This window comes from Papaver somniferum, chromosome 5 (genome assembly GCF_003573695.1).
Source record: "Papaver somniferum cultivar HN1 chromosome 5, ASM357369v1, whole genome shotgun sequence".
NCBI classification, from domain to species: domain Eukaryota; kingdom Viridiplantae; phylum Streptophyta; class Magnoliopsida; order Ranunculales; family Papaveraceae; genus Papaver; species Papaver somniferum.
The window spans coordinates 46,743,764-46,815,022 of record NC_039362.1 but is presented as its reverse complement, the minus strand read 5'-3'; the positions used below and the strand labels follow the sequence as shown (position 1 = coordinate 46,815,022).

Genomic DNA, 71,259 nt, shown 5'->3' with positions numbered 1-71,259 from the left:
CTTAATGACCACCAGTGGGACCGCTTATGCCTTGGTTGGTCGAATACCTACCATGCCTCCCAAACTACCACCGAACACCATCCTGAAGTTGGATGTCCAGGCTGGTATGGAGCGTCTTGGAGGAGTCGTATGAACAAAGGCCGCCTACGACAGTCTCAAATTCATCACGTCCGTCCAACTTCACCGGCATAGTTGGACGACGTAGATCGTCCCATGGACGGTTGAACAAGCGTTGTCCTGCACACCGGCGGGCCCCCTTCACGCCTGCATAATCGATCCTCCCCTGACCTAGCCACATAATCACGTAAAGTTGACCGAAGTTCGGCCGGCGTGAGGTTCAAAGGGTCGCAGGAAATTCCACTAAAGGTCTTAAATTGATCACGACCATCCAACTTCACCGGCATGATTGGATGGCTTAAATCGGACCCATAGCCACCAGGCAGGTATTGGCGTGTTTACCACCGGCCCAACATGGGCCCCACATGGTCGGCCTCCCCAAAAGAGAAGCGTGGCTTGCCAATTCGTCCAGCCAAAGCAGCGTGGACGTGAAACCCTAATTAGGATTTGCGGCACATCACATGTGTCGCAAATTAGTCTCAACCATCCATCTTCGCAGGCATAGATGGAGGGTGTAGATGTAGATTCAAAGGTCTCAGATCATGTCAACACAATCACTGTGGGCCCGCTTACATACATGACTAATCGTTCAAGACCAACTATGGTTGGTCGTCTCGATTCGTGCGCCCAAATTAGGCATGGCCGCGCGTTTTCAATTGCAAATCGATCTCGACCACTCAACTTTGACGGACAAATTGAGTGGCTTAGATCACATCTTCACGGGACAGTGAGGTACAGACGTGTACACTGGCCTGCCGACTGCACGCCTGACTGATCGTCCAAGACCGACCATGGTTGGTCGTCTCGAAACGCGCGCCTGAAGTAGGCACGATTTGCGGTCTTCAATTCCTTTGCGGCATGGGATTTCTGTCTTAAATCAATCTCAGTCGCTCCTCTTTGCCAGAAAAATTGAGTGGCTTAGATCGCATCTCCATGGGACAGTGAGGTACAGACACCTACACCAGCATGTCGTCTACACGCATGCCCAATCGGCCCTGCCAAAAACGTGTCCCATGCCTGGATTCGACCAAGATAAAGGTTGGTGTTCGAGCACCTCCTAAACCCTAATCCGATGGTTGCAGATATGGGTCGCAAGCCATCTCGTCCGTCCAACTTCACTAGCCTGGACTGACAGCCTAAGACAGGAGTTAGGCGACCTGTGAGGTATCACCACAATGACCGTCCACCACTCTTCCACACAGAGTGATCGACCAAGTCAGGGCTTACTTATACAACCTCCAAACGATTACTCGAAGATGGCTGGACGTGATGCTATGCTTAATCCGCGACTTACCCCGTTAATCCTTAAAACAACGATGCTTCATACACGCTGAATATATTCGATGCGTTACATGCATAGAATGCACACGATATTTCATAAATATCGACTTCCTAAATAACTTAGTTATTTAATCTAGCATCACATGATACCTTTTTTGGGATCCATGATCCACACACTCGAGACATTAATCATGTCACAAACTTGGGGATACTTACTAGGGTATTGGTCTGGCGGTTTACAGCGTGCAGCGCACAATGCGCCATCATAAGAACGTGTCAGGAAGTCATGGACGGTTAGTGATGATGGGAGAAGTGTGTTTTACCTGATCGTGTGACAATTACCACGACTCCGCTATTCCATCACTCCACTTCCTCCACTTCCCATGAGAAACGTGAGTTAGGCGCAATGACTTGTATAAATAGGTTCTCCTCCCTATTTCCGAACAAGAGACAAGACAAAAACCAGGTGTTGATACAACCGTATCCAAACACCAGAACTGATAGCTTACATTCTGCAAGCCTGTTCATCTTTCTGATACAAGTCATACACAGCTAACACCTTCACAATCTCAACACCTTCTTCGCTTCCCTCCCTAAGATCAACCCCATCTCCTTCACTTTGTGACCGAAGCAAGTCTGGAACGACCATTTCTTGGTTTAGGCCAGAGTTGTACAGATTGATTTCTCGAATCAAAAGCACTCTCGTGCAGTGCATTTGTTTAGGGTTTAGATTCGTTTCTCATCCACACACCTACATTTACAAAAAACCGCAGAAACAGTTTTCACCCATAAACAATTGGCGACCACAGTGGGAGGTTAATCTCTCGGTCGTAAAGCCAATTTCTTCAAAATCCGATTCAACTTTATCAATTTCGAAAAGGGTAGATCTTAGGACCAATTCAATCATCAATCCATTTCAAGATGGTAGAACTCAGGTCTGGATCAACAATTAATTCTGATGGAGCTTGTGTGGATAACACTCTCGGTATTGATGTACCTGTCAGTCGAGCTACTGTGGTCAATACATCTCTTGGAGCTGTCACTTCTACCACCAACGCCAGCGGAGCAAGAGATGTTCCAGTAAGTGTAACGCCTTCCATCACCAGAGCTAGAGCAGTCGCGAATCTCTACATCTCCTCAAGTGTAACACCTCCGGTGGTCACCAGAGCAACAGATTCCACTCCTTCGTCAGGACGAGGAGCCGGAGGGACGAAAGGAGGACCATCTCCCATTACCATCGCAGACTTGATGGAGAGGCAGGAAGTTCTTGCTAAGACTCAAACATATATGGCTACAACTCAGAAAGAGGTACTCACTTTTCTTACAAAATTAACTGATTGATTGCCACAAGAGCGGCGACATCCCCTGGAGCCAACAAGGAACGCATTCAACGCACCCGGAGAAGGTACTTCAGCGACACGGGCCTACATGGACCTGATCAAAGAAGCAACATCAGATATGAGCGGTCCTGTCATGGAGACTCCTACACCGGGGACTGATCCTCACAACGATCCTCCTCAAGTCAATAGTTTCACTATGAACCAGAAGCCGGATCAGGAAGCAGTTTCTCTAGGAAAGTATATGCGAACTTTTACACCTCTCGAAGAATCAGCGGGAAGAGACGTTTTGCTGCAATCAACCGGAGGAAGGTCACAACCGTGCCCTACATGTCACCGTACGCATCAAGGATTCAGATTTCAAGAGGGCCCTTATCGACACAGGAGCGTCTTCGAATGTGATTACTCTCAAGACTCTTAGGACATCCAAGTTTCGCCAAGGAAATGTCGTACGGGAGCCTACTACAACGACGAGCCACGAGAGGAAGTACCGGATGCTCCACGACAGTTGTAGGACGGTACCAATTCCACAACTGATGAGATCGAAGTGGTCAACATCGGGGATGAGGAATATCCTAGGCCTATCTCCATCAGTTCGACCTTGTCTGCGGAGGAACACACGATACTTGTGCAACTTCTCAAGGAATACCAGGACATATTTTCCTGGACGTATGAAGAAATGCCAGATTTAGGTTGGTCACCCATCATCTACATGTCATACCCGGATCCAAGCCGGTTGCAGTTCAGACACGAGGAAAATGGACAGATCAGGTGCTACATGGATTTCAGAGACTTGAATAGATGTCGCCCCAAAAACGATTCTCCCCTACGTAACATCGACATGTTAGCAGATGCAACCAGCGGACACTGAATGTTCTCCTCCATGGATGGATGTAGCGGCTACAACCAGATAAGGATATACGAGCATGACGAAAATAAGATAACTTTTCGAACTCCTCTCAGAAATTTTTATTATACTGTACTGCCATTTTGTTTAAAGAATTCCGGCGCAACGTATCAACGCTTTATGACAGCAATCTTCCACTGGAGCCGATACCTCAAGAGAGCGCCTCAAGAAGATAACGATGTCCACGCGTCATGTCGAGCAAAATTCGGGCGAGTCACTCTATCAGACGATGGTGCATGTCTATCGTGCTATGTTGAAAAATCTGCGCTTTTGGTCATCCTCTAGACTTCGCGAAGCTGTTGAACGCTCATCTACAACAACATCTACTTGCTAGAAAGAACCAGTTTCGCTGAAGCAGCAAGAGGAAAGCCACCGAGATACAACATCCTGCGCGTCCAAAATTGCCAACTTAAACTCTAGTACCACATGCACGACTTCCGCAATAATGAAACAACATCCAAGATATTCCATATCTGGATCGACGATAACTACATCAATGAGAGACGCTTTCAGAATTTGTCTCCCGTGGAATAAGTAGTTCTGTTACCAAAGGAGATTGCACCTGGGACTTAAGAGGGTGCCAAGTTCGTACAAGTTGCCACCATGCCTCTCCCTGCCAGTCTCTTCTGATCACAGCTGCTGCCAAGAACTGTTGTTGCTTGTCGATTGATACCATCCAGAGCTTCACCATATCAACGACCATTACGTACAAAAGACCCATCGGGCATACAAGATAGAACCATGTAAACCACGCTTGGGGACTGAGGCTCAGCACGAAGTTCCTTCACCGTCAGTCAAGGACTTCTTCAACACGATAGAGATGGTCAATCAAGAAGCATGGAATTCACAAAAGTGAATCAAACTGAAGAGGAAGCCACTTCAACGCACCCTCCAACAGAAGCTGCTTCAATGGTCTATTCAAGAGCCGCCTCAACGCTCTCTCCGGGACCCACGTTCGCTTCAGAATCCTGCTTCAATGCTCTCTCCAGGAGCCACCTCCACATTTGCTTCAGAAGCTGCTTAAATGGTTTATTCAAGAGCCGCCTCAATGCTCTCTCCGGGACCCACGTTCGGTTTAGAATCCTGCTTCAACACTCTCTCCGGGAACCGGTTCAACGTTCGCACCAGAAGCCACTTTAACATCCTCTTGAGCCGTTTTAACACGCAAGCTACATCAATAATCTGCGCTTTGGTCAAGTTATCTTTGATGTACTCATTGCTCAACATACGTCTCATCCATCCTTCATAAGGGCCCAGCGGAGCATGACAAAACGTGAAGTCGATAGGAGAAGGGTTATCTTGTCGAACGGATATTTTCAGATAGTTGAAAGGGCGCGGTGAACAACTCATCATCTATGTTCGGAATATCTTTGAAGCTGTCAACACTCACTGACTTGTCATCAACATTATCCCCAGAAGACATCTTAGCAGGATCCCTTTTGTTCATCCTACAATAAAATAAAAGCGGGGGAGTCAGTACTTGTATGAAAACGCATGAGATGTGTAGTCACGCACGAAAAGACATACATTCACGTTAAAATACACCAGGCTGCGCAAAGCAAACAAGGCTGGTATTGGGCCACGTCAGCAAACGTGGCTGGTGTTAGTCAAGTCCGCAAAGCCGGTGTTGGTCGAGATCGCAAGGCTAATATCCTGTCATGCAAGCAAGATTGATATCACGTCACGCAAGTAGGACGATATTGGGTCACGTCAGGCTGGTATTGATCAAGGCTGATCAAGGTCACAAGGCTGGTACTGGTCCACGTCAGCAAACAAGGCTGGTATTGAGCCACGTTATCAAACAAAGTCGGTGTTGGTCAAGGCCACGAAGTCGGTGTTGATCAAGGTCACAAGGCCAAACGAAACAAGCCAGCAAGGCCGGTGTCGATCGAAGCAGCGATGTCCTTCAGCAAGGTCGGGGTTCGTCAAATCAACAAGGCCGGTGTTGGTCAAGGGGCAAGTCTGGTGTTGGGGTGAGGCAACAGGTAAGGTATTTGGTCGAAGCAGGCACAACCGGCCCCAGATTGGTCGAAGCAGGCACAGCCGATCCCAAGCAAAGCAGTCACGCGGCGGATCCCACGTTCGAGCAAGGCAGGCATAACAAGCCCACGTTCGAGCAAGGAAGGCATAACAAGTCCACGTTCGAGCAAGGCAGGCATAACAAGCCCACGATCGAGCGAAGCAGGCGCAACCGTCCGTTGAGCAGGCACATCAGCCCCACGCTCGAGCGGAGCAATCACGAAGCAGGCTCTCGACCGAAGCAGGCATAGCAAGGTCGATCGAAGCAGGCAAGACCGACATCATGCTAGGGGAACGCTCTCCTGGACGCCTCTTGAACGTGACATGCTCCAAGGACAGGACGACTCTTCTCTCATGGTAACATCTAATTTTGTCTTATAGGTTTTATCTGTATATGTCACCATCTCGTGCCTACCCCACAATAGTGTAACCATTATGTGCTAGGCAGGGGACTTAATGTTGATGGTGGATTTCCATTTAAGGCTACAATTGTAAAAAGCCAAAAAATTATGCGCTGACGTCCTGCAAAGGATAGAGCCACTGATAAGTGATGAATACTTCTCCACTTTATTAATTCATCCAGGTTGGAGCATGTAGCAACAATCTCTTATACCCTGTGAATTTATAGCGTTATCAATTAATACATGACTAGACTTGTTTCCTGTTCCGTTGAACTCTCATTATTAGTGCGGCATGACGACTGAGTGTTGCTCTCAGCAGAGTAACATGAATCTCCAAACGTGATAATGAGGCATGCACGAAATACCCGTACAGGCCACATCTCTTGGTGTGTTATACTATCCCGATCGAGCATCTGGACTGTCCATCTCAGTCTCAGAAATAATCACGACCACGCAAGTTGGCCGCATGATTTAACCAGCCTAGAAGATCCTCAGCAGAAGCAGGCTACCACCTTAATGACCACCAGTGGGACCGCTTATGCCTTGGTTGGTCGAATACCTACCATGCCTCCCAAACTACCACCGAACACCATCCTGAAGTTGGATGTCCAGGCTGGTATGGAGCGTCTTGGAGGAGTCGTATGAACAAAGGCCGCCTACGACAGTCTCAAATTCATCACGTCCGTCCAACTTCACCGGCATAGTTGGACGACGTAGATCGTCCCATGGACGGTTGAACAAGCGTTGTCCTGCATACCGGCGGGCCCCCTTCACGCCTGCATAATCGATCCTCCCCTGACCTAGCCACATAATCACGTAAAGTTGACCGAAGTTCGGCCGGCGTGAGGTTCAAAGGGTCGCAGGAAATTCCACTAAAGGTCTTAAATTGATCACGACCATCCAACTTCACCGGCATGATTGGATGGCTTAGATCGGACCCATAGCCACCAGGTAGGTATTGGCATGTTCACCAACGTGGGCCCCACATGGTCGGCCTCTCCAAAAGAGAAGCGTGGCTTGCCAATTCGTCCAGCCAAAGCAGCGTGGACGTGAAACCCTAATTAGGGTTTGCACCACATCACATGTGTCGCAAATTAGTCTCAACTATCCATCTTCGCAGGCATAAATGGAGGGTATAGATGTAGATTCAAAGGGCCCAGAGCATGTCAACACAATCACCGTGGGCCTGCTTACATACATGACTAATCGTTCAAGACCAACTATGGTTGGTCGCCTTGATTCGTGCGCCCAAACTAGGCATGGCCGCGCGTTTTCAATTGCAAATTGATCTCGACCACTCAACTTTGCCGGACAAATTGAGTGGCTTAGATCACATCTTCACGGGACAGTGAGGTACGGACGTGTACAATGGCCTGCCGACTACACGCCTGACTGATCGGCCAAGACCGACCATGGTTGATCGTCTCGAAACGCACGCCCGAAGTGGGCACGACATGCGGTTTACAATTCCTTTACGGCATGGGATTTCTGTCGTAAATCAATCTCAGCCGCTCCTCTTTGCCAGACAAATTGAGTGGCTTAGATCGCATCTCCATGGGACAATGAGGTACATACACCTACACCAGCATGCCATCTACACGCATGCCCAATCGGCCCTGCCAAAAACGTGTCCCATGCCTGGATTCGACTAAGCTAAAGGTTGGTGTTCGAGAACCTCCTAAACCCTAATCTGACGGTCGCAGATATGGATCGCAAGCCATCTCGTCCGTCCAACTTCACTAGCCTGGACGGACATCCTAAGACAAGATTTAAGCGACCCGTGAGGTATCACCACAATCACCGTCCACCACTCTTCCACACAGAGTGATCGGCCAAGTCAGGGCTTACCTATACAGCCTCCAAACGATCACTCGAAGATGGTTGGATGTGATGTTATGCTTAATCCGCGACTTACTCCATTAAGCCTTAAAACAGTGATGCTTCATACACGCTGAATATATTCGATGCGTTACATGCATAGAATGCACACGATATTTCATAAATAACGACTTCCTAAATAACTTAGTTATTTAATCTAGCATCACATGCTACCTTTTGTGGGTCCCATGATCCACACACTCGAGACATTAATCATATCGCAAACTGGGGGATAGTTATTGGGGTATTGGTCTGGCGGTTTACAGCGTGCAGCGCACAACGCGCCATCATAAGAACGTGTCAGGAAGTCATGGACGGTTAGTGATGATGGGAGAAATGGGCTTTACCTGATCGTGTGACAATTACCACGACTCCACTACTCCATCACTCCACTTCCTCCACTTCCCATGAGAAACGTGGGTTAGGCGCAATGACTTGTATAAATAGGTTCTCCTCCCTATTTCCGAACAAGAGACAAGACAGAAACCAAGTGTTGATACAACTGTATCCAAACACCAGAACTGATAGCTTACATTCTGCAAGCCAGTTCAGCTTTCTGATACAAGTCATACACAGCCAACACCTTCATAATCTCAACACCTTCTTCGCTTCCCTCCCTAAGATCAACCCCATATCTTTCACTTTGTGACCGAAGCAAGTCTGGAACGACCATTTCTTGGTTTTGGCCAGAGTTGTACAGATTGATTTCTCGAATCAAAAGTATTCCCGTGCAGTGCATTTGTTTAGGGTTTAGATTCGTTTCTCATCCACACACCCACATTTACCAAAAACCACAGAAACAGTTTTCACCCATAAACACATGGATATTTAACGATTCCTTACATGTCCTAATTGAATACGTGGGAGTTTTTAGGAATGTAAATATCCATATAAATTCTAATCCAATACACCCCTGGTAAAAATAAAAAGGGGATTGGTTTTATTTTGGATGGTAAACTAATTAAAGTCAAGAATGTTTAGAATGAGAATACTATTTTAGGGTTCCATCTTTCCTCACTAAAAATTACTTTGGTTAACTTTTAGAATAGTTATTCTGATAAGTCATATTATTCCGATAATCAAAGATAAGGATTTCCTGTGATTATTGATCTTTTACCTCTTATTGTGAAGTAAATATAAGAACAATTTGTTTTACAAGGAATGAATCAAATAAGAAAGAGATAATTCGAATAATTTGTTTGAGTGTATTTATGAGTGTCCATTTGACGTATTTGTAGCGTACAATTTATACTTGTGTTTATTATTTTCTTCCATCTTATCTTGTATCACTTTTATTTTATTTTATTTTATATGAATTGTGTGAATCATCCAAAAAACAATGGAAATAACATTAAAAATTCCAATGGAGTGAAGTACGTACAAGTATCCAAAAACAAGTGGATCGACGAATTATACATAAAAAAATGGATAAATAAAGTGAAAACAGCTTATTGACATGTTAGAGCATAGCTCGGTTGAACCCACCAAGCGTTGGTATGTCAAGTTTGGTTGTCATATTTTAGTGAAACAAAACTCATTTAAGAGTCGCTTGATTAAATGTATTAGAGTCAACTTCGTATAGGTTAGCTTGAAAGTATTAGGATTTGAGACATTACAAGTATTGCGAAGACTTGAAGAAGTTAAGAAGTAAGGAGCTACAACCACAACATCATCCTTCCACTTGAGGTTAGTGATATTTGAATTGAATTGTTTCATTCCCTAACGTATCTTTCAAGTCGTGCATATTGAAAACAAAACTGCAAAGCATGAACACTCTAGATAGACATAGTATTAAGGAATACAATACGAGGTTTATTACTTAACCATTAAACTTTGTAGATAATACATCGACATAATCGTTTGAATGCTATTGTGATTATGTATGGGTATGAGGTGAGGATTTCATCCTAGGAAACAATGTTTTTACATGTGTTTGAAGGAAGTAAGTTCATGAACTTTGTTTGTGAATCGAAAAGGAAATCGCCAGGCGTTATTGGGATTGTTCTTCATTGCATATCTTATGAACGACCAATATGTGTGATTAGTATAACCGCTCATGACTTGTTTGTGTTCTTGGTAAAACTATTCACATGAGGCCTGACTTTTGTATTGGTATGACTTTTATTAGTGAAATCAATCTTAAGTAATCACCTGATGGTATGATCGAGTTTGTGTAGTTTGTAAGACCTAACACTGGGTAAGGGGGAACCGATCCTAGTAAGAGGTGCAACACATCACAAAGGGGAATCGATCCTTGTATGGGGTGCAACGAGGTTTATAGCAGAACGGGGAACCAATCCCATGGATATGTGCAACACGTTTTTAGGACAAGGGGAACCGATCCTATGGACATGTGCAACACATATGAGTTAGATACCATATATATGTGGGGAACCGATCCTAGTACCTAGTCAACCGAATTTGGGGAAGCTAGTATGACTATGCACAGTACTCACATGGAGGTAGAACCGAAACTTGTTTTGGTAGAACCGTTAAACCCATGATTTGTGATTGAGAGTTCTTAATCAAACGCATAGCTCTTGAAAGTCAGATGAACCAATTCTAAACTTGTTTGGAAGCCTGGTAAATCGGTTTCAAGTGTGTAAGTATGAAAGAGGATTTACAAAGTAAGTATGTCGACACACTTTGAACACGTGCATTTATGCGTATCTTTTATTGTTCAAAGATATTCCTTAACATCTAAGAAGGAAGTGAATCCCAGGATCGAAATTAAATAAGTTAAAAATCTTTTAATTAAGGTTTTTAATTATATATGGAAAATAAGAATTAGTAATGTGCATTTGCTAGTTAAAGATTTTCCAAGGAGATTTTCGATCATTATTTTGGACAGAGCATTCTCAGGAATTATACCGAATATGGAAGTTATTATTGAATATCATAAGAATATTTTCGGTTTTGGAAATTCCTTGGTGTCCAAACTTCCTTGTCTATAAATACTTGAAGTTTTCATTTCTAGAAAACTAATCCTTCGTGACAGAAAACTTCCTCTGTTGTACTGTTACTGGTGAAGCCGCCTATTCGGAGAGGAGAGTAACCTAATTAGGCGAAATCTCTTACGGCCGCTCAATTTAAAGACTTCTTTGGGATTCAGAAGCTCTACGAGTACTGTTGGTGGGAAACTAGATAATTGCGGTTTATCTTTTGTTTTCAATTAACTTGATTGACTAACGGTGGTCAAACTTTGATTGCACCTAGTTTGTTTATGCTTGAAAATTTTCTCTTCTGATGTAAGATTCACTCAAACTAGTTCGAAGTTTCGATAGGGATCTTTAGACTGTTGTTAGTGCTAAAGACGATCTTGTGATAATTCATTCTTAACAGACTCCATTCTGTGTGTGATTGGTCACAAGAGATTCAAGTAGTTGTGTGCAGGTGTTTATTGAATATCTAAGAAGATTTGAAGACAAAGAAGAGATAGAAGATTTCTGACTTGGTTATATAAATCTTTGGTGTGCACAATACTTTTTTTGGTAAAAAGAGGATCTCACTATAATTGGTTTATCCTTGTGGTAGATTGGATAGAATAGTTGAGTAAATCGGCATCAATACGGTTCCTTAGGATTAAAGGTATTGATTGCAAAATATTATGATTACTTTGGGTAATTGGACATAAGATAGACCTAAGAACCTGACAAAGGAGTTTATGTTAAGATAATAGAAGAGCCTTTGTCCGACTCATATCACTTGGTTGAAGAGAGTTGATACCAAACTGATTTGTTGTTCCTTTACTGTTTGGAATACGAACCAAAGGAATTGTTTCAAGTACGTGACTTATTCATAAGTTGTAGGCGTGGGAATACAAACGAAACTAGGTGAACTATAGGTTTAGTTGCTTGGTCTCAACTATACGAAGTTGGTTTATTTTGTATAGCGGCTTAATCCTGGGAGTATTCAATTCTAGTGAAGGACTGGGTTTCTTTTCTGCATTTGCGGTTTTCCTCGTTAACAAAATCTTGCTGTGTCATTTACTTTTATTTTCCGCATTATAATTCTTTTATTATAATTAAAGTAAATTACACAAACGTTGATTCCTATTTACTTGATAAGCAATCCTATTGTGTTTGGTTAAGTCCGAACCTTTGTATCAAGCAAACATACTTCGTCGTTGTTTGTCTCGATTTAGTATCCATAGACAATCACACAAAGTGTGAACCGATTAGTTGTATTTTCTCGACTCTGTCCATAGACAATCACTTTCGGAGAAAGGACTTATAAGAAGGAAAAGTTTTAGCTTGAGGTATATTTGGGTACCCTCGCCTTTTCAGTTGGTATCAGAGCAGGCAAACACGAAAACATCTAACAATCTGTGTTTGGTGCGATCCATCCTATAAGAATTGAATCTATGTCTGATTCAGTTAACGTGAAACAAGATGAAGGATCAACGTCTCAAAATGATGTTCCTTATGAATATACTGAACAACCAGATCTTTACAATGTAGATTCTGGTGATTGGCAAACTTGCCTTGAAAAACATCTTGATGAAATGTCTGTAGAAGGTGACTCAGAGATTGATCAAGATGTCGAAGAAGATAAGTCAAAATTCTCTTCTATACTAGATGTTACAAGAAAACTGACTACATCAAATGTCATTGAGCTAATTGCTCCTCTCTGTAGAGAAAGTAAGAAACTAAGAAAAATCTTCTCTGGTTTCTTCTATGGATATCAGAATTCTAGATATCTTCTTAAAGACTACAAAGAAAGTCTTAACTCAAAAACTCTTGAGTTTGAGAATCTCAACTGGAAACACTACTTATTGAATAAGAAACTTGTTGAGTTAGAATCTAAATTTAATTCTCAACAATCAACGAGTAAAGATCAACTTGAGTCGGAACTCCACTTGAAAAATCCTCTTGAGGATCAACTGACTAAAGCTCTTGAAAGAATCAAGATTTTAGAAGAGGAAGTAAAGATAAGAAGACTCAATGATGGCACAAACAATTTATCTTCCATATTGGATGCTGGGACATGTCGTGGGGACAAACGTGGATTAGGATATGATGGAGTTAATTTGTTGTCAACCAATAAGGAAGTGAAATTCATAAAGGCTGTATGTCCTTCTACTTCAGAAAATCCACCCGAACAAGTCAGCACGCCTGAAACACCCAAGTGCTTTATTGAGATTCCAACGAAAACCATCTATAGAAGCAGCCAGAAGAAGACTCCAACCAAGGATAAGCAGAATAACCGAATGTCTCATAAAGGTAAAACTAAAAACTTTATTTCCTTTCAATAAGCATTGTTATTATTGTAGAGGCAAATGTCATATGCAAAGGGAGTGCAAAATTCGAAAGATGCAAAATGTTGTATCTTTTATATCTAAAGAATTAAACAATGTCATCTCCAAAAACCTCTCAGATCTTCATTGTCCTGTGAAACAAACAAATTATTATTCAAAATCATATCCTAAAAGAAACTTTCCTAAAAGGAAAAATAATAAAAAGGGTAATCCTTTTTCAAAAAGGGATATGAGATTTGATGTTTCAAGTTGGAAAGATGCAATGACATTAGAAATGAAGAGCCTTCTTTCAAAATTCACTCATAAGTGGATACCAAAACCTGGGGAGGTTTCCAAAAGAAAGTCATCTAAAACAAACTCTAAGTATTAACTTTGTTGATGGTGGATTTTAGTTCAGGGTTAAAATTGTAAAACCAAATTTAATGTGATGACATCCTGCAAAGGGTAAAGCCATTTAATGTGTTGACATCCTGCAAAGAGTAAAGCCGTTTGATAAGCGATGGGTGCAGAAAACCTCTCCGCTTTATTTATTCGAAGCAATTCAATAAATACACAAAATTCACCAGAATGGTGCATATAACAACAATCTCAAATATTCTGTGAATTTTAACATTATTAATTAATGCATGATTTGCCTAGTATTTCCTCTGCTGTTCTCAGCAGAACTCTCATTATTGGCATGACATGACGACTGAGTGTTTACTCTCAGCAGAGTAACATGAATATCCAAGTGTCAATATCGAGATGTGCACGAAATACCTGTACAGGCTACACCATTCTCTAACAAAGAGAATCTCGTATAGGCGCTTTTGATTAGCCAGATCGAGCATATTTAATTTCCTTAAGGGAAATCTAGACTGTCCATGTCAGTCTCAGAAACGATCGCGGCCACGCAAGTTGGCCGCATGATTTAATCAGCCTAGCCAAACCCTAGCAGGAGTAGGCGATCACTGTGATGACCACAGGCGGGCCCACTTATGCCCCATCCGGTCGAACACCACGCCACACTTCCCAGCGCGCCAAAACGCCAGCCCTAAAATAAGGTGGCCGCGCTGCTTTGGAAGAAGCTCGAACGAGCAAGACTGTTCAAGGCAGTCTTAAAACCATCACAATCGTCCAACTTCGCCAGCCTGGTTGGATGGATTAGATCATCCCGTGAATGATCAGGGAAGCGCTAATGCACACGTTGGCGGGCCCACTTCTCCCTCACCCGATCGTTTTTCTCATGGCAAAGCCATGGAGCAATGAAACGATTGCTCAAACCATGGCAGGTGTGATGCTTCTAAGGGTCGCGGAAATTCCACTAATGTCTTAAATCGATCGCAACCATCCAACTTAACCAGCCTATTTGGATGGCTTGGATCATATTTAAGACCATCAGGAAGGTGCACGTACGTTCACCGTCAGCCCAACATGGGCCCCACGGGATCGATCTCCCCAAATGAGGATCACGACTTGCCAAACAGTTTGGCTAAAGTCACGTGTGCGTGACTGTTTCAAAACCCTAATTAGGGTTTGCGGCAATGCACATCTGTCGTAGTTCAATCACGGCCATCCATCTTCGTCGGCCTAAACAGACGGTGTAGATATAGACTCAAGAGGTCCCAAGGAGATCAACATGATCACCGTGGGCGCACCTTGACGTGTGACCGGTCGACCTATGCATAGTGGGTCCCGGTGTCTCGAAACGCACGCCCCAAAGGTGCTAGGTCAATCGGCCTCAAACCATAACTTGTGCTTTGCGGCAACATATTTGTGTCGCAAATCGATCACGACCACTCATCTTTGCCGGTCAAATTGAGTGGCCTAGATTGAACCTTTATGGGACCGAGAGGTGTAGACATGCACGTCAGCAGGCCGTCTCCACGCATGCCCGGTCGATCCCACCAAAATAAACAATCATGCTTGAATTCGATAAAGCCAAAGAGGGGATGTTGCACACCTCTTAAAAACCCTAAAATCCATCAACGGCAGCAAATATGCGCCATAAATCGTCTCGTCCGTCCAACTTTTCCAGCTAGGTCGGATGACTTGGATTAAGAGTTAGGCGATCAATGAAGCGTCTCAATGATCACCGTCCGCCACTCTGTCATAGGGAGTGATCGACCAAAGGGTGGCCCTCCATGCGTCCTCCAAACGATCACTCGAAGATGGTTGGACGTGATGCCATTTTAAGATGCTTAATCTGCGACTTATTCAATCAAGCTTTAAAACAACGATGCTTTATGCATATCGATTGTTTTGAGATGCTTGCTTTAAAACTATGCATTACATGCATCGATCATGCACGATATTTCACGAATATCAAATCCTTAAATAACTTAGTTATTTAACCTAATAGCACCGTATGTTATTTCTTGCGGCGGGTCCCACGACTCGACCCACTCATTCGATACATCAAACATGTCACAAACTGGGGGATACTTACTGGGGTATTGGTCAGGCGGTTTACAGCGTGTGGCGTGCAACGCGCCCATTACGAGAACGTATCAGGAAGCATGGACGGTTAACGATGATGAAGGAAGTGGGCAAAGGCGTGATCGCGTGACAATCACCTACACGACCCCACTACCCCATCACTCAACTTCCTCCACTTCCTACGAGATGAGGATTGCGCTCAAATGACTTGTATAAATAGGTTCTTCAACCTATTTTAACACAATACGCAGAAAAAACCAAGTGTTGTCACAATATCCAGAAAATACCCAGAACTGATAGCTTACATTGTGCAAGCCAGTTCAACATTCTGATACAAGTCATAAACAACCAAAACCTTCACAATCTCAACACCTTCTTCGCTTCCCTCCCTAAGATCAACCCCATCTCCTTCACTTTGTGACCGAAGAAAATCTGGAACGACCATTTCTTGGTTTAGGCTAGAATTGTATAGATTGATCTCGAATCAAAAGCACTCCCGTCCAGTGCATTTGTTTAAGGTTTAGATTCGTTTCTCATCCACACGCCCAAATTACCAAATCCAGTAGAAACAGTTTTCACCCATAAACAACTGGCGACCATAGTGGGAGATTAATCTCTCGGTTGTGAAGTCAATTTCTTCAATACCCAATCCCATTTGGATAATTTCAAAATGGTTGGTCTTAGGACTACCCCAACAACTTCAAATCCCGGACGAAGTTCCTCCAATGAAGATACCCTTTTGGGAACGGTATATCTGATGGTGTAACCGGAAGAATCCCAACATTGATCGAGTTAGCACGGGTGCAGGAGATTCACACGAAAAACATAGACCTGATCAAAGAAGCAATAGACGATATACTCGATCTCCTCATCAAGATGACATCAAATATGAGCGGTTATCCTGTCACAGAGATTTCCGCATTGGGGACTGATCCTCGCAACAATCCTCCTCAAGTCAATAGTTTCACTATGAACCAAAGGCCGGTGGATCAGAAAGCGACTTCCCTAGTGGCAAGTTTATGCGAACTTTTACACCTCTCGAAGAATCAGCGGGCAGAGACGTTTGCTGCAATCAACCAGATAGCCTTGGACATGCATTTAATTCCTTTGCGTCCAGAAGCCTTGAAAACACCAGAGATGTTTGTGAATAATGTTACGTTTACAGAAGAAGATATGATGGCGGAAGAAGGTCATAACCGGGCCCTACATGTTACTGCATGCATCAAGGATTCAGAGTTCAAGAGCGCCCTCATCGACACGGGAGCATATTCAAATGTGATTACTCTCAAGACGCTCAGGACGGCCAAGGTTCGCCCAAGCAAGATCGTGCGACAGTCTACCATGATAACAGACTTTGAAGGAAACCAAACCAACACGTACGTGTATGTCAATTTGAATTTATCTGTAGGACCCGTCCAATCAAAGATGAAATTCGAACTCATAGAAAAGGAGCCGGACTACCATATGATACTAGGGAGACCATGGCTTCATGACAATAGGATCGTCCCCTCGACGTATCACCAATGCTTGAAGACTATGCTGAATAAAGAAGTCGTTCGTATTCCCGCATCATTGTCTCCTTACACACCAATATGTGGAGCGGAATTATTTAAACCAAGAGAAGCGCTGCGGGAAGAATCAGACAAAGTTCATTGCACCCCACTCCCCATGTGGGCGTCAATCCAGGAAGAGGACCGACTTGCATCATTGAAGGCTAAGCCTAACGATGCACTGACAAAGCATACCAATTCTTCTTCATCATGTGAAGCCGCGACCCACGCTCACACTAAGAGGGAGCGAACTTTTGTGGCGAGCCGTGATCAGAAATGGAAAACCGTGTAGCGACGCCGTTGTTACCCAGTCTCTCCGCCCAACGGGATGCTACAAAAACGACGAGCCACAAGGAGAAGTGTCGGATGCCCCACGACAGCTGCAATATGGCACCAACTCCACAACCGATGAGCTCGAAGTCGTTCACATCAGGAGTGAGGAATCTCCTAGACCTATCTCCATCAACTCAACCTTGTGCACGGATGAACGCACGGAACTCGTGGAACTTCTCAAAGAATACCAGGACATATTCGCTTGGACATACGAGGAAATGCTTGGTATAGATGAAAAATTGGTCACCCATCATCTACATGTCATACCTGGATCCAAGCCGGTCAAACAATATCCGAGGAAATTGAGACACGAGGTAGAAGAGCAAATCAAGAATGAGATTCAGAAGTTGCTAGCTGCTGGCTTCATTAAACCCATTCATCATCCAACCTGGTTGGCTAATGTGGTTCCGGTGAAAAAGAAAAACGGACAGATCAGGTGTTGCGTGGATTTCAGAGACTTGAACAGATGCTGCCCCAAAGATGAGTTTCCTCTACCTAACATCGACATGTTGGTAGATGCGACCAGCGGACACGACATGTTCTCCTTCATGGATGGATATAGCGGCTACAATCAGATAAGGATGTATGAACATGACGCAAGTAAGACAGCTTTTCAAACTCCTCTCGGAAATTTTTATTATACTGTAATGCCATTTGGTTTAAACAATGCCGGTGCAACGTATCAACACGCTATGACGGCAATCTTCAACGATATGATGTATAAGCAAGTTGAAGACTACATGGATGATATAGTAGTCAAATCAAAACCTCAGGCGGCCCACACAGGAATCCTATGGCAAGTGTTCGAAAGGTGTCATGAATACAAATTGAAGATGAATCCTTTGAAATGCGCTTTCGGCGTTTCTTCAGGAAAATTTCTGGGATTCCAGGTGACTGTTGAGGGAATCAAAGTGGACCCATCCAAGACCCAAGTTATCCTCACGATGCCGCCTCCGCGAACTGTGAAGGAACTCCAAATCTTCATATGCAATGTGAATTACATTCGACGTTTTATACCTGGTTTAGGCCAGCTTGTTGCTTCATTCACCCCCTTGCTGAAGAAAGGAGCAAGTTTCGTCTGGACCGCACTACAACAGTTTCAGAAGATCCAACGAATATTTTCATCTCCAAATCATCATAAAGGGTTCGCCTATTATGTCAGCCCGGACGAGAGCGAGCCCGTGACATCTTCAGATCTACTGAAGCCGACACCTCAAGGAGCAGCCTCAAGAAGATATCTATGTCCACATCATCATGTCGAGAAAGAATCCGTAGTTTGGGCGAATCACTCTGTCAGACTTAAGAGGAATGCTTCAGCGAAACAACGAACATCCAAATGATTATGTCAAGAGGTCCCGAATTCAGGCACTAGAGGGTCACGATCCAAATGTGACTGAACAACAAGTGGTGTAATTGTGCATCAATAGGATGGTACCTGTCTATCTGCTTTGTGAAGAACCTTCGCTTTCAGACATCCTCTGAACTCCATGAAGCTGCTAAATGCTCAGTTGTGATAGCACCTGCTAGAAAGAACAAGCCTGCCAGTAATGAAGAGCCTCATGATGTTCGTGGAAGCATACATCTCACCAACAGGCAATACAACCTTCAGCCTTCTGTAAGCAGTTTCGCTGAAGCAGCAAGAGGAAAACCACCGAGATACAACATCATGCGCGTCCAAAATCGCCAACTCCAACTCCAGTACCACATGCACGACTGCCACAATGATGAAACAACGTCCAAGATACTCCATATCTGTATCGATGGCAGAAGCATCAATGAGAGACGCTTTCAGAATTTCGTCTCCCATAGAAGAAGTAGTTGAGTTACCAAAGGAGATTGCACCTGGGACATGAGAGGTACATACAGATTCTCCAGTTTCATCATATTTGCAGAACCTATTAGTTAAGTCATTCGCATGAAGGAACTTCCCTACTCCTCAAAGACACGATCCAAAGATGATAATGGCAAAGGAGTGTGACTGGGGACTGCTTAGCATTGACCATCTCAAAGATGGTGAATTTAGAGAGATGCAAGCACGCTATCATTGTGATTCCAAGATTCCCAAAGACAAGGATATACTCAACAGAGTAGGCGTATTGTCAAACACCAGTGATGTTCCTGGAGTCTATGAAACCCAATGCAGATGTAAAGACGGCCTCATGAACCCAACGTGACAACGACTATCAATTCGAAGATTCAGTAAATACTCGTGGGCAGGGGACTGTCTCCCTATTTTTCATTCCATGAGGCAACATCAAGGAAGCTATCGGTTCCATCATTAGCTTTTCTCTCTAATAACGAGACAAACTCTACCACTATATGAAGACTGCCAATGCCCGCGCTTCACCATAGCAACAACCACTACGGATAGAGTCAAGGACTTCTTCAACACAAGAGAGATGGTCAATCAAGAAGCATGTAATTCGCAAGGGGAAGTCAAACTGAAGAAGAAGCCGTTTCAACGCTCCCTCCATAAGCCGCTTCAACGCTCCCTCCAGAAGAAGGTCTCTCGCCATAAGAAGATGCTTCAACGCTCTCCTGGGACCCGCTTCAACGTTCGCTCTATAAGCTTCTTCAACTATTCATAGGAAGAAGCCTCTTCAACTCTCTCCATAAGAAGGCGCTTCAACTCTCTCCAGAAGAAGAAGCCGCTTCAATGCTCCCTCCAGCAGAAGCCGCTTCAACACTCTCTCCAGAAGAAGGTCTCTCGCCATAAGAAGCTGCTTAAACGCTCTCCCAGGGACCCGCTTCGACGTTCGCTCCAGAAGCTCCTTCAACTCTTCATAGGAAGAAGCCTCTTCAATGCTCTCTTCAGAGGAAGACGCTTCAACGCTCTCCTGGACGCCTCTTGAACGTGACGTGTTCCAAGGACAGGACGACCCATCTCATCTGGTAACATCTAACTTTGTCTTATAAGTTTTATCTTTATTTGTCACCATCTAATGCCTACCCCACAATAGTGCAACTATTACGCGCTAGGCAGGGGACTTAATGTTGATGGTGGATTTTAGTTCATGGCTAAAATTGTAAAACCAAATATAATGTGATGACATCCTACAAAGGGTAAAGCCATTTAATGTGCTGACATCCTACAAAGGGTAAAGCCGTTTGATATGCGATGAGTGCAGAAAACCTCTCCGCTTTATTTATTCGAAACAATTCAATAAATACACAAAATTCACCCAGAATGGTGCATATAACAACAATCCCAAATATTCTGTTAATTTTAACATTATTAATTAATGCATGATTTGCCTAGTATTTCCTCTGTTGTTCTCATCAGAACTCTCATTATTGGCATGACATGACGACTGAGTGTTTACTCTCAGCAGAGTAACATGAATCTCCAAGTGTCAATATCGAGATGTGCACGAAATACCCGTACAGGCTACACCATTCTCTAACAATAGAATCTCGTATCAGCGCTTTTGATTAGCCAGATCGAGCATATTTAATTTCCTTAAGGGAAATCTAGACTGTCCATGTCAGTATCAGAAACGATCATGGCCACACAAGTTGGCCGCATGATTTAACCAGCCTAACCAAACCCTAGAAGGAGTAGGCGGTCACTGTGATGACCACAGGCGGGCCCACTTATGCCCCAGCCGGTCAAACACCACGCCACACTTTCCAGCGCGCCAAAACGCCAGCCCTAAAATAAGGTGGCCGCGCTGCTTTGGAAGAAGCTCGAACGAGCAAGACTGTTCAAAGCAGTCTTAAAACCATCACAACCGTCCAACTTCGCCAGACTGGTTGGACGGATTAGATCATCCCGTGAATGATCAGGGAAGTGCTAATGCACACGTTGGCGGGCCCACTTCTCCCTCACCCAATCGGTTTTCTCACGGCAAGGCCATGGAGCAGTGAAACGATTGCTCAAACCATGGAAGGCGTGATTCTTTTAAGGGTCGCGGAAATTCCACTAATGTCTTAAATCGATCGCAACCATCCAACTTAACCATCCTATTTGGATGGCTTGGATCACATTTAGGACCATCAGGAAGAGTCGCTTGATTATATCAAGTTTGGTTGTCATATTAAAATTGACAAAGGGGGAGATTGTTAGAGCATAGCTCGGTTGAACCCACCAAGCGTTGGTATATCAAGTTTGGTTGTCATATTTTAGTGAAACAAAACTCATTTAAGAGTTGCTTGATTAAATGTACTAGAGTCAACTTCGTATAGGTTAGCTTGAAAGTATTAGGATTTGAGACATTATAAGTATTGCGAAGACTTGAAGAAGTGAAGAAGTAAGGAGCTACAACCACAACATCATCCTTACACTTGAGGTTAGTGATATTTGACTTGAACTGTTTCATTCCCTAACGTATCTTTCAAGTCGTGCATAATGAAAACAAAACTGCGAAGCATGAACACTCTAGGTAGACATAGTATTAAGGAATACAATACGAGGTTTACTGCTTAACCATTAAACTTTGTAGATAAGACATCGACATAATCGTTTGAATGCTATCGTGATTATGTATGGGTATGAGGTGAGGATTTCATCCTAGGAAACAATTTTTTTACATGTGTTTTAAGGAAGTAAGTTCATGAACTTTGTTTGTGAATCGAAAAGGAAATCGCCAGGCGTTATTGGGATTGTTCATCATTGCATATCTTATGAACGACTAATATGTGTGATTAGTATAACTGCTCATGACTTGTTTGTGTTCTTGGTAAAACTATTCACATGAGGCCTGACTTTTGTATTGGTATGACTTTTATTAGTGAAACCGATCTTAAGTAATCTCATGATGGTATGATCAAGTTTGTGTAGTTTGTAAGACCTAACACTGGGTAAAGGGGAACCGATCCTAGTAAGAGGTGCAACACATCACAAAGGGGAATCGATCCTTGTATGGGGTGCAGCAAGGTTTATATCAGAAAGGGGAACCGATCCTATGGACATGTGCAACACATTTTTAGGCAAAGGGGAACCGATCCTATGGACATATGCAACACATATGAGTTAGATACCATATATATGTGGGGAACCGATCCTAGTACCTAGTCAACCGAGTTTTGGGAAGCTAGTGTGACTATGCACAGTACTCACATGGAAGTAGAACCGAAACTTGTTTTGGTAGAACCGTTAAACCCCATGATTTGTGATTGAGAGTTCTTAATCAATCGCATAGCTCTTGAAAGTCAGATGAACCAACTCTAAACTTGTTTGGAAGCGTGGTAAATCGGTTTCAAGTGTGTAAGTATGAAAGAGGACTTACAAAGTAAGGATGTCGACACACTTTGAACACGTACATTTATGCGTATCTTTTATTGTTCAAATATATTCCTTAACAGCTAAGAAGGAAGTAAATCCCAGGATCGAAATTTAAATAAGTTAAGAATATTTTGATTAAGGTTTTTAATTATATATGGAAAATAAAAATTAGTAATGTGCATTTGCTAGTTAAAGATTTTCCAAGGAGATTTTCGATCATTATTTTGGACAGAGCATTCTCAGGAATTATGAAAACCGAATGTGGAAATTATTATTGAATATCTTGATAATATTTTCGCTTTTGGAAATTCCTTGATGTCCAAACTTCCTTGTCTATAAATACTTGAAGTTTGCATTTCTAGCAAACTAATCCTTCGTGACAGTAAACTTCCTTTGTTGTACTGTTACTGGTGAAGCCGCCTATTCGGAGAGGAGAGTAACCTAATTAGGAAAAATCTCTTACGGCCGCTCAATTTAAAGACTTATTTGGGATTGAGAAGATCTACGAGTATTGTTGGTGGGAAACTAGATAATTGCGGTTTATCTTTTGTTGTCAATTGATTTGATTGACTAACGGCTTTGATTGCACCTAGTTTGTTTATGCTTGAGAATCTTCTCTTCTGATATAAGATTCACTCAAACTAGTTTGAAGTTTCGACAGGGATATTTAGACTGTTATTAGTGCTAAATATGATCTTGTGATAATCCATTGTTAATAGACTCTGTTCTGTGTATGATTGATCACAAGAGATTCAAGTAGTTGTGTGCATGTGTTTATTGAAGATCTAAGAAGATTTGAAGACAAAAAAGAGATAGAATATTTCTGACTTAGTTATATAAATCTTTGGTGTGCACAATACTTGTTTTGGTAAAAAGAGGATCTCACTATAATTGGTTTATCCTTGTGGTAGATTGGATAGAATAGTTGAGTAGATCGGCATCAATACGGTTCCTTTGGATTAAAGGTATTGATTGCAAAATCTTATGATTACTTTGGGTAATTGAACATAAGATAGATCTAAGAACCTGGCGAAGGAGTTTATGTTAAGATAAACATAAGAGCCTTTGTCCGACTCATATCACTTGGTTGAAGAGAGTTGATACCAAACAGATTTGTTGTTCCTTTACTGTTTGGAATACGAACCAAAGGAATTGTTCCAAGTACGTGACTTATTCATAAGCTGGAGGCGTGGGAATACAGACGGAACTAGGTGAACTATAGGTTTAGTTGCTTGGTCTCAACTATACGAAGTTGGTTTATTTTGTATAGAGGCTTAATCCTGAGAGTATTCAATTCTGGACAAGGTCCCGGGGTTTTTCTGCATTTGCGGTTTTCCTCGTTAACAAAATCTTGTTGTGCCATTTACTTTTATTTTCCGCATTATAATTCTTTTATTATAATTAAAGTAAATTACACAAACGTTAATTCCTATTTACTTGATAAGCAATCCTATTGTGTTTGGTTAAGTCCGAACCTTTGTATCAAGTAAACATACTTTGTTGTTGTATTGTCTCGATATAGTATCCATAGACGATCACACGAAGTGTGAACCGATTAGTTGTATTATCTCGAATCTTTCCATAGACAATCACTTTCGGAGAAAGGACTTATAGGAAGGAAAAGTTTTAGCTTGAGGTATATTTGGGTACCCTCGCCTTTTCAATATTTTAGTATCAAAACTCATCTAGAGTCGCTTGATTAAATACTAGAGTCAACTTCATTTAGGTTAGACTAGAAAGTCTAGGAATGTTGAGAAATACAAGTATTACTCCGAAGACCTGAAGAATGTGAGTAAGTAGTGAACTACGACGATGACATCATCCTTCCACTTGAGTTTAGTAATATTTACTTGAACTGTTTCATTCCTAACGTATCTTTCAAGTCGTGTTACATTGAAAACATAACTGCGAAGCTGTATATACTGTACATATTGTATAATACTCTAGTGATGTGTTATGATCATAATAGTATGATCATAGTATTAGGGTATTAAACTACAAAGTATAACGCTTATCTTTTGAACTTCGTATATATGACATCGACATAATCTTGTATATATTGTTATAATTATGTGAATGGGTTATCGTGAAGATTTCATCCTAAGAAACAATGTTTTACATTTGTTTAAATGAAGTACATTTATGAACTTGTTTCGTGAATCGAAAGGGAAATCATTAGGCTTATTGGTCCGGCTATTCATTGCAAATCTTTGGATGACCAATATGTGTGAGATGGTAGAACCAATCTTAACTTAGGTTATGTATCTTGGTATAACTAATCACAATGCCTGACTTATGATTTGGTATGACTAGTTTTTATTAATTGGTGTAACCGATCCTAAGTAATCACCATGTGATGGTATGATCGATCCTTGTAACTGGTGTAACTGATCCTAGTAATTGGTGTGACCGATCATGACTGTTGTATGACCGATCATGACTGTTGTATGACCGATTCTTGTAATTGGTAACCGGTCCTGGTAACTGGTGTGACCGATCACAAGTAATACCATGTGTAGAAGGAACCGATCCTTGTAACTGGTGTAACTGATCCTAGTGACCGGTTTGACCGACCACAAGTGTTTCCATATGTAGGTATAACCGATCCTAGTGATTGGTAGAAGTGATTGAACCCATGTATGTGATTTGGTATTTGATCAATCACATAGTAGTCTTGGAATACAGGTGAACCAATTCTAAACTTGTTTGGAAGTGTGGTATAACTGATTCCAAGAATGCAAATCTATGTAAATAGGAAATAAGGATTTGCAGTAAAAAGATGTCAACATACATTGAACACGAGCCATAACTTTTATCATTTATTGTTCAAAGATGTTCCTTAGTACTCAATGATCCTGTGCCGAAATAAATTAAGAATCTTTTATTTAAGGTTTTTGATTTTATATACATTAATTACCAGCAATTAATCTGTAACTCTAGAAAATAAAAATTAGTAATGTGCATTTACTAGTTGGAGATTTTCTATTAAGAGATTTCAGAAATATTGGACAAGCATTTATTGGAATTATGAAAACCGAATTTTTCCATTCATTGCATATCTTGAGAATATTTTCGGTTTTGGAAATTCCTTGGTGTCCAAACATCCTTCGTCTATAAATACCTAAGTTTGCATTTCTAGCAAACTATCCTAAGAGCCAAGAAAACTTCATTTCTTGTTGTTCCTGGTGGAGCCATCTATTCGGAGAGGAAAGTATCTTAATTAGGTGAAATCTCTTACGACCGCTCGTTTAAATACTTTTGTGGGATCAAGATGCTCTACGAGTACCATTGGTGGGAAACTAGATAATAGCAGTGTTATTAGTTTTCGATTGATTTGATTGACTAACGGTTGTTGAAACTTCGATTGCACATAGTTTGTTTATTCTTGAGAATCTTCTCTTATGATATAAGATTCACTCAAACTAGATCGAAGTATCAACTGGATATTTAGAACTGTATGTAGATCTAAAGACATCTTATGATAATCCATTGTTAACAGATTTCGCTCTGTGCGTGATTGATCACAAATGTCAGAGCATTGCTCGGTTGAACCCACAAAGCGTTGGTATGCCAAGTTTGGTTGTCATATTTTAGTGAATCAAAACTCATTTAAAGAGTCGCTTGATTATTTACTAGAGTCAAATTCGTATAGGTTAGCTAGAAAGTTACTAGGATATGAGACTTACAAGTATTACGTGAAGACTTGAAGAATGTGAAGAAGTAAAGAGCTACATCGACGACATCATCCTTCCTCTTGAGGTTAGTAATATTTGACTTGAACTGTTTCATTCCTAAAGTATCTTTCAAGTTATGCATATTGAAAACATAATTGCGAAGCTGTGAATAATTATACTCTAGTTAGACATAGTATTAAGGAAATACAATACGAAGTATAACATCTATCTTTTGAACTTCGTATATAAGACATCGGCATAATCGTATGAATGTTATTGTGATTATGTATAGGTATGGGTGAAGATTTCGTCTGAGGAAACAATGTTTTACATTCGTTTAAAGGAAATACAATTCATAAACTTGTTTTATGAATCGAAAGGAAATCGCTAGGCTTATTGGTAGTGTTATTCATTGCAAATCTTTGGATTACCAATATGTGTGTTTAGTATAACCGCTCATAACTTGTTTATGTATCTTGGTAAAACTATTCACAAGGTCTGACTGTTGTATTGGTATGACTTTTATTAGTGAAACCGATCTTAAGTAATTACCTGAGATGATATGATCGATATATTGTAATAGGTATGACCAACTCTAGACATTGGGGAACCGATCCTAGTAAGAGGTGGAACCGATCACAAGCATGTGGAATCGATCCTTGTAAGAGGTGCAACAAGTCTTAGTAATTGGTGACCGATCATATGACTTGGGAAGCTAGATAATTGCAGTTTATTATTAGTTTTTGATTGATTTGATTGACTAACGGTTGTTGAACTTTGATTGCACCTAGTTTGTTTATGCTTGAGAATCTTCTCTTCTGATATAAGATTTACTCAAACTAGATCGAAATTTCGACGGGGATCTTTAGATTGTTTGTAGATCTAAAGACGTCTTGTGATAATCCATTATTAACAGACTCCGTTGTGTGAGTGATTGATCACAAGAGATTCAAGTTGATTGTGTGCAGGTGTTTATTGAAGATCTAAGAAGATTTGAAGACAAAGAAGATTGCTTGTTTGAGTTCATAATCTTTGGTGTGCGCAAATTTTGATTGGCTAGGGATCTAACTATGCAAATCCATTATAATCTCTGCATCACCATTTCAGTCTTCATCCATTTTCGTTTCACCTATTCAGATCATACATATATCCCCTGCAACTTCAACAATATTCCTATCAGTTCAACACATCACCACCAAAATCATTGACTGCAACTTACATACAACTTATCCATTTATACTCAGCCCTATGATTTCCATAACTCAAAATCCCAGCTAATTCCCAACTCAGATATAATTCTGCATAACAGCTTCATAACACACCCTTTATATCCATTTTCATACTTAGTTCAGTTCACTATAACTCCATGCAATCCACATCAGTACCAATACCAGTTCATACAACTTCCTAACTCAAACATCTACTTTCCATTAATTAACAGTTTCCCCATATCACTTACAACAATCTCAGACCCAAACTTCCCGGTTTTGCCCAAGAGTTTCCAATTCTGTTCTCTTCAGCGCCACCCAAGAAAACTCAACACATACATATTTGTTATCATTCACATCAATACCAATTTCCTGTAAATCAAAATTTATCTAATTTAAGCACTAAACAACACCCTAATTCATCAAATCACCAAAACCCATCTCAAAATTCTTGTTTTCATAATCAAATTTATACAATTAGAAGAACATCAAATAAAAACCTAAGTTTACCTCTTTCACAGATATCTGAGATTGAGTCGATACCAAAGTTAGCACCACCACCAGTTAAACTTTATTCTACTCTTATCTCCAACTCAATTTCATCTCTTGATGTTCCCCGAATCCTTCTTAACAAACCCTAATTTCTATTTCCTGACGAACAGAAACCCTAACCCTTCGATTCTCTACTGAACCAACTTCAATACTTTAAATCAATCAAAAACCCATCTTTAATTCTTCACTTAAAGCCTAAATTCATCTTCTAATTCTTTATCTGAATTTCATACCCAAAACCAGAAACCCTAATTTCTTTACATACACGATAACATCTCAATTCTTCTTCGCAATTAGCAGAATAATCCTCCTTCCTTTATATATCCCCACGATTTGATTCACTCAACCACGCCTCAATTTCATCTCTCAATCGTTAACAGAAGAAGAAACATAAAGAGCAGAAGAATAAATAGAAACGAGAAGAAAGAAGAAGAGAATAAGAAAGAAAAGAAGAAACGAGGTTCGAGTATATCTTCTCGATTCAGTCCCCATAAGACCAAGGGAAAAAACTATGGACCACCCGCTGAAATAGATATGGGAAGCCCCATCCGGTTTAATGGGAAAAATACCATTTTGCCCCTCTCACTAATTTGATGATAACTTATTCATTCGGTATCCGATTGACACGTTCGAGTAGTCCATTCTGCGTAACTTTTCGAGATGTATCTAACGATACTAGTTTCGTATCTAGATAATTTTTAGATTAATTCCTATTAATTAATGTTCGTGTTAAACTAATCGAGTCATTAGTGGTTAATTCATCTCTTGACTAGTCTAATAGTGTTGACGAGCTTGAGGGTCCTTACATATCTGCATAGGTTGATATCAGAAATATTGTAGTGTACTTGGTACACTTGCCATTTCAATTGGAATTGGAGCCGAAAATCACAAAAATATATAACATTACGTGTTTGGTTCTATCCAACCTTTAATACATGAGTTAGCAAAAGGTTAAGGGAAAAACGAGAAAAGGCTCAATTAACGTATCCCAAGAATTTGGTGAATCACTTTATGGCTTCTATTTCTCCAAATGTTTGAAAGATACTTCCTCATCAAGTTTAGACCAAGACTTTTCTTTTGAAACTATTTCTGAGAGTTCTCATGATGAGTTTAAGTTAAGTCATCTATTCGTGTTTGAAGACTCAGATGCTGAAACAAAAAAAGAATCCTTCATTGGATGATAAGGGTCTTGCTGATCATACGAATATATATAAAAATATCATGAAAGAATTAAGTGAGCAGTTTTTCTCTTGTGCCAAAGAACTCAATCTTGTTATAAAAAAGAATAAAAACTACTGAACTGCTTAGATTCAAAGCAGTGGAATATGATCAACTTCTTCTGGAACTAGCATCCTCGAAAGATGACTATTTTCTCTCTCAAGAATAATTTTTTTTGAAGGTTCGATATATTGAAGCACAAGTATTTATCGGGAAAAGAAGTGTCAACTTCTGAATAAAAAATTGTAACTGATAAATATGATGCTTAAGATCTCATATAAATTTAAGAATGAGTCTGCTTCTGAAAAAATAAAAAATTTGAAGGAAGAAAATCTCAAACTTGTTTCAATTATCGATTATTATCCTGTAAGGATAATTACAATGTTTACTCAAAGTAGGGATAATCTAATAATGCTTCCAAAAAACAAAAACTTGACATAACAACATCTCCAAAATATGTTTCGAGATCTAGGTCAAGAGAAACTCAGTTTCCATATGTCCTTGTTATGAAAAACTATGCAAAATTGTCAAGAAACAAGAAATTCTCTTGAAAAGATTGAACGCTGGAGGACTTAATCTTATCAAAATTGAGGAATTATACTTCGATCAATGATTTCTTCAAGGAAAGCATAGAACTGTTCCAGACAGAAAAAGAGTATTTCACAACACTATGAAGAGTGTTGATCAAGATTTTGAGTTCTGATATTTAATGTAATAATTTCAACGCATTGTTGGTTGAAAAAAGTAGGAACTGATCAATCGACCACCTCGAACACCGGCATAAAAGAAAACTACTCGAATATTGATCAGGAGCTTGACGTTCGAAATCCTATCTAAATTCTTCAAATTAAATATCTTGGGGGTTACCAAATTTATTGAAAAAATTAAACTTTACAGGAAGTCCATAAAGGATGCAGAACATAATATCTTCATCAGAAACAAAACAATTAATATGACCATGATGATGAGTGATGGATTTTTCCTTCATATATTCTGAAATACACAAGATATATGAGTGTCAAATGTACGTAATGAGAATACATCTCAGCAACAACTTATAAATGAAGCCACCAGTTATACTTACAACCGTACCTTATAGTATTGGGGGGAAAGATGATTTTACCATTTCTCTTTCACTCAATAATAAATTCATTGAGGTTCTGATTGATTAACCTGGCAAATATGAGGGCAACGTTAACAAAATTAGGGTTGCTATTTTATTTTCATCCAGGGTAGTTAGATATAGGGCGTCTTAAAAATGTTAAATGTCCTCTTACCCTTTCACCTTCGAAATTACATTCTTACCCTTATCCATAACAGTCAAACCAAAACTCTAAAACATAACCACTCCTTGCTGTTGGTGGTGGATTTTCGACAAAGGATGACTTTGCATATTTCAGACACTATGTGAAATTCATATTTTAGGATTCGTAAAATCTCATTTCACAATCTCTGACTGAGTGTAAAACCTCTCAGAGCATGCACGAATGTGTGATTCTTAAAGCCTCTCAACTGAGCTTTCAATACTTCGCATATTTCATCAACAAATCTGTATAGAATCGATAGTGATTGGACGGCTCCTAGACATATTGCATGCTAGTATAGAGCGTTGAATATCTTCAGGATGTATGAGTGTTCCCTGAATATACATAATTAGTATTCAGAACGAGTATGATGTCTCTACCATCTCATACCTCGATTCTCGAATAAACATAACACTCCTAGACATATTGAATTCTAATATAGAGTCATTCATAAATTAATTCTATCGAAACATTCATCAATTGAATTCCTAGAAAATAATCTATTTTATCTCATTAATTACTTTGTTCCATGTTTTTCCTCAGCTGAATTCCATGGATTAGTAATAGATATTCACTTTTCGGGCATTTGGGCCACTACCGAGTAAGCCCCGAGAAAATGGTGCGAGTGAAACTTAACAATAATGCACGAACGAGCACCCAAATGCATAAACGAGCATTCAGAAATATGGACGAACGAGGAAACCTATGCAAAATAGGAAAGGAAAATAACAAAAATAAAAGAGAGGCGCACACAGGAGCGGTCCCACCGGCCGGCCAGTCATGCCATCGTGGCCGGTCCCACGCCTCTCCCTTTTATTTTTCATCTTATTTTATTATTTTCCTCATCTCATAAAAACTCCCTTGTTTGAGCAAACTTTCTCGTTTGAGCAAAACTCTTAGTTTCTCCATATTTCTTCACACAAGGAGGAAAAATAATAATATAAAATAGGGAAGAGCGTCGTGAGACCAGGCCCACTGGATGGCTGGTCGGCCATGCCTTGGACGTGGCCGGTCCCATGCCTCCCTAATTCCTTATTTTATTATTATCTCTTCTCTCATTTTATGAAATTCTCTTGTTTGAGCGAAAAACCTAATATTTCCATATTTCTCCAATATTGCCCAAACTTCCAAAAAAGCCAAAAATTCAAATGGTCACATGACCATCTGAGCTTCTCAGGGAAAATATTGAAATATAATTATTTTAATATTCTTAAAATATTGGTCGCACGAGCAAATTCCTACTTTCTCATTCAAGCAAAATTAAGAGTTTCAGTCAAGATCAAACTCTTCGGAAAATCCAAAATATTGCTCGATCGCACACCAACAAATATCAAAATTCTCAGAATTGAGCCATGAGCAACATGGTGACACGGGCATGCCACCTTGGTCAGGAAGGGTCGCCCCTTTGGCTTACAAAAGCCAGTCCCACACATTTGATGAGTTTTGACCTAATTAATCTTCTATTGTTCATATTGGGTTCAAACTCTTTCCAAACAATTTTTGATCGATCGACCACCAACTGGTCCCACGACCACCAAGGGTCGGTTCCATACCCCTTGTTCGGTCCCTCTTCTCTCCATGATTAGGTTTTACCACCTAATGCTTAGACGAGCTATATTTTAATAATGATTGAACGAGCATTTAATCATCCTTTCACCAACTGGTCTACAAAGGACTTTGGTGCATGCTCATTCGAGCACCTGGATCTACATGGTCGTCCCACCATCTAATCTAGCCAGTCCATATCTCACTCATGGTTGATTTTCAGTAAATCATCCATCGATCAACAATCAATCAAAATTAGGGTTTCAAACCAAATGCTCCGCAAAGCATAATTCTAAACAGGTTCAAACACCAATAATTTTATGTTGAGCAATATTTTTTTTAATTAATTTTTTATTTAATTAATTTTTTTAATTAATTTTTTATTTGGTCACACTACCAATAATTCATTAATTGAGCAATATTTTCTCAAACGAGCAATATTTGTTTAAACTATCAATATTTGCTTTGCTCATCTATCAACATTAAATTGCTTAAGTTAGCAAAATACACGATCAACTGGGTTCAGTACTCACTCCTAGCAATATTGATTCAACTATCAATATTCTCGACCCCGAGCAATATTCCTCATGTTGATTCAACTATCAACATTCAAGAATTCCACTGATCCAGCTATTTGGTTCATCAACCAATATTTGGTTCGTCAGTCGACCATTATAATATTTTTTCTTCGACAACTCATGACGCGGACGAGTGCTCAACAACATTTCATATCAACAATTCCATGATCGAGCAATATCATTGGACGCTCATCGATTCAAGTTATCAAAACATTATTATTGCCTTAACTGGTAAACAATTGACCAATTAAATACATGTCTGCCTTACAGACTCCACATTCATGATACATCGATCATGTCACATGGGGGGATATTCACTAAGGTTTTGGTATGGCGGCCTACGACACGTGTGTACATCCATGATGAGAAATGTGAGTAAGTCGTGCAAGCAGTTAAGGGAGTTAGCAAAGTAGTGGACGGACAATCAACCAAGTCTCTACACGATGTGGAACTGGTTTAACCACGATTTCCCACTTTCCCACTCTTTCACTCTAGCAACCGTCACACTTACTGGGATCAACGTGTCTATTGTTCTTGCAATATAAATAAGTTCTTGAATCCACGATTGAAGGGACCAAGAATTCTCATCTGAACAAGAACTCTCAAAAAAGTAGAATTCAATCAATCAATCAGAACTTACTCGAACTCAACAGTTTACTTGAAAAAAATCTCCAAACACATCCACAATCCTCGATCATCATTGATCTCACACACTTCTCAGCTTCCCTTCTACAGATAGACCCTCACCCCCCTTTGTGACCGAATTGACTCTGGAACGACCATTGTCTTGGTTTAGGCCGGATTCTTACAGATTGATATCTCGAACTTAAAGCACTCCCTTGCAGTGCATCTGTTTGCAAAAGGTTTAAGCAATTTGCTCGGTCGAGGAGACTTCGCCCGCACGCTCGAATCTCCACTTTCCTAAAAAACCAGCAAGTCGTTTTCACCCATCAACACTTGCCAATTATGAAGAAATTGAAGAATAACTCAATGAAGCATTAAAAAAATAGAAATAAATTGTTTCTAGTTACACTTTCTAATTGACATGTAATTATATAGTTGCTTGCCGATTATAGTATAGTCTCCATATTTTTGAACTAGAAACAAGTTATGTCTCAAAGACTTACAAAAATCGTCAGGTAATTATATTATTGGTTATCGACTACAGTGTAAACCGGAAGGTTTTTTTCATTTAACTGTTAATTGTACTGGTTTGATTATCCCAAAATCAACCGATTTTCTTCGTTATGTCACCTATCATTTTCTTGTCATTCTTAACGAACAATCGAATTGTGTTGTTTATTTTAAACAAAATTGGTTAAAAAGACCAAAATCAACAATTTCTGGGTGAAAAAGACATCTAGATTTTGATACAGTTTAAATGGAAAAAAATGTAAAAATAGCCAGGATGTAAACAGTTTCATCCTACCCATTTTCAAATACTTTTTCTTATTTTTAATTTACATCAGGATGCATCCAGTTTCATCCTTGCTATTTTTTAAATTTAAGTCAGAATGAATCCAGTTTCATCCTTGCTACTTTTTTGGTTTCCATTTCACCCGTAATAATTTGTACTCGTCCATTTGAACCATGTTATAAAAATATTTGGACAAATGACCCATTTTCCGTCTATTTTCCGTCCGACTAAGAGAAACAGGCAGGACAAAAATATTTTGACCTTGTCAATTATTACTAGGTAGAATTAGTTTCGGGACAACTTTTCAATCGACAGGAAAATTGAAATCGGGCCTATCCATATGTGGTATATTTTAACCTTAACTAACTAATTCCTAATTCTCTAAACTTATCATAACCAATTTAATCATAAAAATTAATCAACATTATTTAATCAAGGACGTATCAGTCATTACGAAAAAAAAAAGAAAAGGTTAGATATAGAGCTTTTGAAATTACTTCAAAATGCCTATATTTTGAAATGCAATCCAACTTTATTCATGTTTTTGAAAGGAAAAGAAAAATCGGTTGAGATTACAAGAATGAGTGAGGATTCATTCACACTATCTCACACTTTGAGTGATATTTTTCTTAACAAAAACTAGACGGTAGTGTATGTTGAACTAATATTTTGAAGATATGCTCATCATACAGAGCTCTACATGTCCATAAAAATTGAACACATTCAAAAATATCAAGCTCACCATTTAGTAATCTTAATTTTAACAGTTGAAAATTTGTTAACCAAAACAAATTGTGAAAATAATAGTGTAAATGGATCCTCCCTCAACAAAAATATGATTACCAAAACAAATTTTCTAAACAGACTATCCCTCTAAACTCCCCCAAAACCGCACAGACTCAGCTGGTGGACCCCGCTCATCCTTCAATAGACCCCTCTGCTAATTTTCCGAGGGCGGATCCCACCCTCTCCACTCACATGACGGTTTTGGGGTGGTTTAAGTGGCGGTCTGCCCAGAATTACTCTAACCAGAAATGTGAAACTGAAATGAACAAAGCAGTAATGCTATATCTAACAAATCCAACTTTACTCCCAACAAATCCAACCCCCAATACATAGAAGTGACCAATGGATGTCATGGGACTATACAAGGAAAGCTAGTTCCTACTGATATCCAAAAATGTTGTTTCTGGCTCAGATGCCGCCGCTTTCTTGTTTTATTGGCGGCCAAAAGATCCTTTACCAGCCTTCAGTAGAGAAACATACAACAACTCATTCCATGTATCAGGTACACCTGGTAAACACCAATGACTACAATCTTGATGATCCAATGCTACAGTTCTCTCTTGAACAGTGTAGTTTTTTGCATACACTGAAGGGTGTGCATCCGCTCGGTAGTATGTAAGTTTACTGACATTCAGATATAACACAGGAGACTTCATTTCCCGTAGTACGTCTTCTAGTATTTTCACCTGTAAAGGTGATCTCTCCATGTATGTTTTGTTACTCATGATCGGTTCTGTTTCTCTATCGCATTTTCCACCAGTGTTCCATTTCCCGCCCCTGTGCAATAGACCGAGTAGGTTCAGAAAAACGATGAATTAAGAGAACGAGATTCAATAATATATATGGTGGATACGCACACGTAATGGGAGACGGAGTATCCTCTGAAAACAATTTGGCTTCTGGTAGAATCGACGTTATTATCAATCCATTTCCTCCAAGTAGTAAGAGCTTTCTTATATGCCTCGTTTGTGTCCAATTTTGGGTGTAAGTAATCACCTTCTTGAAATATGTTTTCTCTGCAAGTAAAAACCAGTAGTTAGGGAGGCACAATATTCACCGGTAACAAAAAAAATACCTGCAAATAAGACTCACCCATGATTCGTCTTATCAACATTCCACCAATGCCACGAATCAAAAACTACAATATCAGCATCACGATACACGGATGCTGCGAGCTCGTCAATCAGATCCAATCTTAGTGTATGAGGTCCTAGATGTAATATATTTTTGCTTCTGCGACTCCTTGGATTAGCTTCATAAACCAGATAAGGAGACCAGACAAAAACTACGGAACAGTTGTAGTCCTAATATAACACAAAGCCACCCATGGAAATGCATATTCATCAATTGAGATTTTGGAGAAAGTTGAAAATTCTACAAAGGGAAGTGTTGCTGCTTTCCCAGTCCATGAAGGACATGGGAACGTAACTAATTTGTCAGCACACATGTTGAGAACTCAAGTTTAATCCAACGGGAATTACCTTGTATCGCCTAGAATAATCTCCTCGTATCTTGAATTCAATCTCCCTATGCAGCTTAACAATTCTGCTCTTATCTGGAATGGCATTCCAAAGCATGCACAACATTGACATGAACATATTTCTGTTCAGGGAATCCCCAACAAATACCAACTTTTTATCTCTCAGTCTATTGAGAAAGTCAATTGGATTAAACAAGCTGCAAATAGACAAGGACTTTGCCGTCATAAGTAAAGCACGAGCAACTGCAAGCTCTGAAATCGAAAGAAAGAAAGAAAAAATGGGAATATGTTGTTGAGACATTACCCGGGGTTGGGTATATTATCACATCCGGCATTGGTTTCTTGAGATTGCCATTGCCATTGCCATCCAAGGAACTGATCGTCCGGTCTTCCGTTTTGGTAACAAGCAAACGGTTGTTTTTTCAAGTAAGGACAAGAACCAGGAGGATAGTAAGGTTTTCGACCATTCACCTTGACCCATTCACCTTCAAAAATATCACACTCCCGATGAGAAATGTTTGCAATTAGATTGTCGTCTCTATCTATAAATTCTCGAAAATCAGCACTTGAGTTGGTAAAACTACTCTCCAAGAGATTTGTTTCTGTTTGGACAGTTCCGGTGGAGTTTTCCAATAGCTCCGTCGGAACCGCAGATATAGAAGAAGTTGTATCACTAGTATTACTTGAAGTATGCCAGTTTGGTATCCAAAACATTGAATCCATTACTAACGGAAATACGAAGATGGTAGCTGTAAGAAGAAAGATGGAAGCTCCAAGGATGAAACCGAAACCAAGAAGTATCGATGATGAACCATATCTCTTTGAATGATGATGAGACGGCACCGTTAAGAAGTGACATGACTTGTCCCAAACCTTGAGATTTCTCATCCAGATAAACAAAATCAAGTCTGTCTCACATCAATAGTGTTGTTCGTTCTATAGATTGAAATGATATTATCAAGAACCAGATCTCAATGACATTTTTCAGTATAGCCAGGTAAATGAGTAATTAGTAGTCTTCCAAGTTGCTTCGTTCAAAAAATATACTAGTAAATTTAACAAAAAATTCGATAACATAAAGAAAAGAAGAAAACAAAAATCAATATTTCAATAATTGATTTTCTTCTTACGCTGATTATCGTGGATTTGTTTTCTTATTGGTTGGTCTTATGACTCTTATGAACAAGTCATTGTCATGTTTTAGTCACATAATCAACGGTTGGTTAGAATATAGAATTTGCGTTCCGGTAAATTACTAACCTGAAAACAAAGAAAAATAAATCCTCAAAATTCTTTCTGCTGCTTGGTTCAGGGTTCAGTATAAGAAAATCAACAACAACAAAAAAGAGTTGCTGTAAAGAGAAGATTAACAAAAGCAAAAACAAAAAAGTAAAAAAATGTCTTCTTACATTGGTTGATTGATTGATTATTCTGGATTTGCTTGGCAGTGTTGTCTTTATTAGGTGGTCTTATCGTCGATTTTTGTATATACACGTTAAGCCCGGTATTTGTGGTAAATAACAATACACATATACCAATCAACGTTGGAACAGAATCCAATAACGTATTTGCACTGAATTTCTTTTTCTAAATCCAATACCTTAATTTCAGACCCATTTTGAAGTTCAGAATACATACAGTAAATAAGATCCCTTTCGCATTTAGTCTTAGATTACTTAGAAGAAGCTTTAGTAACTTAGTGAATCAACCAATTGAAATAGACAGCCCGGACTTCACAAAATGAACTTATTCTCAAACTTTGCACTGCATAGACTACAGAATAACTATGCTGACTCTTCCTTTTCAAAAGAGTCTGTGGTAGGGTGCATACTCGTACAGATCTCTATGTTAATCACCTTACCTTTGAACTGGAAAACTCTGCAGCTGAATGCAGGTCCACTGGGATGAACGTTTGAATGATGAATGGACTTCACATCCTTACTGACGAGCAAGTGGGCATGGTTTGCTATCCATTACACTTTCAAAACACTTGTTCTTATAAATACCGTCTTAGTTTTAACATTCAGCTAATTCTTCTTGCAGAAGCTGCAGAAATCTGAATACCAAAGTGCACGCCTGTCGGATCATATAGTACTACTATGAACATACCAAGAAATTAACTCTCGCCCGATCCCTTTTGCCATGGATAACTACAGCACAACTAGTGGTTTCTGTAATGTTTCTTGCTATTTCCATTCAGTTAAGAATTTTTCGTACTACAGTCGTCCAAAAGATCCTTCACGATTCTTCAGGAGAGAAGCATACAACAACTCATTCCATGTATCAGGTACGCCAGGCAGGCACCAATGGACACAATCTTGATGATCCATAGCTGCAATTCTCTCTTGCACAGTTAAATTCTTTGAATATAAGGAAGGGTGTCCGTCAGCTCGATAATAAGATAGTTTGCTAATATTAAGATATAACACAGGTGTCTTCATTCTACGTAGTGTGTCTTCTAGTACTTTCACCTGTGAAGGATTCCTCTCTATATATGGTTCACTGCTCTTGATCGGCTCTGTTTCCCTGTTGCATTTTCCACCTGTGTTCCATTTACCCCCACTGCATAGAAACACCAGTATAATTAGTTGCACAATCAGTTAACTGGTCATGCTACAAACATATATAATCTTTGTGATCACTTACTGGAAATGTGGAGTTGAATATCCTCTGAAAACAACTTGAGTTTTGTTCGAATCAATGTTGTTGTCAATCCATTTACTCCAAGTAGCTAGACCTTTCTTGTATGCTTCAACCATCTTCAGTCTTGGGTGCAAGTAATTACCTTCTTGGAAGTAGTTTTTCCTGCCATTTCAATGAAGCACATATCCGTATTATGAAAAGAATTCATGCATCAAAAGAATAAGTAAGAATCTGAGTTTTCCATCATGTTACTCACCCGTGATTAGTTTTGTCAATATTCCACCAATGCCACGAATCAAAAACCACAACATCAGCATCTCGATACACCGATGATGCTAGCTCGTCAATCAAATCCAGTCTTAGAGTCTCTACCTCCGGTTTTAACTTACTGCGTCCAGGATCTCTACGATTCTTCGGATTGGTTTCATTAACCAAAAATGGAGACCACGCAAATACTATGCTGAAGTTGTAGTCCTAAATTTCAATGCAATTGCAATACAGGCAGCGTCAGCAAAAGAGATAAATGTTTAATAAGTTCAGCGGGATACAATTTACACTGCAAATTCTGACAGACATGGAGTCTGTTTAAATGAACAAATCCCATCAAACTTAAGTAAATTAAGCAAAGCTCATACCTCATATCGATAAGAATTGTCTCCTCTTAGATTGTATTCGACATTTCCAGGGATCCTATAAACTCTGCTCTTGTCTGGAATTGCACTCCAAAGGATACAAACTAGAGATTCAAACATATTTCTGTTAAGAGAATCCCCAGCAAATACCAACTTTTTTCCTCTCAACCTCTCTAGAAAATCAGTTGGATCAAGGAAGCTGCAGAAGAAAGAAAAGAAAGAGCTTAGTCCCATTCCGTTACACATCTCTCTGCTACATTCATGTTAAGGGGCATCTTGAAAAGACAAAAAAACAAAAAAAACAAATCATGTTGAGGGGCACCTTAACCAAGAGACTGTAAGGGACTCACTGACTCGTATCTGATTCTTCTCGAGTCAGTTATTAATTTTTGACACGTTTGGTGACTCGGGTTAGTGTCTGAATCAGATATATTGTCTGACTCGAGGGTTGGAAACATATCTGACTCATCGGACCATGCAATCATCAGATGAATAAAACGAAATGTATGCGCTTTAAAGTAACGAGTCGCAGAAGTGAATTCAGAGTAAAAAACAAACGAACACAGTGCAGGTTTTAGCGTACTTAGCTGAGTGTCGTTGTAACTTTATTTGTAATTTTGCTACTACGGGAATGTGATTCAAGGGCTGACATAAGATTTGGACAAAAATATCTCTAACTTATCTGATCTTAACCATTAGCTGTGAAGTACATTTTGTATGTGATAACATGACCTGTAGGATAGACCGAGTCTGAATCCCCCAATTAAGACTCAGTCACACAACAAGGAGCAAAATTAGGAAAGGACTATTGAGGAAGGCAGGTTCCTTTCATTCCTCGATATTGCAAAATGCACATGACAATTAGTTACTACTGATAATCGTACAATTTTTATCGCGTTGTAATAAATTAATAAATCTTTACCGTGTGACAGTCTCCACGAATCTTAATAACACTAAGCTGCACATGCGTGCAGCAATGACTAAACTATGATAAAGAAAGTAGCAACTAAAAGGGCACTTTTTTTTATTATTTTTTTTTTGTATGTATTAGCTAGGATTTTAACTAATGTGGTGATAACGAGAATTTTGATTTGCATTAGCATTTCAAGAAGTAATAGTTTCATAATGAGATTCTAATTTCTAAGTACCAAAGCACTTGGCTTCACGCCCAATTTTCACAGTCTAGCTAGCAATTTTCAGCAACTTCAAGTTTGTTTTTCTTTCGTTCGTAGAGGAAATATTAAAATCATTTAATCAATCTTAAACAAAGATAAGTTAAGAGTTTATACCTGGGAAGATTGTTGCATCTTGCATTTGTTTGCTGAGACTGCCAATGCCATTTTAAGAAGTGATTATCAGGTCTCCCGTTCATGTAACAATTGTAAGGTGATGGTTCGACATACGGACAAGAACCACCCTCATAATACTGTTTCCGGTCTTCAATCTTTATCCATTCACCATCAAATACATTAGCATCACAGTATTCATCATGAGCATTTTCTTGCTCTTCTTTCTCATGATATGCTGCTGCAGCTGCACTACTATTGTGCTCACTTGGAGTTTTATTCTCTTCTATCATCACCAACTCTTGAGCTTTAGGAAGATCAACAGAAACAACGCTGGTTGAGTTGCTGAACCCTTCTTCAGTGGAGTTTTTCACAAATGGTTCCAAGGAAGGTGAAGAATAAATCAAAAGAGTAGTACTATTATTAGTAACGTTTTGAGTGTCTTGGGTAAAGTTTTTCAAAATCTCCGGAGCCGAAGAAGCAGCAGTAGTAGTAGTGGTAGTACCAGTAGTAGAGAATGGCCACTGCGGTAATTTGTAATAAAACTCCTTGAGGTGATTATCTTGAAGTATGGGATTCTTAAACGACGGTGAAAAAAATGGGAACATGAAAAGAAAAACTGTAAAAACGATGATTGAAGCTCCGATCATAGAACCAAAACCCAATAGAATGCCATTTGGCTTTGGAGGGTGATGAGATATCCCTACCAAGTTACATAACTTCTCCCAACTCCCAAGCTTTTTCATCGGATTTTTCTTGTGCGGATTAACAATATCTGTTTCATTTGCGTTCATTCTTACATGTAACTCGGAAATGGAAGAAAAAAAAGAGTTTTGAGGAAGATGATAATACAAAACTAAGTAGAGAATCTTGTACTTCACAATGTTGGGTGTATATATATACAACACAATATATCCTTACTAACTCCATTAAGTTAAGTAATACTCCGACATGACACATTAATTAGGTAAACAACGGACATAAATTTTGTCATAAATAATGCTTTTTTACTTTGTCAATCAGATTAGGTAAATGATTAATTAATTTATACAATATTTGTAATGAAAAAGAATATCTTAAATAGGGTTGAGAGTATCTCAACTAACCAGGGCTTCTAGACCTCTTTTGTTTTTCTAATCGGAAGAAGAAATGTCTACCGGCTAAGGACCACGGACCACAAGAGTCGAAAGCAAACGAAAAAACAAACAACGCAACTCTGATTTGAGAATCCGAAATTTTATACATTCATTTGGCGTGATCGTCCTATCAGATGGGCATCCTATTTCAGTGAATGAGTGTCATAAACGGTGAAATATGTTTTCCGATGAGTGCACTGGCCGGATTATAAAATTCATGATCCACAGATCCTGCGGTGATGATCTGTGGCTCTGTCTTCATTTGTCCGCGTTTTGATTTCACTTTTAAATTATAAACATGGGCAAATGTTAGCCAACACCCATATGCAATTAGGGAATAGTAATGTATATAAGCTGGGAAAGTACACAACATACAGATCATCGATTCTTGAAGCACATGACATGACTCATCAGGCTTGTAAATTCCATTTATTGTACTTTTATTATAACTTTATTCCCAAATCAAGTTTTAACTAATTTTCCGTCTATGTGTGTGGTTGTGAACCACTAGTGTTTTCCTATTAAGGTCCGGCAGGTTTCACGATATATCATTTCTCTTGAGGTGCCAAGGTACTTCACAGGAATATGGATTTACTCGGTGCACCGTCCAAACAAACAACAGCTTAACTGCCGATATCACTGTAGGACAGTAAGTAAGCAATAAAATTTATGTGCACGAAATTCTTTATCAACCAAGATAAAATTGTCAGCTGCATCTTGTCTTTGTAGCAGTCAACTCAAAGACTTCCGATATTAACGGAAGTCTTAGTACCCTAGTTAGTAAGTTCGCGAATGATTCGCGTATCACGAATTTTACCGTCTTATTCGCGTACGTTTGCAACTCCGAACCCAAGTCATGTATTATGTGGCATTCCCGGATTATTCGCGAACCGTTCACGAATTTTACGTATCCCGAATGATACGTCCGCTTAATTCGCCATAAATTCTTTAGCTTTTACTTTTTAAAGACTCCACTTTTTGGGCTTTACTGCCTCCCGAGCATACACGACCGAATATTAAAAGTGTTGAAATTTTTATGAAACAAAAACGACTGAAGAGATTTGAAGGTGAAGGTGAGAGAGATCTCAAACTCACTAACCAAGCATCTAAACCACCATACGACGTCCTCTTGGATAACTAATGTTGTATATATTATTAATATCATCATATTAAGTTTATTTTTTCTTTAAATAACTCACACATATGCATAAAAATTGGTCTATGACCTTATAAATAAAAATTATTTGTTATATATAGATACCGAATTTTCAGAGCCGAACTCACATTTATAAATCGAATTATACACGTACGTATGCCGTTCCGAATTACTGACGAATCACGTCCCGTTGACCGAATTTTGGACCGAATCTGGATTTTACAAAACCGTATAATACTCGTACGTTTGCCGTTCCGTACGTTTGCCGAATCCCGAATTGCTAACTAGGCTTAGTACCACTCAATAGACTACTGTTTTTTTTTTTTTGGAAGACCAAAAGAAGTTGACCTGAGAAAAAATCAAGTGGGAGGGAACTTTGTTAAACCCATCGTATAATAGCCACATTTTTAACGCTTTCCTCTTGAACATACATACATACTTTTGAGATGAGAATTGCCCACCCACATACATAACTTCCCATATGGTACGTACCCCAGGGAGCAGTTAAAAAGTGACGCCCTATGCACTGGGGTACGGTCAGAGAAACAGACCTAACACAACACTTTCTCTGATGTCCATTATTAGGATTCAACTGGACTGAGAAGGAAGGGTCGCTCAAGGGCTTACCTGTGAAGGAATATATTCCGGAGTGTGCATCCAAGATAGTGGGTCTGTACTGAAAGCTTCTTTTTCATCACTTTCTTTTGGCACGATAAAAGAATTGGATTTTAACCACCGCTACTTTCTACAGAAGATGCTATCACCGGGCAAATGATCCTTTACCGTCCCTCAAGAGAGAAATATACAGCAATTCATTCCATGTATCTGGGATACCTGGTAAGCACCAATGACTACAATCCTGGTGATTCAGCACAGCTGCAAGCCTCTCTTTGTACGTCTTGAAATTTTTATGGTAGAGTGAAGGGTGTCCATCGGTTCTATAGTGCGTTTGCTTTGTGACATTCAGATATATAACAGGAGTCTTCATTTTCCGAATTGTGTCTTCCAGTATTTTCACCTTTGGGGGACTCTTCTCTCGATATGTTTCGTTACTCGCGATTGGTTCTAATTCTCTGTTACATTTCCCACCGGTGTTCCATTTACCTCCACTGCATGGTATACAAAAGAATTCAGTACCAAAAATTAAAGTAAGAAAAGTAAAATATTATCCAGAAAGATAACTTACAGGAAATGGTTAACTGAATATCCTCTGAAAACAACTCGAGTTCTGGTATGATCAATGTTCTTGTCCATCCATTTCCTCCATGTAGTCAGACCCTTCTTATATGCTTTAATCATATCTAGTTTCGGGTACAAGTAATCGCCTTCTTGAAAATAGTTTACGCTGCACATTTAACACCATGTAAGTCATGTATGCATAACTTGCAATAATAATTAATAATATATCAGACAACCCTTGTTTTTCGCCATGTCACACTTACTTACCCGCTATTAGTTTTATCATTAATCCACCAGTGCCATGAATCGAAAATCACAAGATCGGCATCGCGGTAGAACGATGCTGCGTGATCGTCAATCATATCTAGTCTCATTTTCTCTGGGTCATTCTTATTCGTCTCGTTTCTTCGATTCCTCGGATTTGTTTCTTTGACTAGATAAGGAGACCATACAAATCCTACGGTACAATTATAGTCCTGATTACAACAACAACAAGAAGAAATGTATTTAGACGGTTGAAATATAAATATTAGAGGTTTTAATTAATGAAACTAAACAGAATTTACCTCGTATCTCAACGATTTATCGCCTCTAATCTTGTAATCTGCGTACCCAGAGACCCAATGGACTCGGCTTTTATCCGGGACGGCATTCCAAAGGATGCACATCAGAGATTCAAACATATTCCTATTTAGAGAATCTCCCGCAAACGCCACTTTTTTGTTTCTTAATCTCTCTAGGAAATCCGTTGCATTAAGCATGCTGCAAAAATGAAAAATACAGACAGTAAAAAATTAAGAACCATGTTTATACATAGGGCCGGTTAAGTCAGTCAGAACCAACTGAAAATTACTGCATGTGTCAGCTGAAATAGTGTATCAAATTTGAGTCAGACCCAACCAAAAGTTGATGTGTTTCCACTTTTGAGTAGAGATCTCATAATGCATATGATTGGTTATAATGGCTAAAAGTCCTTTTAACTGTCTGAATCTTAAAAACACTTATTATATGAATAGAATTAAAATCAAGAAAAGGCTGAATGAAATACAGATTATACCTTGGGAAATTAGTGTTGCATCCTGCATTTGTTGGGTGAGATTGCCATTCCCACTGCAATTTTAGAAATGCATCCTCTGGTCTCCCATTCTTGTAACAATCGAAAGGTGATTGTTCGATATAAGGACAAGTACCAGGAGGATAAAATGGTTCTCGATTCTTCACCGGCTTTACCCATTCACCTTCAAAAATATTGCACTCATGGCCTTGAGAAGAAGAAGAAGAAGTATCACTAGTTTCTTCTGCCTGTTTCTTCTCACCATCATACAATTTAATTTCATTATTATTAGAGAAATGACTGACAACTGGATCCTCTGCTTTTGTAGCCGCCGATTCTTCAACTTTAGGGGCACTCGAGTAGTTAGCAATTGTACCACTGCTTTCTGTTTGAATTGTTTCGGCAGAGTTCTCCATTAACTCTGAAGAAGAATCCGAAGGAATTACAGTTTGATCCGTGGCGGTAGTGTTCTCCAGTGACTCCACAACCGAAGTAGAGTTTTCCAATGACTCCGAAGAGGCAGAAGAAATTACCGTTTGATCCGTCCCGGTAGAGTTATCCAATGAGCCCGAGAATGAAGAAGGCATTATTGTTTGATCCGTCTGCGTAGAGTTATCCAATGACTCCTGTAAGGAAGAAGGAATTGTCGTTTGATTCGCTTCGAAAGAGTTATCCTCCGATAAGTCTTGTGAAGAATCCAAAGAAGATGAAGAAAAGCTAGTACTTGTAATAGTAGTAGTGGTGGTGGTAGTGGTATCATAAGACAAATGAGAAAGTGAAATTTTTTGATATAATTTGTTAATATTATTCTGAAGCATGGGATTCATAATTGATGGTGAAAGAATTGGGAACATGAGGATGATAGTTGTAATTATAAGGATTGAAACTCCAAGAACGCAACCAAAACCGAAAAGAACCGATGATCCTTTTCTCCTTGAACCAGATAGTATTGTATTTGATCCATATTTTCTACTAACTCTATGATGCGGTGGAGATATTCCTATCAACTGACATAACTTTTCCGATATCCCAACCGTCTTCATTAGAATTTTCTTGTAGTAATCAAAGGCAAAGATATCTTGCAGTAAACAAGAAAACTGAAGCTAGAGGCTAGCTACACAACCAAATGTATATGGAAAACAAGGAAGGAAATGGAAGCTGCCTTGCCTAGCTAGACAAGAAGAGAAGCTAGAGAGAATCGTTCGAGAAACCAAGATGTTTGTTCTCGAGCCGATGCTCCTGAATACTTCTTCTCTACGCAACACTCTCTACTTGGATATACAAGATTAGGGCTGCACAACGGGTAGGTGGGCAGGATATGGCCTATCCACCCTACCCGCTGACTGGCGGGTAAGAAATTTTTTATCCGCCATCCTACCCGCCACTAAACGTGTAAGGTCCTACCCGACCCATTAATTGGCGGGTCGGGTAGGATAGGGTGGCGGGTATAACCGTTTTTTTTTTTCTTTTTTAATTTTCTATATTCTGGATTTTCTGGTTACTAGTTACTACCTTGACTGTGTACACAACCCAAAAAACAAAAATGAAATCTTACAACAACACAGCAAATAAGAGTCATCCTATCTAAATATGTACCCAATGGTACTGCCAATCTAATTAGGGAAAAATGAACAAACAAAAGCATCATGTCTTCACAATGGTTACACTTCCCCCATTTAATACCATCTTCATCAAAACTCGTCGTAAAATGCCCCATACCCAAGATGTCCTCTTCCACTTCTTACTTTCTCTGACCTCAAGTTGAGAAGATGGTGGAGGTGGAGGTGGCGGAGATGCAACAGTACTGGCCCTTCGTTAGAGAGGAGAAGTATGAAGAGATGAAACGAAAATGAATTTAGTTTTTAGGTTGAGTTGATTAATAAAAAACCACCGGCAAAGATGATCAATAATAGAAAGATCATCGGCTACTAACGGCTGTTAGATAAATAGGCGGGTAGGGTAGGATAATTTCGAGCTTTACCCGTCACCCTACCCATCTAACAGCGGTTAAGAAAATCTTTACCCGTTATCCTCCCCGCCAAATAGTAGGTAGGATATGATACGATTAAAACACTGGCGGGTAGGGTAGGATTGGCGGATATGGGTAGGGTATGTGCACCCCTATACAAGATTGTTAACACTGATTAGATGCAAAAACAGAAATAAGTCAATAATGTTTGTCAATAGTCTAAGCCATCGCATTAATTTATTTTTTTTCTTCCTATTTTTAATGAATTATTCAACTCAACAAGTTACAATATATTATCAAAAGAATTACTATAAATCCAGAAACACCCCATGCATAAACTATTAATCAATTAGAGACGAGTAGTAAGACGACTACTCAATCAATCACGCATATCTTCTCTTAAAATGTATCACTGCTGTGTTTAGTTTATAGGTTACTCGGACGTATTGAACGCGCTACTCTTGCCCTCTAGAATCTGTTATGGGGGTGATATCGACATAACCGTTAGTATCACACCACTTGCTCTCTGTTAATGTAGTGCAAGCACATGCCCTATCTCTTCGGAATTGATAACACATTGAGATGAATGTAACTTAAATTATCCGGTTTGTTTTTAGCAATCTGAAATAGTTAAGGGCGTGCCACACCACTGGTACTAATTTTACTTCTGGGCTAACTTGATTTTTCAGGAAAAAAATTTATTGAGGTGAATGTCATTTCCTATCTGCCAGAAAAGAAGCTATCATTTTCTACTTTCCCATATGATCGACTTTTATCCAACCCCATCTAATTTTTTAAAGAAATAATACTAGCCTTTTACCTAAAGTGATCAAAATTATACATACCTGCTCCTCAACTTTTTCACCCGTTGAAAATATGATATCTCTCATGTCTGCCCCTTAACTAACTCTACCGTTGAAAATTCCAAAGCCCGCCATAAATTATTGGTTTCTACATTCTTATAACAGGTTCCTAAACATTTTTAAATTTCCCTCCGACAGTATTTCTCCGAAACCAGTTATATTAATTAAACAAACCAATCCTTTTTTCTGAAAATAAAAATAAAATTTGTTGTCCCTTGTAGTAATAAAAAGGTTTCAAGTAATCAGTGTATGAGCTGGGCTCGGTGTGTGGTCGTATTAGGTGATTTTTCTTGTACATACGGACTATACAACATCGAGAAAACGTCAAAATTTTGATCCAAAAAATCTTAAAATCTTGATTAACTGAATTATTTTAGTCTTGAATTATTATAAAATTCTAAAAATGTCTTGGATCCAAGGGATTGTTAATTCAACTAATTGTCACTGTGTTGTTGTCACTGAACCAAAATTTTAGCTCATCTTTGTTAATATCTTTCTGTTTTATTATTAGCCAATTGCAGGATAGACGCCACACAATAATTTGAATGAAAGCGAACACAAAAGAAGAAAATCCCCAGTAATAGACTCAACCAGCAAAACCATTCACTCAATTCATTTCTAAGATAAGCTTCGCTTAGCAGCCTTAGCTATTCTATTTTTGGACTACAATGTACTCCCCGTCGGGTTCATAAAGTCCAAACTCGAAAGGAATCTTTTACGGAGAGGAAATCGATGAACTAGAGAAACATGGTATTCATTACGTTTTATCAAGATTCGTCGTTTCCATTACATACATCACCTCACTGTTAATCTTTTAATTTCTTCCTAAGAAATATAAACTAATGACTTCTACATCTCCAAGAAATACAATAATAACTCAATAAGCAGATCGAATACTGCTGTCAAACTCTAGTTTAATGGGTTTTTCTTCCCTGCTTTCCCATTGACAAATTGATTGTTGCAGATTTTGACGATCTTGAATTCCTCCCAATATAGTATTAGTATTAGACCCTTGATTGTTGATTATTTTTGGGTTAAGCAACTTCCAGGTCTTAGGGTTTGGAATTAATATACTTATGGACGGAAAATGAGGTTTCTAGATATTTCTTTTTTGCCAATGTTCCGAGACTTGTACAAGGAAAACGAGAAAAACCTGTTACGGGTCTGAAAAGATCTCTCACTTTAAAATCACATGCCAGAAAGCCAATTTGACTTGGAGAAGCTAGCAGTTCAAACATCAAAGTTACAGAGACAGATTGTCTGTTTCTGCGGATCTATTTGTGACGAAACATACACATGGTAATAATGAGGGTAATGCTAGCTAGATGAGGAGATATGGCATTGAACATTGTGTGCAAGGCTTTTCAATATCTGCACTCTGCAGTGTGATTCGAATTCAGGTACATATACGATATGCATTTTGTGATTCAACATGTGCATGCCTTCGAAGTTTTAAAGAAAAATAAGTAAACCATTCAAATAGTAAAGAAATAATCGTGATCCGTGATTATCGATTGTCACAGCAGGAAAATCAATTTTTAAACAGCAGATTGTACCAACACTATTTAATTACTACAGAAATCAATTCTAACTACAAATCAAACACTTATGTAATAACACCAGAAACCAGTCATAATGAATGTCGCCAGCTAAAAAACAAGCCGTCACAGTTGCACATGACTGAGTAAATGCAAAAAGCAGCTGGCTATTAACCAAACAAAAAAACTAGATGCAATGAAAAAAGATTTGAAGGAAAAATCTTTAATCCAACTTCCGACAGTTCTGTTTATCTGCCATAATTACTGACCCATCTTACTTAGCCAAAAAGCCTAGAAAGGTATTGAATCGTTTACTGACTGAAACCTGCAAAATAGAATATGCCCAGACCTTTTTCATGCCTTTCTTCTCATCACAACACATTTTTATTCACTATTTATAAGATCCTATTCTCATTCTAGTTCTAGTATCTTTCCTAAGTTCTACTGACGAAGCAACTAGATAGATCCATACACCTTTAAAATAATGAACCCACTCTCTAATGACTTTGTTAAAGAGGTAGAAAGAGTGAGACAACTCAAACATAATGAGACCATTCTCACGTGCATCTCTTGCTCTCTGAATTTGACAATGTCAACTGCTTAGCGCTCTGGGATCTGATTTTAGAACTTTTATAAATCATTCTTCCTCAAACGACATTTAAGGAGTTTCATTTCATGCAGAGGATAATGTATACATTGATACAAACTAAAAACACAGCAATTCATATGAAGGGATCACCTCTCAAAAGGATCACCTCTATTGAAATGTGATGGATATATGGCAGCAGCTATTTTTGCTCGAAGGTTGAACTTTTCTGCTATTAAAGGACGAACGTCTTCGACTCCGACCAAGCTCTCCAAGAATGGAAGTAATGATAGCAATTCTTGATCGGATCGGTCATCAAACCAACTCTCAATTGGTATTCCATTATCGACTTGGAACCCAAACGCCTACATAAGAAATTCACATTCATAAACTCAATTGTTTATAATAACTAATAGGAAAATGAGACTACTAATTCGAATAAGTTAGGAGGCAGCAGGTCCAGTTTTGCATTAATGTTTGAATAAGGTACCTGCGGAGAGTTGTCGATTATGATAACATGTGCTAGATCACGGCCAAGAACTGAAAGATCTTTAAGGTAATTCCCATCCACTAGAACGCAAGATTCACGAAATACACGGTGGCGGAATATTCTCCTCTTAGGATCCAAAACATTCAACAGCTGTTCCGCATAGATACTTTGGCTGGCAGTAAATATAATAATCTCAAATAGATTTGCCACCCGTTCCATGAAGTCCTTTAGATAAGGACGACAACGAACATAAACTGTATGCTTTTTCATGTTAAAATTTACAGTAAATGTAAAATCTGCATCATCACAGTGCTCTAGAGTAGAATGCACCAAAGTCTCTGCCAAGAACAGAAGTTTATAGTAACAAACATATCAGCTCCAGCGGAAAGAAATATTAACAACTGGAAAAAATCATCTGTCTACTAAGTATCGTAAGTACATAACCCTGATTGTCAACCATTTGATAACCAGAGTCATTCATAGCCACTTTCATTCTAAGAGATCTACAAAGTAGGTAATAATCAGACAAATGAACATACAAAGAAATCTCTTACCATCCAGATCCAACACAAGAGTAGTAGGAGGGCAGCTCCGTGTTCGTTTTGGCAGCAGCATGGGCCGGAAAGTTGGGACCACTGATGATAAGTGAGGTAGATGTTTTATGAATAAATATGGATCAAAATCATCTACTTCGTCACCATCTTCAGCCTCCACGCAAACTTCCTCTGAGATAGATTCCTGACTTGGATCATTAATATACTCCTCTTTTGAATGTTGCATAGCAAGATATATAGCAGAAACTTCAGAAGAAAGGTTGGAACCACTTAAAACTTCATTACAGTGTGCACTCACACCGTTCATCTCTAAAGACATGTCACCACTACTATTCTGCACATCTGACCGCCTGAATGACATATTTGAGTCTATATCCATGTCATTACACGATCCCTGAAGGTTGTTGTCATCTTCACTCTGAAAGTACTTCATAAAATCCACTGAAAACAATACAAGAGATTCAATAACCACAGGTGTTTTAATCCTTGCAAGCATTACAAGATAGGATATAAAAGAAGACGAATAACACTGTATCTCAGAATTTCATATTCATTGAATTACTGATGACAAATTTTCCACAATCTAGGTCACGGAGGGGAAACAGACAAATTTCAATATAAAGATGGAAGACTTGACTACTTAGCTATTTAGGAACTGATGCATGGTCTCTATACCATGTACCAATGGTGGGCTCACAAAAAAGAAACTGACATCGGCTAATGGTAATGTAGGACAGACTCATGCGAATGCAATATTCTTCTGAGATTATTCGGATTTCCAGAAGCAACAACAACAGAATGCGACCCTTGCAAGAAGATTATGATGAATGTCTACACTTGGGAAGGATTATTTTAGTGATACTAACCTCAATTTTATTATGGATGGAATGATTAGCACTCCTGAGAAATGAAGTGATGCTTTAAATGTAAAAGAATTGAGCGAAAGCAATTAGATCAAGGAAAAAGATTCTACCACGATCCGCTATGTCTCCGTCAACCTCTTTGGAGATGTGAAAAGAAGGAGAAAATAGTGTGTCTGCACGTGGAGCATTTCCGTCATTGCAATCCTGCAGTGTCATGCAAGAGGACACAGTATTATTAGCTTGTGACATGTCATAGAACAGCATAACTTAATCAAATTAGGTATGGAATGTGTGCACCAACTTCGACGTTCATCAATATCTCAAGTATTGATATAACTATGTCCTGGCACAAGAAAAATGCATTCCTAATTTTCATTTTATCGATAAAAATCAAGTGCTGGTACAACAAATATCACAAATCTTAATAAATGAAATGATCAACTAGAAATGGTACAAATACAGAATACGAAGACTGCCTCAAGATCAAGCTAAAACTTGTAAACAAGAAACACAATCCAAGACCAACTACCTTATGGTCCAATCCATTCATGTTTCCTGCATCAAACCCCGAGCAGATATTTTGAGCCTCTTCGTGTGCCAAAAAGTAATTTGTGTTTATTTGATTTGGCTCCACAGGTTCTATACTTGTCTTGGAAGGGATTCCAGCTGCAAGTTTCACTGCAAAGACCCAATGTAAAGATCTATAGATACAATTTAAAAACATGAAATCAGAAGATGACAATGGATAGGTTGTTAACATACCAAATCTCTGTTTTCTAGCAGAAGATGTGATGATATCTGCCACTTTCTTGTCTGATATCTGGGTATTATCCGTCGCCTTCTTTTGTGGCTTACAGACCTTGGGACTCGGAAGCTCCCGCGTAGAATTTCTTCCAGGAAGTTTTTTCTTGGTTTGCATTTTTGACTTCAGAATAGCACAGCGAATTTAAATTCTTAATACCAACTTTGACACCGCACAGCAATAACAAAAACTTCTCCCAATGGGTGGTCCCTCACTCCAAAGCCTCCACTATCTAACCTCCAAAGCCTAATCCACTGCACATTTATTTATGTATTAGCAGAAATTCAAATCATTGACGGAGTTGCTTACACAAGCAACTATGAATTAACATTTTGCAACTGATAAGAACCCACACCCTAGTAATGTGGAAACTCTTAATCTCCTGAGCAATCTGATAACTGAGGATTGTGCATTGAAGAGACAAAGACATGATAATACTAGCAATTTGTATACACGGGATAGAAACTCAATACAAAACCCTAATCAGAAACAATCCCAAATGGTTATGGATACATACAGACTATTCAAGAGGGTAAATATCACAAATTTCAAAATCAAAGTGAAATCATTTGGGAAACAAAACAAAAATCCAAACCAGAAATAACAAACCTCAGTTTCTTTAATGCTATCAATGGAGCTCCTTACCAAAGAAATGAAAGACGATTTCCAGATTCACACTCAAACTAGTGTATCGCAAAGCAAATCAGAAGGAAAACCCTAGAAAAAAAAATCTCTATCCACACTCAAACCTATCCATTTCTAAGGAAAACAAACAAATTGAAGCTCAATAAGTTAACCTAACATAGCAAGACAGCTAAAACCAGGTACAGAAAATTCAACTACATCTAAATGCAAAAACCCCTATTAATCTTTCTCTTTCGGCACTTCTCAATTAACTCCAATAAGATCGAATCAAAATACAACAACAACAGTAATTAGTACTGTAGACAACCCAAACCCTAAAACGAACCATTAACCAAACAAACAAACCAATTATCCAACGAATTCTAAGCTAAACCAAAACAGAAGAGAAATTAACAGAGAGGGCACGAAAAAATCATAAACCTTTTGAGTATTCGATCCAGTAGAAGAAGAAATGAAGCTCAACCGATTGAGAGGTTTAGGGTTTTCCACAGTAGAAGAAGAAGATGAAGAAAGATTTTTGAGAGAATCTGAGAGATTGAGAAAAGAAAACCCTAGAAAAATAAATAATTAAGAGAGATGAAAAAATAAATTTCCCTCCAAAAAAATTTCTAGAGAGAGAAAGCAGGAGAAGTGACCAAGAGACGCACGATTTCTAGTGAGAGAAAAGGGTTTTTGTTCAGAGAGAGAGTTTGTGCATAGAGATGAGATATGAGTCTGAGGTGTTGAATATCTACTCACCTCGTTATACAGAATCTCTTTTTTCTTTATTATTATTATTTAATGATTTTAAATTTTTGAAAATTTGAATTTTTAAAAAGAGAGAGAGAGAGAGACTTGAATTTGAATTTGAATTTTTTGAAAAAGTGAAATTTTTTCGAGTTTAAGGTATCTCAGCCGTACAATTATTCTTCGATCCTCACCCCGAAAAGAAGATTAAGACTTGTTTGGTTATGTCACTTGTGTGTGAACGGAAAGAAACGACTTTTACAGAAATCAGTCTAGTACTACGGATTAGGAATCTAGATGATGAGATAAAGATACCTATGATGATGATTTAATAGAATCATATTGAATGTAGATTGGTGGTGGACGGATATTTTCATGACAGGACTGTGATGATACGACGACAATGATACTTCTGGCAAGAGGCATTTTCTGAAGAGATGCTCGCAATATTGAGAGGAATTTATGAAAATGCTGAACAGGGATGATCCCAATTGCCAGTTAGTAGTGATGGGGAGGTGCAATATTGGAAGGCAATTATGAAAATGCTATCTGCATTATTTAGGTGTATCTGTGCCAGATTCCTGTAATTGAATGCCCTTGGTCAATCCTCAAGGTGCAGTTGCACCAGAAACGGTAACCTAGTTAAGGCTCGAGTATGTGTGAATAGCAAGAAATCTTCATTTTCGAATCAGACAATTTGAACTCTGAAGTCTGAACCCTTTTTTCTTTTTTTTTGCTCAGTCATAAACAAAGTACAAACGTTTATTGGTCAAAAAGCGAAAGGGGAAACATAAACCGGAGAAGGGGCATAAAACTGACAATATTTTCGAAGCAGGTCCGATATTTCCATCCTCTGCTATTGCAATTTGAAAATTGCAAGAAACTTGGGCAAACATTCCACCAGTGGTTAGAATTCGAATTTGCTCCCCATTTAGAAAAGATATCAGCATAAGGGCTGCCTTCCCTGTAAATGTGTCAGACCACTACTCTCAAAAACAAATGAGTAATCTCCAAGGAACTAAAGATTTGTTAGACAGGGTTAGAATGATGTGCATGGGGTCACGCTCAATTCCTCAAAACAAACCCTTTTTATGCTATGATACTATGTGATCCAAAAAGCGGAAATGGCTCCCAAAAATTCCTCTGTAACAGAAGTAGCGAAACCCAAATGAGTAGCAAAACAACCCACAATAAAGCCATTATAATTTCCTAACACCACACTACACCCAGCTCTTCCTAGATTCCTTGAGAACAGCCATCAGTATTGAGCTTCATCCAATTTCTCAAATGAGGTTGCTATTTCACATGAACGATTCTTGGAGAGGTTTAAACAACCGAAATGCAAGTCTACAAGAACTGAAGACCTAGCTGCATCGCATGTATAAGCTGCAGAACCCTCCCAGTAACATTCAGAGCAAAGGTTTCATGTATACCCCTCAGCTGAGTATATAGGACTTTCGTCGTAGCTAAACATTAAAGCAGCCATAAAGACAAGAATCCCTTAGAAGAAACCACACACAAGTGTAAACTTAGACTAGCTTTACTGAACAAGTCCTCCCTCTTCCTAGTTAAAGCCAAGGTTTTGAATTGTAACACAAAATTTAGTGAGTAAAATAGAAGAAATAAAAAAACATTTCCAGGACAAGATCAAGTTAAATATATAGATGATGAGCCATATACACTACTGGGTGAATGGTAAAAAATACAACCGTAGTACCCAAAATGCAGCACCACAATAGCGAGTCTTGGAACTTGTTAGCTTATACATCTAAGAGTAAACCCAGTAGTGCAGTGATATTATAGTGGAACCTGGGATTTCACCATTCCAATCCAAGCAACAATGGCAACTGCAAGAACCACCCATCCCGCTAAGCCATAAAACAGATCATTGTTTGTCTTCTTCTTAGCACCCTGTAAGACAATAAGATAGAGATTAATAAAGAGAACTTTCAACAGACTCAACCTAATGACAGCTCCAAGGAAACAGCTGTCATGTCAACAATTTCATTTTTAGGCGACACAAAGTAACAAGACGGTTAACCATACAAGTTCCAAAGTGAACAGCAAATATCCTGGATTGAGTAGTGGGTTCCTAGTTTCAACATCAGTGCATAAACCAAATTTCTGATTCAAGTTTCAGAAGTTCCGGATCGACAATTTTGATGAATGTAAAAGTAAGATATTTACTTGATATTGACAGAAAACATTTGCGTCTGTGGAGGATGGACCACTTGCTGTGGTTGAAACTTCGGGATGAGATGTTCTAGGAAACCTCATTTGATCATATGCTGCTCTTTTAGTCCTATCAGACAACAAACTCCATGCCTGTGAAATGAGCTTAAATGCTCCATCTGCCCCAACTGATTGGTTCTTGTCCGGGTGAAGCAATAGAGCCAGTTTCTTGTATTGTTTTCGAACTGTTTCATCATCTGAATACTGACTCACACCAAGAATACCATACCAATCTGCTTCCCCGCACACTATATTCTTCGCTGAGAGATACACATCAAATGTCGACAACATATGAGAAATACCTTCAAGATTTGGATACAGATTTTGAGCTTTCAAAGCAAATTTCTTCGCACCAGCAATATCCTGTGCGGTAAACTTCCTCTCAGCGATTTCTTTTGCTACTGCTGCTTCAAATATATTGCTCTCCATCTTCCTTCCCCCACCACTGTCTGGTCCCTCTTTTACTTTGTTATTTTCTAAGACAAGAATCTAAATCAACAATATGCAACTCCACAACTGAGCCCATTCCACAATCACAAGGCGATTCAAGTTAACAAAATCATGATTCATATATAGTAAATCAAATCACCAGCACAGTAATCTAAGAAACCCTAATCTCTAGGAATCAAAATTCTACTTACTGAACAACTGACAACACTTCAACATACAGTGAATTAGCAAACCCAATGAACAAACAACAAAATTCGTAAACTAACAGAGGATTTCTGGGATCCAAACTACACTCAAACCTCAAAACCCTAAATTTAACTAACGAACTACCAGTATCTCTAAGAAAGCACAGATGAATCGAATCAGGAACCTTTACCGGTTATTAAGGAGATGAAATAAATCTCCGGTAAGTCACGGAGGAGAAGCAGAAAAATCAAGAATCTGAGAAGAAAAATTAAATGTGCTCTAAAAAATTAAATAAACTCTTTCAGCCAGCTTGGGGAGTGGTGACCAAGTAATAACACTTCGTACAAAGTAATACAGAAGGCGTATGATTTGTGTATTATTACAAAACTTTTTGACGCACCCCTTCAGTTTCAAGATGGATCTGAAAGGTTGTGATTATAAAGAGATGCAGTTTGATGCTCTGAACAGTAATAGCCCCATTCTCAGAAAAGAGAGTCCACTGTCTAATCACCAACCAGATGATTTCAGAATTGGTGTGAGAAAGAGCTCGTTAAGGCTTTGGGGCAAGAACAAGAAACATGTGACATTCCTGTTTCAGTCACTCCATAGTTCTTAAAGGGGTTGTTGCAGTACAATAAGCAGAAAATGTTCATGAGGATAAACATTTGAACACCCAGCTGCACCACAAGCATAAGCTTCTTTCACTGTATTATTTTGCCTAACCGACCACCTTTAACAGCCAAAGCAAAGCATATCTTGTTTTCCCCACAGCTGGGTATTTAAGACAGAAGTTATAATAGAATCTCAAAGTGGAAGTGAAGACATCCTGAAGCAAGTGTATATTTCAACAGAGACTTGAGTACTAATTGATCAGAAGAATTTTCCCTCTTCCTGGTTAAAGCCAGGATTTTGAACTAGAACAAACATTTACTAAATATAAAAAGTAAAGATAGAAGAAAAAGGGAAACATTTCCCAGTCAAAACCAAATTAATAGATAGATAATGAACCATACGCTAGCTCAAGTTTCTAAATACAACTCAGCAGAATCCAAAATGCAGCATTGCAATAGCAATTCCATGAACTTGTAAATTTAACTTCCAAGAGTCTCCCTGTTACTCTTTCTTTTCTTATCTTGGAGGTGATGGTGGAGCCTGGGACTTTGCAAACCCAATCCATACAGCAATGCCAAGTACAAGCACGAACCATCCCCCTATGTCATAATACAGATCAGTGTTTTTCTTCTTCTTAGCGCCCTGAAAGCAAAATAGATAAATTTAATAAAAAAACAGATCAATCTCAACAGACTCCACCACTTGAAGAGTGCTCCAAGCTCCAAAGAAATAGATTACATGTCTAGTATTACATCACATTATCAACCACGACAGACTCCACTTAAGCAGACGGCTCCAAGGCTTAGTAGCCAGGAGCGGGAACGAGAGCGAGGACGGAAACGAGAATCGTAAAATTTTCAAAAAATTAAATTCGAGGAACGAATAAGGAGTGTAGATTAAGTTTCATAGATATAGTAGTATTCAGTGCCAAAAAATTTATAGATAATTAGTTTGTTAGTTTTTATGTCCGGTATATAGTTCACAATAGCCAGGGTTTTTACTGAATGGACTTAATATATGTTAAGATAAATTTAGCTGAGCCTAATATAAGCTAAGATAGGCCCCCAATTAACTAATAGTCCCCCCAGGATATCAAGATTCTGAAGCAAGGATTTCTCCACAGGATATCAAGGGAAACCTAGTCAGCAGACTTTACCTTCATGTTTGATGAGGTTGAAGATCCTCCTCCCCCTGTAAGGGTTTGACCGAACCCCTGTTTATGAATCTCCATATGCAGTTCTGGAGCCTGAGAAAGAGATTAAATAATCACTTCAAGAATGCTAGATCATTACAAATTGACAAACAACGAGGTTTTACACACCTGCTTAGAAAACTACTAATGGAGGGAACAAGAGCTAAAGAATGATAAACTACTAGCAGTCTAGCATGCAGAGGATATTCAGGGGGGAAACAAGTATCCACGACAACCAACGACCAACTGCTGCAATTTTATAAGTTCAGAGATAGTCTATGGAATTGAACATACCTTTGAGTTCATTTCTAAAGACTTTTGGTACAGCTCATTCGCTGGGTCCTGAAACAGAAACAACATTTTAAAGCCTCCGCAAAAATACACTCACAGTAGCAGAAAACAATTGAAAACGCATCCATGTACAGACACTAAATAAGTAAACTACCTCCTCAACTGCTTCTTGGAAGTAAACAGATGCCTTATCAAAATATCCCTTTGCCACATCAAGCTCGGGAGTCAGAAATGCGTGAGAAGTATAAGCGTTTCCCAAACACCATAGGGCATCGTGCTTTCTTGGATTAATTCCTAGTGCCTCCTCCAGTTTGGAAATTGCATCTGTGAAAAACCAATATACAATCTTTCAGCAAGCTCTACTCAAAGAAACATATTTTTGTTCACTTTCAATAAAAGAACAAACGTATCATACTATTATCACGTACCCTTAATCATCATCTTAGATTCAGATATACTCTGAAATTGGGATAGCTCGAGTAGAGCTCCTGCCCATCTTGTAAGATTCTGCAACACAGACCTTAATGGTAAATTTAATTTTCAATTTATGAGTTTCTCGAAAACCCTAAATATTTTAGGGTTTTAAAAGATAAACCAAATCATCATTCAAAGATTGATATACAATAACCTAAATTAATCTATTTCAATTATAAGAACATGATTATTGAAGTAAATGATTATTTCAATAAGATCTATAAGTTAAGGAGAGAAAAATCCAGAAAATGAAGAAGAGGGAGATTGGAGGAAACTTACATCAGCATCAAGAGGATTGGCTTCATAAGCTACCTCAGAAGTTTTACGAGCATGATCAAAGAACATTAGTCGATCTAGGTCATTTTGAGACATATCCATGATTATCACTACTATACTCTATGAAGATTGAAATTATAATCGTCGTCGACTCTGAAGGTATTTCTTCAGAAGGAGTTAAACCTAGGGCTGAGAATGACGGCTATTTTCGGTAAATAGTAGAACCTTTGGGAAGGAAATCATTTGTTTTCTATACTTAAAATCGAGTAATGATTCTGTGCATCTTCTAATTCTGTATGCTTCATAAACAGTTGTGACGTGGAATCAAATACTGTAGCTTATTTATCTCAACACGTGTACGGCTCGTATGCATGCACACCATAGTTGGGAACCCTTTTTCTTGGTTTGTTTTTTTCAGAGTTCGATTTTGCGCATACTCTTTTCATTTTCAGCAGTAACATAGTTCGGATTATTTATGTTATAGACCTTAGCTATTCATACTTGTTTTTGCACAGGACTCGTATTTATAGAGGGGCGATACATAGAATTATTCCTAAGCATCGATTTTTCTAACCTATCCGTTAAAGTATTACAATCAAACCTCGATAAATGAATGTTCTCGGGACCAAAAACAAATATTCGTTTAGCGGGTTATTTATTTATCTATAAATGAGTATTTTATTCATTTATCGATAAACGAATATTTATTCATTTAGACAATATTTTCTTAATTAAGAAGTTAAATTGTATAGGAAAAAATGTACAAGTATACCTAGGAAATATTGGTCAAAATTCTTATAAGTAATTCAATTAACATTCATTTTCTTTTGAATTAACTGGTGTCATTTCTAATTTACGTTATAGAAATACGATGGATGTCGAACATCTTTTGAATTATCCTAACGAGAATGATGCAGTTATGGAGTCTCCAACAGACGAAGAAATTATTGAGTCAGTAGTGAATAATGAGAATGATCCTGAACCAGATGATAGTAACGGCGTACCAAATGTGTCATCTAAAGATGTTTTTCAAGCGATGGTCACATTAAAAAATTACTTGCTACAATACGAGCAAAATATTCCAGAAATTGTGCAAGCATTGCATAAAATTAAGGATACGGTGCATTTTGATTTGGGTGGAAGAAAAAGACAATCAACCATAGATGAATTTTTTTTAGTTCATTCCTACATATATTTTTATGTAAAATTTTCTGCTTATGTATTTTGGTTTATTTATATATATATATTTTATATATAATTCAGTGATTATTCGTTTATATTTTTATAGGGCCTTTAAGAATCCAATTTTTTTATTCATTAATGCATTAAGCGAAGTTATTCATTTATCACCTTGGCCCAAATCGAGACCGGAGAAAATTATTCATTTAGCGAGGTTGTTCATTTATCGAACATTCATTTATCGAGGTTCGACTGTACATTTCCGATTTACAAAAGAGAAAGAAGAACAAGCGAAAAAATGACTGAGCCATTAATGAGCTCTTTTTCTGAAGAAATGTCGTTACTGATTGGTATCCAAATTGTCAAGACCATTTTGTTGTTGCCCTATATGCTCTTGACTCTGCCTCAATTGAACTTAAACAATATCATTTATTTCCTCCTGCAAATTCACATAAACTACCAAATTGATACATCATCTTCAACGCGGCCATCTTTTGGCATGGGCCGACTGCTCAACCCATTTACATCGTGTACTCACACTTTTCATTTACATCGCGTGTATACTTTCCTGGTGCATTATGTTATGGATAAAATAAAATAAATCAAGAGCATAAATGTGAGCATTAAGGGTGTTTGTATCCAAAATAAATTCTAGGCACAAAACACGATGATTCGATGATTACGAAGTGAAATTAGGGTTAAAAACGCATCGAAGAAAATAAAGAGACACAAAAATTTAACGTGGTTCGGCCATTGATGCCTACGTCCACGGATGAAACCCCGTAGGGAGAAATATTGTATTGATATGAGATTACAATAGTTGCGGTATGGTTAGCTAACCCAGAATTCCCTATCTTTGAGTTGGATTTTGGCCTCTATCTATAGGCAAAAACCCTAATATGGTTCCATAATAACCCTAGATTTGTAGTTATCCAAAATAATCACCTGGATTTGTACTTATCCTTTAATATTTGTGTCTATCCTTGAAGATCCATGTCTACCTTGAAAGATTCTTGTATATCTTCACATGATTTGAGTTTATCTTGAAAGATCCTTGTACATCTTCATAAGATTTGTATCTATCTTGGAATATTCTTATCTATCTCCCATGATTTGTGTCTATCTCAAAATGACTTCCAAAAATAAGTCTTTTGGGCTTCTATAATAAGCTAGACTGGGCTTCTATAGTAAGACATGTGGGTTTCCTCAATAAACCTCTGGACTTCCTCGATAAGTCCGGTCTGGGATTCCTCAATAATCCCTGTGGGTTTCCTCAATAAATCTATGGGTTGGTTTCCTCAATAAACCTCCGGACTTCCTCAATAAGTCCGGTCTGGGTTTCCTCAATAAGCCTTGTGGGTTTCCTCAATAAACCCATGGGTTGTTTTAATCAATAAACCTCCGGACTTCCTCAATAAGTCCTGTTTGGGATTCCTCAATAAGCTTTGCGGGTTTCCTCAATAAACACATGGTTGGTTTCCTCAATAAACCTTCAGACTTCCTCAATAAGCCCGGTCTGGGCTTCCTCAATAAGCCCTGTGGGTTTTCTCAATAAACCCACGGGTTGACGCTATTAAATAGCTTGTGCGGCACGCACGTACACTATTTTAATAAGGTACAAACATCGCCCCCTCTTAATTCTCAACTTGTTGAATAATTAAAAAGAGTATAATCCATACTGTCCGTCGCAGCACGCCTACGATGACCCCGTTACTTTTACGATCATCTTGCCGCGAATTTAGCGTTGCTAACTTTTCAGAGTGCTCTCGGGTTTATGTCAACATTTCTAAGTATCACAATATACTTAAAATTTTCATGCACCCTCATACTGCAGGTACCTAACACACTGGAAACACGTTCAAAGTACCAATAATGTACTAAAAATTTTCTTATATAAATTTACGCACGTACCGGCATGTAAGGCTTGAGGTGTAGATGTACTCTCTGTTAGCACTTCCTTGTTTTGACCTAGAGTTAGTGACCAGCCACTTTGTTGTTTATCCGACAACCTTTCGTGGCCTTGGACAACTTGTTGTGTGGATTAAGAAAATCAAAAGAAGAACTAACCTTCGCGGCTCGTTCAAATCCTCTATATGTTGTTTATTCGTTAACCTTTCGTGGCCTTGGCCGGCTTGTTGTTTGGATTTGCCCCAAAGTCGGCTTAAAAACTCAAAGCACCAAAAATGTACTTAACCATCTCAAATCACCAAACACGTTCAAAGTACCAATGATGTACTTAAAATTCCGTATAGCAATTACCCAAATGCCAAACAGATCGGCATGTTTTGTTCTCTTGCTCTTCCTTTATCTAACATATGACCTAAGTGTTGGTCTTGTAAATCTTCCAACGTTTCTTTAGGATCTTGAATCCCACATTTATGCTTTCCTAGTCGTTCCGATCTTGCTTTGGAACATTTATTGAAATTTGCTCCATTGTTATTTGTAAAATATTGCTAGAACCATTCGACTTTGCATGACAATTCATTTCCTTGGTTTTTCTCTTCGATAGAAAAACCTCCAATTTATCTTTTTAATAGAAAAATTATCAAGATTAAATAAATAACTCAACTTCGACTTTGAGAACATACCTCACTCGAATGCAAGTTGCTCCCGTAATTTTCTAGGCACGTTGGTTGCCCATTTGTTCCCGTACTGGCCAAGATTTTGCTGACTGAACGCTCTTATGTCTGCGAATAATGAATGTATGACAATCTCTGGTGTACAGGTCGACTGTCTCTAGCTTTTCGTCATACATTTCCTTTCTTTCTCTCCACCTCGTTTACAAAACACTTTTAGTTTTTCTCCTTTTGTTTCATCTTTTTATTGAAACATTTTTCTTTTTGCTTTCTCTTTACTAGAAAGACATTGCAGCTATTTCCTTGACAATCGAAATACTTCGTCTTTGTCTTCCTCTTTTATATAAAGACATATTGCACGTATTTCTTTAATAAATATATGCAGGCATTTTTCATCTTAGTCGCCCCCATTACTTCTTATGATATTGAAAAAGATGTCTTCTATTGTTCGATTTCTTTAAAAAAGTTGTTTTTGATTGCATGCTCGGGGTCACTTTAGCTACCCCCATTATCTGTAGAGATATTTCCAAATAACAAAGACGCCCCCATGTGAAGTAGGAACTAGATCTATTATATCTGATGCTCACTTGCTAGATGGACATGGGCTTATAATATCTTTTCCGTTGCCATCTTATTTCTGGGTTCATCGTGATTTTCCCTTTAAAATCGCCTGAAAATGTTATCATGGTGTGGCGTGCCCCTCGGTTCCGAACCTTTTTGTTGTTCCTGACAACTTTGTTTTCTTTTCCTTCTCGGCTTTGGCATACCTATCACCCCTGTCATACAACTCTTTGAGGTTTTTGACTGGTTGAACTGCAAACGAGTTGTAAATTCCAAACTCATCGTAATCCATTGCATTTTTATATGACTCTATTACGAATCCCTCGTCCACCTTTCTAATTTCATTAACTTCCTGACGAAACCTCATATTAAAATCAAAAAGACTTTCGCCAGGCTCTCTGTGCAAGAGGAATAAATGACTGCTCGCTTTTTTGATTCCGAGGTTAATCTTGTATTGCTCAAAAAACACATCTGAAGGAATCCCGAAACTCCTAATTGAATTTGACTCTAATTATGAGAACCAAGTTAGAGCCTTACCCGTCAAGGTCATTGGAAAGTTTCTACAGAGTAGCTCGTCGCTGAAGCTCCACAAACTCATTGAGGCTTGAAGTCGTTGGACGTGCTTCACTGGATTTCCATTGCGTCCGTCGAAAAACTCCTTGAATTGAGGCTGGTTGAAATTCGAGGGTGGGCAGTAGCGCCTTATCTTTTCAACAAATGGGGAGTCTATTGATTTTTTCATTGATAAAATTTGTTGCTCTTCATATTTGGATTGCTTTTGGGATAACAGCTCACCAATCATTTCACTAAGCCTTCTTTTGCTGAGTTCTTCGCCTCTCACCGAGTCTCCTTCAGTTTCTCTGCGAATACGCTCATTCCTGACAGACTCTTTTCTCCTTTTAGAAACGTCTTTATCACGTCTATACCTCTTCGAGTGATCATCATTGATATGATCATCCCTTTGTCTATGTTTCTTGCGACTTGATCTGGTTCTCCTATCTTGCTCGGCCGTGTAATAATGATCATCATCAGGCACATAACGATCATAATAATCGTCATCATGGTGATCGCGACTTTGATAAACGTTCCTGACATCCTCGCTTCTTCTTGCATCACTTTGACTGAGCCGACGATCGTCAAAAACTTCGTCCCCTCTGCGTGGGTCGTATCATTCTCGATGAGCACGACGGTTTGACCTATTATTTTCGGAATGTGGAATAGCTGCTTCTTCAAGCTCCTTTCTTTTCTCCAATACAACCTTGAGTCGCTTGTTTTCCTTTACATATTCCTGGAAACGCTCACGTAACGTCAAGTCGATAGGAGTCACCCGCGGATTGTTAACTTGTACAGCTTGTGGGTTGTTAGCTTGCGCAGACTGTGGGTTGTTAGCTTGCGCAGGCTGTTGGTTAGCACGTACTCCTCTATTAGCGATATCCTCCTCACGAAGCTGCTGGATGCTTGGGTGTTGACCTTGAGTCCCTCTTTGACGATTGAGGTTTTCGCTAATAGTCCGGGGAGGTGATCTACGTAAGAGAACATTTTTTACCCTGAAACTTGGAGTGGATTTCACAGAACGAGCGGCTGATGCTGTTGATGAAAGTGATGTTTCCATTCCGTCCCTTTCGTCTTGATGAGTATGGACGAAAGCACTCCTTAAATTTCGATTGTTGACATGTTGACCTGAATGATTTCCGGTAGGTGCATCAACGTCCATCTCAAGTTGATTTGCTCTTAAAGAATTCATAAGTTACTCTTTTTTTGTTAACTTTGCTTTCAACAACTCTAAAAAACGTTCAGAAACTTTCTGCAACTTTGTGAAAGAGTTCAGAAACTTCCTGGATCTTTCCGCAACTTTCTGAAGACGTTCAGAAACCTTATGCAACTTTCTGAAAACGTTCAGAGACTTCCTGGATCTTTACGCAACTTTCTGAAAACGCTTACACCTTCTGCAACTTTCTGCAACTTTCTGAAAGAGTTGAGACACTTTCTGCAACTTCCTGAAAGTGTTCAGAAACTTTCGGCGACTTTTCTGGATCTTCTAAAACTTTCCAAAAGTGTTCATAATCTTGCTGCGACTTTTCTGGATCTTCTGCAACTTTCTGAAAAGAGTTCAGAAACTTACTGCAACCTTTTGAAAGAGTTCAGAAACCTTTTACAACATTCTGAAAAAGTTCAGAAACTCTCAGCAACTTTCTGTTCACAATGATTTTGAAACCCTAGTTTCCAAAACCGTTTGGGACAACTTCTTTCAATCGGAGAACACGATCTTTACTCGTAGTCCCCTTAGTCGGCGCCAATGTTTGTACCCAAAATAAATTCTAGGCACAAAACACGATGATTTGATGATTACGAAGTGAAATTAGGGTTAAAAATGCATCGAAGAAAATAAAGAGACACAAAAATTTAACGTGGTTCGGCCATTGATGCCTACGTCCACGGATAAAACCCCGTAGGGAGAAATATTGTATTGATATGAGATTACAATAGTTGTGGTATGGTTAGCTAACCCAGAATTCCCTATGTTTGAGTTGGATTTTGGCCTCTATTTATAGGCAAAAACCCTAATATGGTTCCATAATAACCCTAGATTTATAGTTATCCAAAATAACCACCTGGATTTGTACTTATCCTTTAATATTTGTGTCTATCCTTGAAGATCCATGTCTACCTTGAAAGATTCTTGTATATCTTCACATGATTTGAGTTTATCTTGAAAGATCCTTGTACATCTTCATAAGATTTGTATATATGTTGGAATATCTTATCTATCTCCCAAGATTTGTGTCTATCTCAAAATGACTTCCAAAAATAAGTCTTTTGGGCTTCTATAATAAGCTAGACTGGGCTTCTATAGTAAGCCACGTGGGTTTCCTCAATAAATCTCCGGACTTCCTCGATAAGTCCGGTCTGGGATTCCTCAATAATCCATGTGGGTTTCTTCAATAAATCCACGGGTTGGTTTCCTCAATAAACCTCCGGACTTCCTCAATAAGTCCGGTCTGGGCTTCCTCAATAAGCCCTGTGGGTTTCCTCAATAAACCCACGGGTTGTTTTAATCAATAAACCTCCGGACTTCCTCAATAAGTCTGGTTTGGGCTTCCTCAATAAGCCCTGTGGGTTTCCTCAATAAACACACGGGTTGGTTTCCTCAATAAACCTTCAGACTTCCTCAATAAGCTCGGTCTGGGCTTCCTCAATAAGCCCTGTGGGTTTCCTCAATAAGCCTACGGGTTGACGCTATTAATAAGGTACAAATAAAGGGTAAAGGTTGTATTTTTAGAAGATACAGTGTGGTAATTGGGGAGAATGATATTTATGGAATCTTTACAACTTGAATCGGGCAGCTTAAGTTCAAAACGATCAATGTCAGAAAAGATTGGCATTAGATCTTCCTTAGTCGAGTAGAACAAGAATTACCCTTTTACTTGTGCATAGATTCTTATTCCTCGGCAGTTTAAGGGCATTCCAATTTACTAACATTTCATATATCTCATAGGTTTATCAATTTTCTCACCAAAGTGAGTTGTCTCCAATATGATTTAAGTATGGTCAGAAACAAATCAAATGAGATGAGAGTTAAGTGAATTAGGAAAAAAATTCAACCATTTATGATTTATAATGACTCTATCAAGTCATTATTGAATATGAGCACGACATGAACTTCTATTAGTCGAAGTAAAAGGTGAACCAGCATAATTAAGATCAACTAAACCTAATATTTGAATGCAGCTATAAACATATGCATAACTACTAGAAGTAACTAAATTGGCACCTTCTTTTTCAGATTCATGCATAATGAAATTCATATCACCAATTATAGCCCATGGCATAGTTGAGTCGTTAAAAGCATAGATATAATCTCATTGCTTAATCCTTAATTGATTACCTAAAGCCTCATATGTAAAAGAGATTTTAAATTTACCATTAGTTTTTAAATTTTGAAAATGAAAAACATTATCTTGAAATTTAATAAGTGAAGCAGGTATATGAGAGAACCAAAATGTAGCAATACCACCTAATTTACTAATAGAAAAGATTAACAGCTAATCTTTTGCATGTAATTTATGTAACTTTTGTTCCATAAAAGAAATTTTTTCTTTAGTTTTTACAAAGAAAATAATATCAATATGATGTGTCTTAATGAAATAATTTAAATGTTCCTGCTTCGAACTAGACCTAATGCCCTGCAAATTCCAGGAAAGGAACCTAATATCATATAAAGATTGACAACTATTTGAACCCATAGTCGAAAAATTTAGAGAAATTAAAAGAATAAAATGGTAAAAGTAAAAAGGCAACTTTAACCTAAAAATATTATAACAGGGAATAAGAATTGAAAAGAAGATAAAGGAATTCAATGTATAAAGAAATTTGAATTTGAAATAGATGTGTGAAAAAGTTACCTCTGTAGTGTCAATGGTACTCAATGTCTGGTTTGGAAATTCTTCTGCTACTGCGTCAATATCTCCCTGATCTTGAACAGTGGTTTCCGTATTAGCAGAAGTAGATGGGATATATTCTGGTAAACGATAAACCCTTTCAACAAAATTGCTTCATATATCGATTCAATCATTTTGAATAATACTTTCTGCTACAGTTTTTATCCATCATCCTGAACATCTTCAGTTACATCTATCCATTCCGGACTAATTTGTGTATTTTTAATGTGAACCACGGATATAGTCAGAGCATTGTTATTATCACAAATATAGGTCAAACCCTACTGGACCCCCTAATTAACATATTGGTTTAACATGCGAGCCCAGGTGTTATATTTCTGTTGTTGCTTGTACAATTTTTTCTGATCCATTATAACGTCTTCACCTTTAGTAACCACTGCTTTACCTTTCCACTTAATATCCTCATAATAATATTCTTTTTTTATTTGACGAAAAAACTGGGTGAGATTCATTTGTATTAGAATTATCTTCAATTATTTTTACTGCGGGTTCATCTAGAATCCTTTGTCTCTCCTGACCTACTGCAATTCGATTCTCTCGATCAATAGCACTATCATAAATACGTTCAGATACCGTTGAATCTAGTCCATAAGAAGCACGTCTACCTTATACCCTTCTGCCTCTGATAATCATTCTAGCATTTTCCTCTTCCTAAAACACAATAGTAGCATATTTTGCCTATAGTGAAGCTGACTATCAGTACAAGCAAGTTGATTGTGATTAACATTCTGGCAGTAACGAAAAGTAGCATGAGGAAGAGTAATAAAATAAACTTTGACATTTAGAGTTTCTGAATCCTCATATCTGATCCGTATTTTAGGACGAAGTGGTGCAGCTAGATCAACTAAAACATGTGCCTTATAAAGACCAGCTTTATCAATAGGACCTACCATAGCCTGAACCTCCAACCTTATCAGTCAGCATTTTTGCAGCATATCCCCTTTGCATCATATCTCCCCTTAAAGAAAATTTAACCTATAAATCATAAATTCCAGGTGTGGCTGAATATAAGCAAATCAGAATCTTAGAGTTAGCAATTTTCCATGTACTCTACTAGGATTTTCATAGATTGTAGTTGCAAAATTTCCAACTGTAGTAAAGCGAAAAACAAACACTTGTGGATCCGGTGTTTTCTTATGATTACTCTTCTAACAAGAGACCAGATTAAATTTATCGCATAAGACATTTGATCAACATGATCCCTCTAGGACCATCCGCATATGTGATTTCTTTATATAGCTTACCAACCAGTCTTGGATATTTGCCACCCTGGATTGCAATTGCAGCAAGTCTCAAAAACTTCATATATTCTCGAAAGGGCCCTTCAGCTTCATTGTCATGTATCATTTGAGTAATATGATTTATATAGGCATTAGTAGGTATATCAGACATGATGATGTTTTGGTTAAAATGCAGAATAAAATGTATGATAAAGGTGGAGTAAGAAAGAAAATGAGTTTGCAGAGTAGGATACTTAATGATCGGGTAACTGAATATAGTTATATAGTAAAAAACATAATGGGTTGTATTAATTTGAAATGCGTAGAGGAAAACAAGAGAAAAATATCGTCATTTGTAAGAATAATTCTAACAAAATGCTAAGTATACTAGGAAATAAATCCAAGGTGGCAAAAGGTAGATAAAGTAGTGTTGTAATACGAAGCAAAAAACACCGAATCGACTGCATGAATGTCGATATGTTCTGAAAAGATTGGTTTGACTATTGACTTAGTGGATAAAGTTATCATGTTCCACATGAATCCCAAATTAAGAATCGAGATCTGAAGACAATTCCCTGTAGCACCGATCCAAATCGCCTAGTATAGGAAACCACCACACAAGTTCATGGAAAATATTCGACAGAGTCGCAGACGAGCCTCGGACCCAAACATCTTTCCCATTGAACAACAAAGAGAAGAAAATTTAAAACATTAAAAATGTTAGTAAAACCAAATGGAAGTTTCTTAGAAAAGAAAAAAAAAATAAACATATTTATCAACAAAGCTATACACATATTGAAACTTAGATTTTAATGAAAACAATTCAAAGTAGGCAAAATTAAAAACTAAAAGCAATAAGAGATAGAAGTGGTTTTTAAAATTTCAAATAAAAGAAATAAAGTTGAGTTAATCCCGATGTAGTCTCCCGATTTGCAGAGCCCTCA

General features: G+C 38.6%; 6 protein-coding genes across 8 annotated transcripts; all 6 read right to left on the bottom strand.

Annotated features, from left to right (window-relative positions):
• Positions 1–35,281: 35,281 nt before the first annotated feature.
• Positions 35,282–37,603, bottom strand: LOC113281523 (protein trichome birefringence-like 2). Its single transcript, XM_026530298.1, has 5 exons — positions 36,789–37,603; positions 36,486–36,681; positions 36,097–36,308; positions 35,862–36,020; positions 35,282–35,781 (listed from the first exon to the last, which is right to left on the bottom strand). Exons 1-5 carry the CDS (start codon positions 37,370–37,372, stop codon positions 35,436–35,438), a joined length of 1,497 nt encoding a protein of 498 aa, XP_026386083.1. The 5' UTR covers positions 37,373–37,603; the 3' UTR covers positions 35,282–35,435.
• A 459-nt stretch (positions 37,604–38,062) lies between these two features.
• LOC113281522 (protein trichome birefringence-like 2) lies at positions 38,063–41,933 on the bottom strand. Its single transcript, XM_026530297.1, has 5 exons — positions 41,049–41,933; positions 39,763–39,958; positions 39,384–39,601; positions 39,131–39,289; positions 38,063–39,046 (listed from the first exon to the last, which is right to left on the bottom strand). Exons 1-5 carry the CDS (start codon positions 41,837–41,839, stop codon positions 38,701–38,703), a joined length of 1,710 nt encoding a protein of 569 aa, XP_026386082.1. The 5' UTR covers positions 41,840–41,933; the 3' UTR covers positions 38,063–38,700.
• A 1,695-nt stretch (positions 41,934–43,628) lies between these two features.
• On the bottom strand, positions 43,629–46,814 carry LOC113281521 (protein trichome birefringence-like 2). Of its 2 annotated transcripts, XR_003326211.1 has the most exons (6): positions 45,574–46,814; positions 45,083–45,278; positions 44,784–44,992; positions 44,524–44,682; positions 43,965–44,446; positions 43,629–43,685 (listed from the first exon to the last, which is right to left on the bottom strand). XR_003326211.1 is itself a non-coding variant. In XM_026530296.1 (5 exons), the coding sequence occupies exons 1-5, from the start codon at positions 46,611–46,613 to the stop codon at positions 44,098–44,100; spliced, it is 1,953 nt and encodes a 650-aa protein (XP_026386081.1). In that variant the 5' UTR covers positions 46,614–46,814; the 3' UTR covers positions 43,704–44,097. The 2 variants fall into 2 exon arrangements, 1 of the variants encoding a protein (XP_026386081.1); XM_026530296.1 differs by lacking the exon at positions 43,629–43,685 and having other exon boundaries at positions 43,704–44,446.
• Positions 46,815–50,549: 3,735 nt separating this feature from the next.
• On the bottom strand, positions 50,550–54,610 carry LOC113281520 (CTD small phosphatase-like protein 2). The gene is made up of 7 exons (XM_026530295.1): positions 54,301–54,610; positions 53,196–53,489; positions 52,963–53,111; positions 52,544–52,637; positions 51,571–52,011; positions 51,017–51,354; positions 50,550–50,891 (listed from the first exon to the last, which is right to left on the bottom strand). Exons 2-7 carry the CDS (start codon positions 53,350–53,352, stop codon positions 50,676–50,678), a joined length of 1,395 nt encoding a protein of 464 aa, XP_026386080.1. The 5' UTR covers positions 53,353–53,489; positions 54,301–54,610; the 3' UTR covers positions 50,550–50,675.
• Positions 54,611–56,239: 1,629 nt separating this feature from the next.
• LOC113281519 (chaperone protein DnaJ-like) lies at positions 56,240–58,140 on the bottom strand. Of its 2 annotated transcripts, none has more exons than XM_026530294.1 (3): positions 57,192–58,140; positions 56,794–57,098; positions 56,240–56,517 (listed from the first exon to the last, which is right to left on the bottom strand). In XM_026530294.1, exons 1-3 carry the CDS (start codon positions 57,265–57,267, stop codon positions 56,404–56,406), a joined length of 495 nt encoding a protein of 164 aa, XP_026386079.1. In that variant the 5' UTR covers positions 57,268–58,140; the 3' UTR covers positions 56,240–56,403. The 2 variants fall into 2 exon arrangements, with proteins under 2 accessions (XP_026386079.1, XP_026386078.1); XM_026530293.1 differs by having other exon boundaries at positions 56,794–57,314; positions 57,665–58,140.
• A 147-nt stretch (positions 58,141–58,287) lies between these two features.
• Positions 58,288–60,560, bottom strand: LOC113281518 (mitochondrial import receptor subunit TOM20-like). The gene is made up of 6 exons (XM_026530292.1): positions 60,323–60,560; positions 59,998–60,076; positions 59,724–59,893; positions 59,573–59,620; positions 59,243–59,332; positions 58,288–58,728 (listed from the first exon to the last, which is right to left on the bottom strand). Exons 1-6 carry the CDS (start codon positions 60,419–60,421, stop codon positions 58,603–58,605), a joined length of 612 nt encoding a protein of 203 aa, XP_026386077.1. The 5' UTR covers positions 60,422–60,560; the 3' UTR covers positions 58,288–58,602.
• Positions 60,561–71,259: the final 10,699 nt, after the last annotated feature.

What these genes read in the sequence shown, in the direction of transcription:
- LOC113281523 (XM_026530298.1), bottom strand. Translation starts at nt 37,372, where the DNA reads ATGAGAAATCTCAAGGTTTGGGACAAGTCATGTCACTTCTTAACGGTG. An exon ending in GATAATATACCCAACCCCGG is followed by an intron (nt 36,682 to 36,788) that starts GTAATGTCTCAA and finishes GTCTATTTGCAG; the next exon opens with CTTGTTTAATCCAATTGACT. An exon ending in ATTATTCTAGGCGATACAAG is followed by an intron (nt 36,309 to 36,485) that starts GTAATTCCCGTT and finishes GTGTTATATTAG; the next exon opens with GACTACAACTGTTCCGTAGT.
- LOC113281522 (XM_026530297.1), bottom strand. Translation starts at nt 41,839, where the DNA reads ATGAACGCAAATGAAACAGATATTGTTAATCCGCACAAGAAAAATCCG. An exon ending in AGATGCAACAATCTTCCCAG is followed by an intron (nt 39,959 to 41,048) that starts GTATAAACTCTT and finishes TTTCTTCTGCAG; the next exon opens with CTTCCTTGATCCAACTGATT. An exon ending in ATTGACAAAACTAATCACGG is followed by an intron (nt 39,290 to 39,383) that starts GTGAGTAACATG and finishes TTGAAATGGCAG; the next exon opens with GAAAAACTACTTCCAAGAAG.
- LOC113281521 (XM_026530296.1), bottom strand. Translation starts at nt 46,613, where the DNA reads ATGAAGACGGTTGGGATATCGGAAAAGTTATGTCAGTTGATAGGAATA. An exon ending in TGCAACACTAATTTCCCAAG is followed by an intron (nt 45,279 to 45,573) that starts GTATAATCTGTA and finishes TCATTTTTGCAG; the next exon opens with CATGCTTAATGCAACGGATT. An exon ending in TATTCAGTTAACCATTTCCT is followed by an intron (nt 44,447 to 44,523) that starts GTAAGTTATCTT and finishes TATACCATGCAG; the next exon opens with TGGAGGTAAATGGAACACCG.
- LOC113281520 (XM_026530295.1), bottom strand. Translation starts at nt 53,352, where the DNA reads ATGCAAACCAAGAAAAAACTTCCTGGAAGAAATTCTACGCGGGAGCTT. An exon ending in TGCTAGAAAACAGAGATTTG is followed by an intron (nt 53,112 to 53,195) that starts GTATGTTAACAA and finishes GGGTCTTTGCAG; the next exon opens with TGAAACTTGCAGCTGGAATC. An exon ending in TCTTGTGTTGGATCTGGATG is followed by an intron (nt 51,355 to 51,570) that starts GTAAGAGATTTC and finishes TGTTCTTGGCAG; the next exon opens with AGACTTTGGTGCATTCTACT.
- LOC113281519 (XM_026530293.1), bottom strand. Translation starts at nt 57,267, where the DNA reads ATGGAGAGCAATATATTTGAAGCAGCAGTAGCAAAAGAAATCGCTGAG. An exon ending in ATGTTTTCTGTCAATATCAA is followed by an intron (nt 56,518 to 56,793) that starts GTAAATATCTTA and finishes ATTGTCTTACAG; the next exon opens with GGTGCTAAGAAGAAGACAAA.
- LOC113281518 (XM_026530292.1), bottom strand. Translation starts at nt 60,421, where the DNA reads ATGGATATGTCTCAAAATGACCTAGATCGACTAATGTTCTTTGATCAT. An exon ending in CCAATCCTCTTGATGCTGAT is followed by an intron (nt 60,077 to 60,322) that starts GTAAGTTTCCTC and finishes TCTGTGTTGCAG; the next exon opens with AATCTTACAAGATGGGCAGG. An exon ending in ATCTAAGATGATGATTAAGG is followed by an intron (nt 59,894 to 59,997) that starts GTACGTGATAAT and finishes GGTTTTTCACAG; the next exon opens with ATGCAATTTCCAAACTGGAG.